The 69094-nt window shown below is 45.2% G+C and overlaps 6 protein-coding genes across 10 annotated transcripts in view; 2 read left to right on the top strand and 4 right to left on the bottom strand.

The window, feature by feature from the left end:
* The first annotated feature begins 2401 nt into the window (after nt 1-2401).
* Nucleotides 2402-12620, top strand: LOC139396712 (uncharacterized). 2 transcript variants are annotated; one of them, XM_071143671.1, is made up of 7 exons: nt 2402-3069; nt 3308-3694; nt 3968-4279; nt 4601-4717; nt 4903-5100; nt 11467-11622; nt 12071-12620. In XM_071143671.1, the coding sequence occupies exons 1-7, from the start codon at nt 3045-3047 to the stop codon at nt 12109-12111; spliced, it is 1236 nt and encodes a 411-aa protein (XP_070999772.1). In that variant the 5' UTR covers nt 2402-3044; the 3' UTR covers nt 12112-12620. The 2 variants fall into 2 exon arrangements, with proteins under 2 accessions (XP_070999772.1, XP_070999771.1); XM_071143670.1 differs by having other exon boundaries at nt 2471-3078.
* Nucleotides 12621-15818: 3198 nt separating this feature from the next.
* Nucleotides 15819-21637, bottom strand: LOC139396710 (emerin-like). 3 transcript variants are annotated; one of them, XM_071143667.1, is made up of 9 exons: nt 21455-21637; nt 20818-20922; nt 20453-20487; nt 19938-20020; nt 19769-19816; nt 19633-19680; nt 19489-19542; nt 19294-19350; nt 15819-16404 (listed from the first exon to the last, which is right to left on the bottom strand). In XM_071143667.1, the coding sequence occupies exons 1-9, from the start codon at nt 21534-21536 to the stop codon at nt 16200-16202; spliced, it is 717 nt and encodes a 238-aa protein (XP_070999768.1). In that variant the 5' UTR covers nt 21537-21637; the 3' UTR covers nt 15819-16199. The 3 variants fall into 3 exon arrangements, with proteins under 3 accessions (XP_070999768.1, XP_070999770.1, XP_070999769.1); XM_071143669.1 differs by lacking the exon at nt 19633-19680; XM_071143668.1 differs by lacking the exon at nt 19769-19816.
* Nucleotides 21638-21860: 223 nt separating this feature from the next.
* Nucleotides 21861-25530, bottom strand: LOC139396714 (uncharacterized). Its single transcript, XM_071143674.1, has 5 exons — nt 25506-25530; nt 22722-24732; nt 22501-22573; nt 22260-22370; nt 21861-22177 (listed from the first exon to the last, which is right to left on the bottom strand). Exons 1-3 carry the CDS (start codon nt 25528-25530, stop codon nt 22501-22503), a joined length of 2109 nt encoding a protein of 702 aa, XP_070999775.1. The 3' UTR covers nt 21861-22177; nt 22260-22370.
* An 8070-nt stretch (nt 25531-33600) lies between these two features.
* LOC139396709 (uncharacterized) lies at nt 33601-48377 on the bottom strand. Of its 2 annotated transcripts, none has more exons than XM_071143666.1 (15): nt 48214-48377; nt 47018-47103; nt 46223-46825; nt 42426-43548; nt 42284-42341; nt 42114-42141; nt 41348-41377; nt 41118-41213; nt 39414-39485; nt 37910-38056; nt 37050-37187; nt 36619-36754; nt 36115-36470; nt 35044-35160; nt 33601-34837 (listed from the first exon to the last, which is right to left on the bottom strand). In XM_071143666.1, the coding sequence occupies exons 2-15, from the start codon at nt 47048-47050 to the stop codon at nt 34637-34639; spliced, it is 3138 nt and encodes a 1045-aa protein (XP_070999767.1). In that variant the 5' UTR covers nt 47051-47103; nt 48214-48377; the 3' UTR covers nt 33601-34636. The 2 variants fall into 2 exon arrangements, with proteins under 2 accessions (XP_070999767.1, XP_070999766.1); XM_071143665.1 differs by having other exon boundaries at nt 34512-34837; nt 35035-35160.
* Nucleotides 48378-48852: 475 nt separating this feature from the next.
* Nucleotides 48853-56079, top strand: LOC139396708 (ATP synthase F(0) complex subunit B1, mitochondrial-like). The gene is made up of 7 exons (XM_071143664.1): nt 48853-49056; nt 49861-49897; nt 51960-52102; nt 53262-53425; nt 53966-54091; nt 54503-54682; nt 55920-56079. The coding sequence occupies exons 1-7, from the start codon at nt 49029-49031 to the stop codon at nt 55995-55997; spliced, it is 756 nt and encodes a 251-aa protein (XP_070999765.1). The 5' UTR covers nt 48853-49028; the 3' UTR covers nt 55998-56079.
* A 10572-nt stretch (nt 56080-66651) lies between these two features.
* The window catches only part of LOC139396713 (glutathione S-transferase Mu 3-like), a 4977-nt gene continuing 2534 nt past the window's right edge, over nt 66652-69094 (bottom strand). The window contains exons 6-8 of the mRNA XM_071143673.1: nt 67623-67718; nt 67374-67484; nt 66652-67168 (exon numbers count right to left, since the gene is read on the bottom strand). Coding sequence (XP_070999774.1) covers nt 67073-67168; nt 67374-67484; nt 67623-67718 — 303 coding nt within the window. The 3' untranslated portion in view covers nt 66652-67072. The remainder of the gene's footprint in view (nt 67169-67373; nt 67485-67622; nt 67719-69094) is intronic.

Raw genomic sequence — 69094 nt, 5'->3', positions numbered from 1 at the left:
AAAAGGGGCTTTTATTGGCATGGGAAAACATTTGTTTACATTTGCCAAAGCACAAATGAATAGATGAATAAAAAAAAGTGAAATAAACAATCTGAAATGAACAGTAAACATTACACTCACAGAAGTTTCAAAAGGAATAGAGAAATTCAAATGTCGTATCATGGCTATGTAGTTTTTAAACAATGTGATAGTAATTGAAGCACTAAAGGGGATGTGTATCAACATAAATATGGGTTGTATTTACAATGGTGTTTGTTCTTCACCGGTTGCCCTTTTCTTGTGGCAACAGGTCACAAAATCTTGCTGCTGTGACGGCACACTGTGATATTTGACCTAATATTATATGGGAGTTTATCAAAAATCGATTTGTTTTCAAATTCTTTGTGTGTCTGTGTAATCTGAGGGAAATATGTGTCTTTAATACAGTCGCATATTTTGCAGGTCCACAGACGATGCAATCTCAACCACACTGCACACTGCCCTAACCCATCTGGACAAGAGGAATACCTATGTGAGAATGCTGTTCATCGACTACAGCTCTGCATTCAACACCATAGTACCCTCCAAGCTCGTCATCAAGCTCGAGACCCTGGGTCTCGACCCCGCCCTGTGCAACTGGGTACTGGACTTCCTGACGGGCCGCCCCCAGGTGGTGAGGGTAGGCAACAACATCTCCTCCCCGCTGATCCTCAACACTGGGGCCCCACAAGGTTGCGTTCTGAGCCCTCTCCTGTACTCCCTGTTCACCCACGACTGCGTGGCCACGCACGCCTCCAACTCAATCATCAAGTTTGCGGACGACACAACAGTGGTAGGCTTGATTACCAACAACGATGAGACGGCCTACAGGGAGGAGGTGAGGGCCCTCGGAGTGTGGTGTCAGGAAAACAACCTCACACTCAACGTCAACAAAACTAAGGAGATGATTGTGGACTTCAGGAAACAGCAGAGGGAACACCCCCCTATCCACATCGATGGAACAGTAGTGGAGAGGGTAGCAAGTTTTAAGTTCCTCGGCATACACATCACAGACAAACTGAATTGGTCCACTCACACAGACAGCATCGTGAAGAAGGCGCAGCAGCGCCTCTTCAACCTCAGGAGGCTGAAGAAATTCGGCTTGTCACCAAAAGCACTCACAAACTTCTACAGATGCACAATCGAGAGCATCCTGGCGGGCTGTATCACCGCCTGGTATGGCAACTGCACCGCCCTCAACCGTAAGGCTCTCCAGAGGGTAGTGAGGTCTGCACAACGCATCACCGGGGGCAAACTACCTGCCCTCCAGGACACCTACACCACCCGATGTCACAGGAAGGCCATAAAGATCATCAAGGACATCAACCACCCGAGCCACTGCCTGTTCACCCCGCTATCATCCAGAAGGCGAGGTCAGTACAGGTGCATCAAAGCTGGGACCGAGAGACTGAAAAACAGCTTCTATCTCAAGGCCATCAGACTGTTAAACAGCCACCACTAACACTGAGTGGCTGCTGCCAACACACTGACACTGACTCAACTCCAGCCACTTTAATAATGGGAATTGATGGGAAATGATGTAAATATATCACTAGCCACTTTAAACAATGCTACCTTATATAAATGTTACTTACCCTACATTATTCATCTCATACGCATACGTATATACTGTACTCTATATCATCGACGGTATCCTTATGTAATACATGTATCACTAGCCACTTTATACTATACTATGCCACTTTGTTTACATACTCATCTCATTTGTACATACTGTACCCGATACCATCTACTGTATCTTGCCTATGCTGCTCTGTACCATCACTCATTCATATATCCTTATGTACATATTCTTTATCCCCTTACACTGTGTACAAGACAGTAGTTTTGGAATTGTTAGTTAGATTACTTGTTATTACTGCATTGTCGGAACTAGAAGCACAAGCATTTCGCTACACTCGCATTAACATCTGCTAACCATGTGTATGTGACAAATAAAATTTGATTTGATTTGATTTGAGGAAGTGCAGCTCCGTTTCCACCTCATTTTGTGGGCAGTGTGCACATGGCCCTTCTTATCTTGAGAGCCAGGTCTGCCTACAGAGGCCTCTCTCAATAGCAAGGCTATGCTCGCTGACTGGCTCACTGGGTCACTTTGTGGAAAGTCACAAGTTTTCCTTAATTTTCGGTCAGTCACAGTGGCCAGGTATTTTGCCACTTGTGTACTTTCTCTCTATTTAGGGCCAAATAGCATTCCAGTTTGCTCGTTTTTTTGTTTTTGTTCAATTGTTTCCAATGTGTCAAGTAATTATTTGTTTTCTTATGCTTTAATTGTGTTGCTGTCCTGGGGCTCCGGAGGTGTGTGTGTGAACAGAGTCCCCAGGGCCAGCATGCTCAGGGGACTCTTCTCCAGGTTCCTCTCTGTGTGTGATGGAAGGTTTGGGAATCGCTTCCATACGTTCTCTGATGACGTAAATACAACGCGTCACGGACATGTGTCTAGCTAGTTTTCGTAAACAAAAAAAATAATGTTTGAAAGGATTTACGCCTTAAAGTGATTATATATGGATGATAAAGAATACTGTATCTATAATGTTAACTATAGCTACGCCATCCACCCCATTAGCTAACTAGAATAACTATATGCTAGCTAGTTAGCTAGCATGCTAGCTAGCTCGTTTCTAACCATCATCTTCGCCTTCTCTCAAAACAAAGTTTGATATTAAATGGACATTTATTTTAACGACAGGGGGTAGTGCTCTCCGTTTAAAATGTTAAATATCCGTGATTAAATGTGAAAAGAAGGACCGCGACGGACTAAACACGTATGAAGGAATGTAGCTAGTTAGCTGACGCCAGTAGGTATGCTATAGCCAGTTGTACGAGCTAAGCACACCGAAATCATTCGGCTAGTATTTGCGCCGCGATACTTTGACTTGTTAACCAGCCAGCTATAGTGGTGTCAAGTTGAAGGACTCCATTGTCCGGTGCATTTTGAGTAGTCTGTTCCCCAGAAAATCGCATCGAGCCGTCATCATCATCTCTCGAATGGAACGGTGACAAAGATGCTGAAGATTCTCCTTGTCCTTTGTACGCTCGGTCAGAGATGATTTAAATGTTTTTGCTCTGTGCCTGATGATTATATGGTGTAATTTGTTCATTCTGGAACTAGCTTTAGTATTTCAATGTGCTCTTTTGATGTAATGAGCAAGTGTCATAACCAATACTGTAAAGGTATTGCTTTGTACTGTAGCAATGACTCTTCTGCAGTATTTTCACGGTTATAGTTCTAATGTTTTCCTCTCTTCGTTATGCTGTTCCCATACAGGCTGTGCTCTTGTTACTTGGGATGGAGTCGATGCAGACGGTGAATTGCTCAAAATGATACCCTCTGCAGATGGCGTGTCGTTCATCCGGCTCGTCAATGGGGACAGTGAGTGCTCGGGGCGTGTGGAGGTGCTCCAGAGAAACCAGTGGGGGACGGTGTGTGACCACGGCTGGGACCTGAGGGAGGCTGACGTGGTGTGCCTGGAGCTGGGCTGTGGGCTGGCCGAGAACGCCCTGCGTGGAGCTGCGTTTGGCAGGGGCTCCAGAGAGATCTGGCTGAGGCACGTCCAGTGCTCTGGCCACGAGGCGAGCCTGACGCGATGTCCCAGGGTCCTCCACAGTTACCTCACCTGCACCCATAATAATGACGCTGGGGTGAAATGCTCAGGTGAGACTGAGGCCCAGGAGGATAGCCTGGTACCAAATCTGTTGAAACTGTTTAAACAGATCCCCAGGCTACAGGAGACAAGGACACCTATAATAGTGAGGATTTGTTATGGGACAGAAAACATTTCCATGTTGGAATACATATGAACAATGGTAACGATTAACAATTGATAATATACGTGTGGTGTGATTGTGTTTTTTGTTGTTGTTGAGACAATGTATGTGGCTAGGAACTATCCTAATGGATATATAACATACCTTTTGTCCCTGACAGGTACACTGTTGATGCCCACCCTGTCCCTGCTCTCCCCTCACACTGTCTTCTCTGCCGGGGAGGCGGTTCGCTTCAGCTGTACTGTGCTACTGGGCCACCACCTGAATGACTTCCACCTGTATAAGAGGGGCATAGCCACCCCGTTGGTGACTCAGAGGGTGGACTCTGCCCAGACCAGGGTGGAGCTGACTCTGTCAGACCTGGAGGCTACCCACCAGGGCAGCTACAGCTGTCTGTACAGGATCAAGGGCAGCTCTCCCTCCTCCTCCATGCTTAGCTCTCCACCCAGCAACTCTATCAACATCACTGTGGGTGAGTTATCTGGGGTCTGTTCAGTTAAATATATAATGGAAGAAAACAGAGCGATTTGCTATTGAATGCGCTAAAGTTCAGTGTTCATATGTGCAGGCAGTACGCCTCATTTCACTCTGTTTTCAAAACATGTTCTCCTTACTAAACACTTAACCAAAACGACAAAAGATAAAGGTATTGTCTGAAGTCCTGACATCTTTTCCAGAAACAAAAAAATGACTCGACTGTGACTGTGTTTTGTAATTTGGATCTATTCTGTAACTCAATGACGGGGCCAAATTGATCCCCGACCCCCTTGTTTTCCCCCTCGCATCTCGCCAGTGGAGCTGCACACCCCTCGGCACTGGCACAACACGTCCATCGAGGCTCCCACAGGCTCTGTCATCAAAGGCCACAGCTTCAACATCACCTGCTCCACCGAGCAGCAGTACCCTGGAGGTAACTTGATTCATTTATTTGATTCACTGGAGTAATTTCAATTGAGATTCTCCAGTCGGCAAGCTTTTTTTAGTCTGGGGCTAAGCTGTGCACGGGGAAAACCGGTCCGTAGAGCCAAGAACAAGCAGTACATCGTTTTTTGTAAATGTAGCTATTTAGTCATATTATCTTATTTCCTTGCTAAGGTTCTTTCCAGCTGCGTCTGATCCGTTCCAACGGCACGGTGCGACAGTCGCTGCCTGCCCTCTCTCCCTTCGTCACCTTCACCTTTTCAAACGCACAGCGCTCCAACGAGGGCTACTATTACTGCCTCTACAAGGTCCAGCTGGGCGGGAGAACCTTCATGTCCCGGGAGAGCCAACCACTCCCTATCTCCATCAGAGGTGAGGGCATACTAGTCAGCATCTAGGGCAGTAGTCTGGTCCATCGGAGTTGACTAGCATGGCATCACCATCTAGGGTAGTAGTCTGGTCCATCGGAGTTGACTAGCATGGCATCACCATCTAGGGCAGTAGCCTGGTCCATCGGAGGTGAGGCCATGCTAGTCAACATCTAGGGCAGTAGCCTGGTCCATCAGAGGTGAGGCCATACTAGTCAGCATCTAGGGCAGTAGCCTGGTCCATCGGAGTTGACTAGCATGGCATCACCATCTAGGGCAGTAGCCTGGTCCATCGGAGTTGACTAGCATGGCATCACCATCTAGGGCAGTAGTCTGGTCCATCGGAGTTGACAAGCATGGCATCACCATCTAGGGCAGTAGCCTGGTCCATCGGAGTTGACTAGCATGGCATCACCATCTAGGGCAGTAGCCTGGTCCATCGGAGGTGAGGCCATGCTAGTCAACATCTAGGGCAGTAGCCTGGTCCATCGGAGTTGACTAGCATGGCATCACCATCTAGGGCAGTAGTCTGGTCCATCGGAGTTGACTAGCATGGCATCACCATCTAGGGCAGTAGCCTGGTCCATCGGAGGTGATGCCATGCTAGTCAACATCTAGGGCAGTAGCCTGGTCCATCGGAGGTGAGGCCATGCTAGTCAACATCTAGGGCAGTAGCCTGGTCCATCGGAGGTGAGGCCATGCTAGTCAACATCTAGGGCAGTAGCCTGGTCCATCGGAGGTGAGGCCATGCTAGTCAACATCTAGGGCATTAGCCTGGTCCATCGGAGGTGAGGCCATGCTAGTCCACATCTAGGGCAGTAGCCTGGTCCATCGGAGGTGAGGCCATGCTAGTCAACATCTAGGGCAGTAGCCTGGTCCATCGGAGGTGAGGCCATGCTAGTCCACATCTAGGGCAGTAGCCTGGTCCATCGGAGGTGAGGCCATGCTAGTCAACATCTAGGGCATTAGCCTGGTCCATCGGAGGTGAGGCCATGCTAGTCCACATCTAGGGCAGTAGCCTGGTCCATCGGAGGTGAGGCCATGCTAGTCCACATCTAGGGCAGTAGCCTGGTCCATCGGAGGTGAGGCCATGCTAGTCCACATCTAGGGCAGTAGCCTGGTCCATCGGAGGTGAGGCCATGCTAGTCAACATCTAGGGCATTAGCCTGGTCCATCGGAGGTGAGGCCATGCTAGTCCACATCTAGGGCAGTAGCCTGGTCCATCGGAGGTAAGGCCATGCTAGTCAACATCTAGGGCATTAGCCTGGTCCATCGGAGGTGAGGCCATGCTAGTCCACATCTAGGGCAGTAGCCTGGTCCATCGGAGGTGAGGCCATGCTAGTCCACATCTAGGGCAGTAGCCTGGTCCATCGGAGGTGAGGCCATGCTAGTCCACATCTAGGGCAGTAGCCTGGTCCATCGGAGGTGAGGCCATGCTAGTCCACATCTAGGGCATTAGCCTGGTCCATCGGAGGTGAGGCCATGCTAGTCCACATCTAGGGCAGTAGCCTGGTCCATCGGAGGTGAGGCCATGCTAGTCCACATCTAGGGCAGTAGCCTGGTCCATCGGAGGTGAGGCCATACTAGTCCACATCTAGGGCAGTAGCCTGGTCCCAGATGTGTTTGTGCTGTATGGCCTACTCCTATGGTTGTTGAGTTGCCAAGACAACACAAACATATTTGAGGCCAGTCTGCTAGGGCACCACCTCAGGCCTTGTGGATTGGTGTCATGAGGCCAGGTTACTAGAGCACCACCTCAGGCCTTGTGGATTGGTGTCACAAGGCCAGGCTACTCGGGCACCACCTCAGGCCTTGTGGATTGGTGTCATGAGGCCAGGCTACTAGGGCACCACCTCAGGCCTTGTGGATTGGTGTCATGAGGCCAGGCTTCTAGGGCACCAGCTCAGGCCTTGTGGATTGGTGTCATGAGGCCAGTCTACTAGGGCACCACCTCAGGCCTTGTGGATTGGTGTCATGAGGCCAGGCTACTAGGGCACCACCTCAGGCCTTGTGGATTGGTGTCATGAGGCCAGGCTACTAGGGCACCACCTCAGGCCTTGTGGATTGGTGTCATGAGGCCAGTCTACTAGGGCACCACCTCAGGCCTTGTGGATTGGTGTCATGAGGCCAGGCTACTAGGGCTCCACCTCAGTTCTTGTGGATTGGTGTCATGAGGCCAGGCTACTAGGGCACCACCTCAGGCCTTGTGGATTGGTGTCATGAGGCCAGTCTACTAGAGCACCACTTCAGGCCTTGTGGATTGGTGTCATGAGGCCAGTCTACTAGGGCTCCACCTCAGGCCTTGTGGATTGGTGTCATGAGGCCAGGTTATTAGAGCACCACCTCAGGCCTTGTGGATTGGTGTCATGAGGCCAGGCTACTAGGGCTCCACCTCAGGCCTTGTGGATTGGTGTCATGAGGCCAGGCTTCTAGGGCACCACCTCTGGCCTTGTGGATTGGTGTCATGAGGCCAGGTTACTAGAGCACCACCTCAGGCCTTGTGGATTGGTGTCATGAGGCCAGTCTTCTAGGGCACCACCTCAGGCCTTGTGGATTGGTGTCATGAGACCAGGTTACTAGAGCACCACCTCAGGCCTTGTGGATTGGTGTCATGAGGCCAGTCTACTAGGGCACCACCTCAGGCCTTGTGGATTGGTGTCATGAGGCCAGGCTACTAGGGCACCACCTCACGCCTTGTGAATTGGTGTCATGAGCCCAGTCTTCTAGGGCACCACCTCAGGCCTTGTGGATTGGTGTCATGAGGCCAGTCTACTAGGGCACCACCTCAGGCCTTGTGGATTGGTGTCATGAGGCCAGGCTACTAGGGCTCCACCTCAGTTCTTGTGGATTGGTGTCATGAGGCCAGGCTACTAGGGCACCACCTCAGGCCTTGTGGATTGGTGTCATGAGGCCAGTCTACTAGAGCACCACTTCAGGCCTTGTGGATTGGTGTCATGAGGCCAGTCTACTAGGGCTCCACCTCAGGCCTTGTGGATTGGTGTCATGAGGCCAGGTTATTAGAGCACCACCTCAGGCCTTGTGGATTGGTGTCATGAGGCCAGGCTACTAGGGCTCCACCTCAGGCCTTGTGGATTGGTGTCATGAGGCCAGGCTTCTAGGGCACCACCTCTGGCCTTGTGGATTGGTGTCATGAGGCCAGGTTACTAGAGCACCACCTCAGGCCTTGTGGATTGGTGTCATGAGGCCAGTCTACTAGGGCACCACCTCAGGCCTTGTGGATTGGTGTCATGAGGCCAGGTTACTAGAGCACCACCTCAGGCCTTGTGGATTGGTGTCATGAGGCCAGTCTACTAGGGCACCACCTCAGGCCTTGTGGATTGGTGTCATGAGGCCAGGCTACTAGGGCACCACCTCAGGCCTTGTGGACTGGTGTCATGAGGCCAGTCTACTAGGGCACCACCTCAGGCCTTGTGAATTGGTGTCATGAGGCCAGTCTACTAGGGCACCACCTCAGGCCTTGTGAATTGGTGTCATGAGGCCAGTCTACTAGGGCACCACCTCAGGCCTTGTGAATTGGTGTCATGAGGCCAGGCTACTAGGGCACCACCTCAGGCCTTGTGAATTGGTGTCATGAGGCCAGTCTACTAGGGCACCACCTCAGGCCTTGTGGATTGGTGTCATGAGGCCAGGCTACTAGGGCACCACCTCAGGCCTTGTGGATTGGTGTCATGAGGCCAGGCTACTAGGGCACCACCTCACGCCTTGTGAATTGGTGTCATGAGCCCAGTCTTCTAGGGCACCACCTCAGGCCTTGTGGATTGGTGTCATGAGGCCAGTCTACTAGGGCACCACCTCAGGCCTTGTGGATTGGTGTCATGAGGCCAGGCTACTAGGGCTCCACCTCAGGTCTTGTGGATTGGTGTCATGAGGCCAGGCTACTAGGGCACCACCTCAGGCCTTGTGGATTGGTGTCATGAGGCCAGTCTACTAGAGCACCACCTCAGGCCTTGTGGATTGGTGTCATGAGGCCAGTCTACTAGGGCTCCACCTCAGGCCTTGTGGATTGGTGTCATGAGGCCAGGTTATTAGAGCACCACCTCAGGCCTTGTGGATTGGTGTCATGAGGCCAGGCTACTAGGGCTCCACCTCAGGCCTTGTGGATTGGTGTCATGAGGCCAGGCTTCTAGGGCACCACCTCTGGCCTTGTGGATTGGTGTCATGAGGCCAGGTTACTAGAGCACCACCTCAGGCCTTGTGGATTGGTGTCATGAGGCCAGTCTACTAGGGCACCACCTCAGGCCTTGTGGATTGGTGTCATGAGGCCAGGTTACTAGAGCACCACCTCAGGCCTTGTGGATTGGTGTCATGAGGCCAGTCTACTAGGGCACCACCTCAGGCCTTGTGGATTGGTGTCATGAGGCCAGGCTACTAGGGCACCACCTCAGGCCTTGTGGACTGGTGTCATGAGGCCAGTCTACTAGGGCACCACCTCAGGCCTTGTGAATTGGTGTCATGAGGCCAGTCTACTAGGGCACCACCTCAGGCCTTGTGAATTGGTGTCATGAGGCCAGTCTACTAGGGCACCACCTCAGGCCTTGTGAATTGGTGTCATGAGGCCAGGCTACTAGGGCACCACCTCAGGCCTTGTGAATTGGTGTCATGAGGCCAGTCTACTAGGGCACCACCTCAGGCCTTGTGGATTGGTGTCATGAGGCCAGGCTACTAGGGCACCACCCCAGGCCTTGTGGACTGGTGTCATGAGGCCAGGTTACTAGAGCACCACCTCAGGCCTTGTGGATTGGTGTCATGAGGCCAGGCTACTAGGGAACCACCCCAGGCCCTGTGGATTGGTGTCATGAGGCCAGGCTACTAGGGCACCACCTCAGGCCTTGTGAATTGGTGTCATGAGGCCAGTCTATTAGGGCACCACCTCAGGCCTTGTGAATTGGTGTCATGAGGCCAGTCTACTAGGGCACCACCTCAGGCCTTGTGGATTGGTGTCATGAGGCCAGGCTACTAGGGCACCACCCCAGGCCTTGTGGACTGGTGTCATGAGGCCAGGTTACTAGAGCACCACCTCAGGCCTTGTGGATTGGTGTCATGAGGCCAGGCTACTAGGGAACCACCCCAGGCCCTGTGGATTGGTGTCATGAGGCCAGGCTACTAGGGCACCACCTCAGGCCTTGTGGATTGGTGTCATGAGGCCAGGCTACTAGGGCACCACCTCAGGCCTTGTGGACTGGTGTCATGAGGCCAGTCTACTAGGGCACCACCTCAGGCCTTGTGAATTGGTGTCATGAGGCCAGTCTACTAGGGCACCACCTCAGGCCTTGTGAATTGGTGTCATGAGGCCAGGCTACTAGGGCACCACCTCAGGCCTTGTGAATTGGTGTCATGAGGCCAGTCTTCTAGGGCACCACCTCAGGCCTTGTGGATTGGTGTCATGAGGCCAGGCTACTAGGGCACCACCCCAGGCCTTGTGGACTGGTGTCATGAGGCCAGGTTACTAGAGCACCACCTCAGGCCTTGTGGATTGGTGTCATGAGGCCAGGCTACTAGGGAACCACCCCAGGCCCTGTGGATTGGTGTCATGAGGCCAGGCTACTAGGGCACCACCTCAGGCCTTGTGGATTGGTGTCATGAGGCCAGTCTATTAGGGCACCACCTCAGGCCTTGTGAATTGGTGTCATGAGGCCAGTCTACTAGGGCACCACCTCAGGCCTTGTGGATTGGTGTCATGAGGCCAGGCTACTAGGGCACCACCCCAGGCCTTGTGGACTGGTGTCATGAGGCCAGGTTACTAGAGCACCACCTCAGGCCTTGTGGATTGGTGTCATGAGGCCAGGCTACTAGGGAACCACCCCAGGCCCTGTGGATTGGTGTCATGAGGCCAGGCTACTAGGGCACCACCTCAGGCCTTGTGGATTGGTGTCATGAGGCCAGGCTACTAGGGCACCACCTCAGGCCTTGTGGACTGGTGTCATGAGGCCAGGTTACTAGAGCACCACCTCAGGCCTTGTGGATTGGTGTCATGAGGCCAGGCTACTAGGGAACCACCCCAGGCCCTGTGGATTGGTGTCATGAGGCCAGGCTACTAGGGCACCACCTCAGGCCTTGTGGATTGGTGTCGTGAAGGTTATTTATCGATTCTAATGCAGAGAAAGAAACACAGATGATTATACAAGTAGATGAGTTGGTGTTTAGTTGTAATGAATTATAATGATAAACTCTAATGTAAACTGTTTATACTTTCATATACTGACTGTCTGTCCATCTGGGTTGTGGCCATACATATATTCATGTTTGGTTGGTGTCCATCTGTGTTGCGTCCACCCTCACCAGACATGGAAGATATAAAGTATCACTTCTCATATTGTCTGTCCATCTGTGTTGCGTCCACCCTCACCAGACCCAGACCCAGTGTTGAGCCCTATGGTAATCAGCTGGCTGGCGTCTGCACTGACCTTCCTCGTGGCTCTCCTCCTCATCATCATCATCGTCATTGCCAGAGTGCTCTGCAAGAGGGAGAAGAAACCATCGGAGCTAGAGAGAGAGACCAGAACCTGTGAGTCCTTGTCATGTAGAATTCCACTTCCCACTCCTAGCTTTAGCCTAGAATCAAAGTTTGGGGTCGGTTCCATTTCCAGTCAATTCAGAAAGTAAAACCAATTCCACATTTTCCTCATTGGAAAAAGTATTGAAGAGAATAGGAATTTCATTGTTCTTCCTGAATTGAAATGGAATTGACCCTAACTCTGCTGGAATCTAAACTGATATGCAAAGTATTGAAGAGAATAGGAATTTCATTGTTCTTCCTGAATTGAAATGGAATTGACCCTAACCCTGCTGGAATCTAAACTGATATGCATAGAAACAATGGTGAAACAAAGCATATCAGTTTGTATTCCTGGTTGTCTTCGCTTACCACTGTCAAGGTCATGTAGAAGAATCCTCCTGTATATAACCATGAACACACTGACACGTCCATTTTACATGTCTGATTTGACCAACAGGTGTGGAGAACACTTACGTTGCCTTAGCAATAAAATTGTGAGTTGGGCAGTTGCTATGTTTTTGAGAGAACCATTAAAGATGGAACCATGGAGAGACATTCCTGAGCTGACAAACCTTCCTGAAGGATGGCTCTGGAGCACAGGTGGAGAAGACACAAGTTACCCGAAAACACGACGAAGGAGACATCAACACAAAATGCCTCAAGCTCTCAGCATCTCCTAGTAGTACCTGGTAGACTCCTGCGTTAGAACATGACAGCAGCACTTGTAGGTAGAGTAATTGTTAGGTCATCATCTCTATACCAGGTACACTGTAATAAACACTACAATCAACTATGAAAAGGGCATTTGACTATAATGACCCTTTTCTGGACACATTGGCCTTTCTGGACCAGTTCTCAGGCCAGCTACAACTGACAATTATGGACATGAAATATAACACTGTGTCCCAATGATTTAAAATATCCAATGTAGCGGTTTTTATCTCTCAAATCATTTCTGTGTAACAATTAAGTACTTTACTGTGATTGTTTTCAAATAAAATGATCAAAAATAATTTAAAAAAAATAGCTTATTTTGCAAAGAATTTCTCAAGCAATCATTTTTCTAGGACTGTCTGGGAGTGGTCTGAGTGTAGAAAACGGAACTAGTTATTAGTCTTAACTAATATACCGCCTGGTGATGTCACCAGGCAGGTCAAATCTCCATCCCACCAAAAACAGGCTGAAATTTCAGGCCATCTTTTCAAACAGCTCTAACACTAAAAGGGTGTTATCATTTTCGCAGTATTATTCCAACCTCAATGTGGAAATATATATATAAAACACAGGAAAATCACATTTCAAATTTATGGTTGGGCCTTTAAATGATGGTTGAATAAGACTGATGGTCAACAAGAGAACAGTGGACACTTGTTGGACTGAAGAAAGATTCACTTAGGTTTGTCAGTTCTGCTTCTAAATGGAGTAGTTTGATAGCCTGGTCTCAGGTCTGTTTGTGCTGACTTGCCACTGTTGGTGAGACAATAACAACAGAAGTGTGTAACACGGCACAAACAGATCTGGGACCAGGCTAGAAGTTTGATACTGGTACTAAGACTTTAAGTTTGACTGTGAAACATAATTTAGGTTTCTTGTTAATGTATTTACACAATTCGTCTAATTCATTTTGTTTTATTAAAAGACAGCACAGTAAATTAACAGGGGACAACATCAAGGATAATGAATTCTTGCTTTTACAGATTGTGATCTATGGTTAAGAGAAATGTCTAATGTTGCAGCTATAGGAGTTGGCAAGGTAGCACGAACAGATCTGGGACCATCTTACTGATAGTTGTGACGTTGGCTCGAATGCCCAGGCTTCGCTCCATTTGGAAAGATGGCTTTGAGACCCGTTGGGACGTCCATCTCAGAGAGAGACCCGTGGGGACATCCATCTCAGAGAGAGACCCGTTGGGACGTCCATCTCAGAGAGAGACCCGTGGGGACGTCCATCTCAGAGAGACCCGTGGGGACGTCCATCTCAGAGAGAGACCCGTTGGGACGTCCATCTCAGAGAGAGACCCGTTGGGACGTCCATCTCAGAGAGAGACCCGTTGGGACGTCCATCTCAGAGAGAGACCCGTTGGGACGTCCATCTCAGAGAGAGACCCGTTGGGACGTCCATCTCAGAGAGAGACCCGTTGGGACGTCCATCTCAGAGAGAGACCCGTTGGGACGTCCATCTCAGAGAGAGACCCGTTGGGACGTCCATCTCAGAGAGAGACCCGTTGGGACGTCCATCTCAGAGAGAGACCCGTTGGGACGTCCATCTCAGAGAGAGACCCGTTGGGACGTCCATCTCAGAGAGAGACCCGTTGGGACGTCCATCTCAGAGAGAGACCCGTTGGGACGTCCATCTCAGAGAGAGACCCGTTGGGACGTCCATCTCAGAGAGAGACCCGTTGGGACGTCCATCTCAGAGAGAGACCCGTTGGGACGTCCATCTCAGAGAGAGACCCGTTGGGACGTCCATCTCAGAGAGAGACCCGTTGGGACGTCCATCTCAGAGAGAGACCCGTTGGGACGTCCATCTCAGAGAGAGACCCGTTGGGACGTCCATCTCAGAGAGAGACCCGTTGAGACGTCCATCTCAGAGAGATCTGTATGCCCTCTGTAGTATCTAGAATCTATTGGTGTTTTATATTTCACTCGGTTATGAATTACCACATTCACCGATATCACTAAGTTCTATTCACTGTGGAGCTGGGAACAAATGACAAAGAAAAAATGATTTCTTCCATTCTGTTATCACAGGTTATATCTTCTACTAGTTAATACTACTAACCTCTAATTCAAATGAAATAAAGAAATAGCAGACAAATTGATATAAAAACATTTATTTTTAAAGTTGGAGAATCCTATGAATGACTCATTGGCTGGATACAAAATAGTATATCTGAACAGTTGCTGTCCTGCTGAAGGTGTTTTCATTTGTAAACTGGGTCTGTCCTAAATTGCATCCTATTGCCTATATAGGACACAGCCTGTGCTTATAAACATTATTGTGTGACCAAAGTGATCTCCTCTGATAAAACAGACAAGTGTCTGAAAACTTTTTTAAAAAAAGTTACTTTGTTACAAAACGATACTGCAGGTGTAGAAAACTAAAAAGAACCGGTGGCATGAGTACATCTAACAAAACCACAACTCACATTACATTTAAAATGACGATACACCGACCACAGCAATTACAGTTCTAGAGATGTATGGATAGAAATCATTAACAGTTCAAAATGCTATGGTACTTCATTTAGAACTGTATTGTCCCCTACAATTAAATGGGGGGGGGGGCTATGGATCTGTTTACAACTTTAATGTCATTTAGAATTGTGTAACGTCATTTAGAACTTTAAAACGTCATTTAATCAAATCAAATCAAATTTATTTATATAGCCCTTCGTACATCAGCTGATATCTCAAAGTGCTGTACATAAACCCAGCCTAAAACCCCAAACAGCAAGCAATGCAGGTGTAGAAGCATTTAGAATTGTGTAACGTCATTTAGAATTTTAAAACTTCATTTAGAATTTTAAAACGTCATTTAGAACTTTTAAAACGTCATTTAGAATTGTGTAACGTCATTTAGAGTTTTGTAACGTCATTTAGAATTGTGTAACGTCATTTAGAGTTTTGTAACGTCATTTAGAATTGTGTAACGTCATTTAGAATTGTGTAACGTCATTGAGTTTTGTAACGTCATTTAGAATTGTGTAACGTCATTTAGAATTTTAAAACGTCATTTAGAATTTTAAAACGTCATTTAGAATTGTGTAACGTCATTTAGAATTGTGTAACGTCATTGAGTTTTGTAACGGCATTTAAAATTGTGTAACGTCATTTAGAATTTTAAAACGTCATTTAGAATTTTAAAACGTCATTTAGAACTTTAAAACGTCATTTAGAATTGTGTAACGTCATTTAGAAGTTTAGCGCCAGGTGGGCCGGGGTTCTCCTGAGGGGTATACTACAATGCAGGATCCATGAGTTAGCCAGCTAACTTCCTGAAATAACTAGAGATTTTCCAGTTAAACTTAGATGTGTTTTTGGTTGTTGAGTCAATTAGACCCCGTGCCCATTTCAAGCTACAGTACTGCCGCGGGCTCTCTACATTTACTGTGGGCCGCGGGCTCTCTACATTTACTGTGGGCCGCGGGCTCTCTACAGTTACTGTGGGCCGCGGGCTCTATGAAGATAGTACTGTTACCCACAGTAGAAGCACCCCAAGGTAGTTCTGATAAACAGAACACCATACATCACCATCTAGTCATTACATAGGAGTTGAGACAGGAGGAAATGTTACTGCTTTCCTTTCACCAATAGTAAAGTTCCCAGAACCCAAAGTCACCTTAAAGAACATGCAAAAAAAGTGAAAAGAGAAAAAAACAGGCATGGGAAGTGCCATTATATTTGTAAAATATGAAAAACTGGGTCATATTCATTAGGACACACGTAATGAAACATTTAAAAACATTGTCCAACAGAAAACGAGTGATTCTTATAGCTCAAGAACCAATAGTGCTTCCCCATTTTGGACCGTTTCGTGCCTTAAAGAACATATCCCAGATTGACATTTATTGGTACATTTTTGATCATTGGATTCTGCTAAAGGGGCTACTCTCTGCAGACTCCATGTTAGTGAATATGAAGTAGAGGAACCCGGCTAGGATCAGGAAGACCAGGAACTGGACCCAGAGAGGGATCAGTCTCCCAGAAGTCGTTGTGTTTTCCTTCTTCACCACAGGCGTTGGTTTGGAGTAGGATGATGATGACGACGGTGTGTTGTAGACATGGGGCCTGAAAACAGGTCTCAAACGTGACTACATTCATCCATGTGATCAGACCAACATAGTAAAAGCAGGCTCTTTAGTTAGGGGGGGATAGGTCTGTTTGTATACAAAGCCTTCTGTAAGTATTCATACACCTTGACGCGTTACACATTTTGTTGTGTTACAGCCTGAATTCAAAATGGATTCAAATTGATTATTTTTCCTCTCACCCATTTACACACACACACACAATACCCCATAATGACAAGATATTAGATATGTTTTAAATGTTTTTTTTTTTTTTTTTTTACACGTTTGCAAATGTATTGAAAATGAAACGCAAATCTCATTTACGTAAAAATTCACACCCGAGTCAATACTTGTTAGAATCACTTTTGGCAGCGGTTACAGCCGTGAGTCGTTCTGGGTAAGTCTAAGAGCTTTGCAAACCTTGAATTGTACAAAATTGGCTTACTTAAAAAAAAAAGGTATTATTCAAGCTCTGTGAAGTTGGTGGTTAATCATTGCTAGGCAACCATTTTCAGGTCCTGCCATTGGTTTTCAAGTAGATTTAAGTCACAACTGGGCCACTCAGGAACATTCTATATCGTCTTGGTAACCAACTTTTGTTGCAAACACAATGTATGTTTCGGGAATAGTGTTATTCAGTACAGGCCGTCTTCTTTTCACTCTTGTCATTTTAGGTTCAATGCCTTTCTTTGCGAGGCATTGGAAAACCTCGCTGGTCTTTGTGGTTGAATCTGTGTTTCAAAATGTACTACTCGATTGAGAGGCCTTACAGATAATTGTGTGTGTGTGAGGTACAGAGATGAAGTAGTCATTCAAAAAAAAGAAAGTCGAACACTATTATTACCCACAGAGTCCATGCAACACACGTGGCTTGTTAAGCACCATTATCATTCCTGAACGGATTTAGGCTTGACATAACAACAGGGTTGAATACTATATTGACTCAAGACGTTTCAGCTTTATTTTGTATTCGTTCGTAAACATTTCTACAAACATAATTCCATTTTTACATTATGGAGTATTGTGTGTAGGCCAGAGACAACGACTCCATGGAATCTATTTTAAAATGAAGGCTGTAAAAAGAGTCAAGGGGGTGGTGATACTTTCTGAAGGCATTTGTTAAGTATTCAGACCCTTTGACTTTTTCCACATGTTACGTTACAGTCTTATTCTAAAATGGATGAAATTGTTTTTCCCTCATCAATCTACACACAATACTCCATAATGACATCACAATACTCCATAATGACCTAGAAAAAAAACAGGTTTAGAAATATTTGCAAATATATATATTTTTTTTTAAACTGAAATATCACATTTACATAAGTATTCAGACCCTTTACTCAGTACTTTGTTGAAGCACCTTTGGAAGCGACATTGAGTCTTCTTGGGTATGTCACTACAAGCTTGGCACACCTGTATTTGGGGAGTTTCTCACATTCTTCTCTGCAGATCCTCTCAAGCTCTGTCAGGTTGGATAGGGAGCGTCACTGCACAGCTATTTTCAGGTCTCCAGAGGTTTTGGCTCTGGCTGGGCCACTCATTTTCAGGTTTCCTCCAGAAGTGACGCCTGGCATTCCGGCCAAAGAGTTCAATCTTGGGTTCATCAGACCAGAGAATCTTGTTTCTCAAGGTCAGAGTCCTTTCGGTGCCTTTTGGCAAACTCCAAGCGGGCTCACATTTGCCTTTTACTGAGGAGTGGCTTCCGTCTGGCCACTCTACCATAAAGGCCTGATTGGTGAGTAGTGCAGAGATGGTTGTCCTTCTAGAAGGTTCTCCCATCTCCACGGAGAAACTCTGGAGCTCTTGGTCACCTCCCTGACCACGGCCCTTCTCCCCCGATTGCTCAGTTTGGCCGGGCGGCCAGTTCTAAGGAGAAGAGTCTTGATAGTTCCAAACTTCTTCCATTTAAGAATGATGGAGGCCCCTGTGTTCTTGGGGACCTTCAATGGCAGGGTAGCCTAGTGGTTGGAGCGTTGGACTAGTAACCGGAAGGTTGCAGGTTCAAACCCCCGAGCTGACAAGGTACAAAACTGTCATTCTGCCCCTGAACAAGGCAGTTAACCCACTGTTCCTAGGCAGTCATTGTAAATAAGAATTTGTTCTTAACTGACTTGCCTAGTTAAATAAAGGTTAAAAATAATAATACTGCAGAAATGTTTTGCTACCCTTCACCAGGTCTGTGCCTCGATACCATCCTGTCTCGGAGCTCTACGGACAATTCCTTTAACCTCATGGCCTGGTTTTTACTCCGACATGAAGTGTCAACTGTGGGACCTTATATAGACAGGTGTGTGCCTTTCCAAATCATGTCCAATCAATTGAATTTACCACAGGTGGACTCCAATCAAGTTGTAGAAACATCTCAAGGATGATCAATGGAAAAAGGATGGGCCTGAGCTCCATTTCCAGTCTCATAGCAAAGGGTCTGAATACTTATGTAAATACGTTTTTAATTTTTTTTTAATGAATTTGCAAAATATTCTGAAAAACCTGTTTACTTTGTCATTATGGGGTATTGTGTGTAGATGTGAAGAGAAATAGTTTATTTCATCCATTTTAGTATAAGGCTGTAACGTAACAAAATGTGGGAAAGGGAAGGGGTCTGAATACTTCATGAATGTACTGGACTATAGGTACCAAAGGTACATTCAAGTGGAACACCTAGTGTATATGAATGAAGGATACATGTCAGAGAAGCAGAAATCACATCTCTGAACAATTAGCCTGGTTTCAGATCGGTTTATGCTGCATTGCCAGCTCGTATGGGTTGTTTTCGGCACAATAATGACCATAGGACTTGGCAAGACCACAACAGATCTGGGACCAGGCTATTACAACATTTATTATACATGAACAATGTGAAATCTGTCTAAACTAGACTTACTCATCAACGTACGGTCTTCCGCTGCTGTACTCTGGTCTTGATCTCGAATAGAGTTTACTGGACAGAGAGAGAGACAGAGAGAGGGACAGACAGAAGCTTTGATACATTGTATTGGTCCACTTTAAATCAACTGACCACACAAACACTGAATAACATGACATTTACTAATGCAAAGCTATCTGTAAACCAACATACTCATCCACCCGGTCCCTCTCGCTGTACTCTGGTCTTGATCTTGAATAGGGTTTACTGCAAAGAAGAGAGAGAGAAAATATTTGATTAGTTGTATTGGTCCACTCTAAAGCAACTGACCACAAAGCTATCTGTAAACAAACATACTCATCCACCCGGTCCCTCTCGCTGTACTCTGGTCTTGAATAGGGTTTACTGCAAAGAAGAGAGAGAAAAGATTTGATTAGTTGTATTGGTCCACTCTAAAGCAACTGACCACAAAGCTATCTGTAAACCAACATACTCATCCACCCGGTCCCTCTCGCTGTACTCTGGTCTTGAATAGGGTTTACTGCAAAGAAGAGAGAGAGAAGCTTTGATACATTGTATTGGTCCACTTTAAATCAACTGAACACAAAAACACTGAATAACATGACATTTACTAATGCAAAGCTATCTGTAAACAAACATACTCATCCACCCGGTCTCTCTCACTGTACTCTGGTCTTGACCTCATGTAGGGTTTCCCATCTCCAGAAGGACCCTCACTTCTAACCTGCAAATATGAGAAACAGAAGAATATTGATGGTTATAAACTGGGTGGTTCAAGCCCTGAATGCTGATTGGCTGAAAAATAATATTTTTTACTGTCCTAATTGTGTTGTTAACCAGTTTATAATAGCAATAAGGCAATTCAGAGGTTTGTGGTATACCACGGCTAAGGGCTGTGTCCAGTTGCCTAAGAACAACCCTTATCTGTGGTATATAGGCCGTATACCACACCCCCCTCGTGTCTCATTGCTTAATTAGACATTCTGTCAACAGAAGGATATGTTCTAGAAGCACTCGTGTCTCATTGCTTAATTAGACATTCTGTCAACAAAAGGACATGTTCTAGAAGCACTCGTGTCTCATTGCTTAATTAGACATTCTGTCAACAAAAGGATATGTTCTAGAAGCAACTGCAAACAAAATAATCAATACTTACTGGTGTCTGGTAGGTGACATAGGTGACTTCTTCCTCTGAAATTAAGAAACAAAAGTAAACCAATATTACAGAGTTCCACTTTCTTATTTACATTTTTATTCAACCTTTATTTAACTAGGCAAGTCAGTTAGGAACAAATTCTTATTTACAATGGCGGCCTAAAACCGGCCAATTGGGCCAATTGTGTGCCGCCTTATGGGACTCATGATCACGGCCGGTTGTGATACAGCCCGGGATCGAACCAGGGTCTGTAGTGACACCTCTAGCACTGTGATGCAGTTCCTTAGACCGCTGCGGGAGCTTAGTTTAGTCTAATGGTTGATATGCATAAAGTAGCCTTGTGTTATCATGCATGTCTAACTTACGGTCCTCTCTGTAGAAGGTTCTGTCTGGTGATGGTTTTGTCACAGTGACCTTGGCTTTGGCCATGGCTTCTTTCAGCTTCTTCTCATACAGTGGTCTTGTAGTGTCTACGACGCAGAAATGTTAGATGTGGCTCAGTAATGCAATTTAAAACCATAGTCACATGACTATTAGAATTTCAGAAGTACATTTGAGACTGTGGTCATAGACATCTAAGTTAGTCTATTAAGCAGGCCTACTCAGAGACTAGGAATTTGTAACTAAAATAACTAGAAACGTTAGCTAAACCAAGCATACCCAGCTCATGTATTGTAACTTTAAAACATAGGCTGGCCTAGCCAACTTACACGCCATGATTAACGATGGCTTTCGCGGCAATACAAACATATAATAAAACTAGTGTGGGAGGACTGGAGCTCTGATGTCACGTAAAATTAAGTTTTATACAACAACAACAAAAAACTAGGGATTCCAACTGTGTAAATGCGTGTTATTCTTTCATTTTCTGTGAAGTCGGAGCTGCAGTCCGCCCACACTAGTCGACGCTCAACTCCATGGTAAATCGTGGTGTAGTCGGACAGGGCTGGGTAAAGCTTGACTTAACGTGAGCTAATTCAAACAAATCAAAGCTTGACTTACCAACGAGAGGCCCATGCTTAATTCCATACTCATTCAGCAGGTCCTTGATTTCTTGGTCAGATTTATTGCGCAGTGCGGCCATACTGTCGGCGATATATTTGTAGCTACTCTGATTGAAACAGACAATTACTCGTGTTGACTTACACTTTCATTTCCAAAAAATCAAGCTTCTGTCCCCACCCACTTCCACACAACATTCCTATGTTACTTCCGGGTCCTCTTTGAACATCGCATTTAAACTGTGACAGCGCCCTCCTCTGAATTTCCTGCGCGTTGGCAACAGTCACATCGTAACGTTACCAGATAATTTATACAATAAGATGTACATTTGTGTGCAAAATCCAAGGCTTTCTGTATCTGTGATGGCAACAACAACAACAAAAACGACTGACGCTTAAAGTCGAATGGGACTATAAACATACCCCTTTATTATCCTCAAAACAGATAAAGATGATGCCATGATACAAATAAGTGACAGCAACTACAGTATATAACGACATAGCATTTGCCTTACAAGTAAGCCTTTTTAAAAACTTAACTACTGCTACTTTTTACGTTCTAATTATATTCAGACACATTGACAATACAGTACAGTCGTTAGGCAAGACAATTTTAGCCAAATCACCAGTCCAAGTCCAGTTGGTATCTTGTCCACCAAAATGTCAGAAGTCCAATCACTGTCAACAGGGTTATCTTCACCAGTAACTTTAGCACCCTCAGACACTGCAGAAACACAGTGTGTCAGAGGAATCAATCAATCAATGAAGCCCTTTTTTTTATAGCAAGTTGTGGGTTAAAGACTTACCTGGTCTCTCTTGGTGTGGGTCTGAGGCATTTTGCTGAGATCTTGTAGTTCTCCTTGTGGCTCCCGAGTCTCGGGTAAACTCATTCTCTGTCTCTCAGGCTCACTCTGCTCCTGAAATAGTCACAACATCGTCATCTGCTGGTAAAGTGTGCTGGCTAAAGGAAAGAGACAAAGAGAGAGAGAGTGTGTGTGTGTGTGTGTGTGTGTGTGTGTGTGTGTGTGTGTGTGTGTGTGTGCTCACTTAAAGCCTTTCTGTAGAATCCAGGTCCTCGTCTCCATCAGATAAGTTGTCAACCAAATCAACATCACTACTGCTGAGAACATAGTAGACAGGCAGTGACATAGTAAATCATTTCACTCATCTATACCACAGTGACAGTGACATGTCTTGTTCAAGTAGAAATAGGCATTTCCTGGTTGGCGGTTGTCGTAACAATTTTTTATGTTTGTTATTTCACTTACCTGTCTGTGTATTCAATGACTTGAGGCAGGGGATTCATGCAGAACTGAACTCTAGGCCTCCTCCCTGAAAAATCACCTTCTGTTCCAGTGGCATTCTCCCCCTCTTCCTCTTCATCATTATAAAACTTGTAGAATGCCTTGATTCTCTCTTTCTCTTGTTCCCAACTCCTATTAACCTCTTCGTCATCCTCTTCGTCTGCAAGTTCTCCACTCTCTGTGATTCCAGACGCGTCATGTTGGTAATCTTGAATTAAACCACCACGTTCCACATTATTTTCCCCTGTGTCCCAGCTTATATCAGTGTGAATGTGACTCTTCAACCTTCCTGCTACTTCCAGTTGAACTTTGCAAAGATGTTCCTCTTCTAAAGCGCCTGGCCCAGCCTCACCCCAAAGCCAAGTCTCTCGTTTATCTTCTCTTTGTTCAGCCTCCGATGTCCACAACGCTCCGGGCAAACTATCCTCAGAGGCTGGCCCAGCCTCAGAGGCTGGCCCAGCCTCACCCCAAAGCCAAGTCTCTCGTTTATCCTCTCTTTGTTCAGCCTCCGATGTCCACAATGCTCCGGGCAAACTATCCTCAGAGCCAGATGGTGACATGTTGCCGGTACCTCTGGAGATAGTTATAGCTGCTCTACCGCGTCTGGCCTCACTGTGAAGGGTAAACGTGGGGACATCGGAGATGGTTTCTGAAAGATGCAGGTCGGCAACACTCTGCTTGGAGCCGTCCTCCTCTCCACCTCCCCACTGAACTTGAAGAGGAGAATCCTCAGACCCCCGGTCTCTCCGAGGAAGACCCTGGTATCTTGGCAGCGCTTGATGTTCTTCCTTATACTTCTGTTGTTCCTCCTCATCCTCACTAGAACTGCCACTGGAACTATTGCTGTCACTCTGAGGTTCAAGATGGTATCCAATACTCTTCCTCATGCTAGTGTCAATATTGGTATTGAACATTGCACAATCTGCTAAATCTTGCTCACCTTCTACGCGTGGAGAGATAGAGGCTGTTACTTCTTCCATGACGTCTACTTTCTCTTCTGTATTCCAGATACCCTCCAAGGGACTAGATAGTTTTCCTCCATCCTTTTTGTATTTACACGGAGAGCAGACAGAGGGGTAATCTGCAAATATTTCATCCGCCTCTTGGTGGTCGTCCAATTGGAACTCCTTAATTTTCTTCTGAAGCGGGTGTTCCACAAAGGCGTTGACCATAAGAGCTTGCACATTCTGTGTTGCTGCAGGATCTGGCCAATCATAAACAACCTCTGGAGCTCCATCTTCTTCTTGCTCGTCTTCCTCTTCATTCTCCTGAGGAACAGTCTGCTGGGAGAGTAAGTTCGCTACTTTAATTCCCTCTTTTCTCTGTTTTTTGGTGAAAGAGCTAGTCAGGACCTCCAGGTCTGAATCAGATGATTCCTCTTGGTTTTCTTCATCCGTCTGTCTTTCCCCTTCTTCACATATATCTGCTGTGATCTCCATGTTGATGTCTTCAGTGACACCCACAAAACACCTCACATCACTGTTCTTGAAAGCACCTTGCTCTGCGTTTCTGTCTTCACGGTTTTCACTGTCTTGTTCGGCAAAAGGTTGTCCTGTGGTTACAATCTTCTCTATGTCCTGGAGTGCACCATCCCGGCTTTCTTCATCGTAGTGAACAACCACAGACCAACCCCCTGGCGAGCCAAGGTTCTTTATTCCTGTGTCCTCTTCTTCTCCTGAGTCCATCATCTCTGCCTCTTCCTCATCAATAGGTTGAGTATCCTCATGTCCTGAACCTATCTCTTCCTCATCAATATGTTGAGTCTCCTCTTCGTCATCATATATCTCCACTGAGATATGGTCAGATACAGTTTCAGTTTCTCCACCAGGCTCTCCCTCTACCTCTTCCTGTCCTACATCTTCCTCTTCCTCTCTCAGCACCGGTAATGTTCCAGGAGACATGTCTGGCTTTGCTTCGTCAAAATAGAGCGACTCAAAGTCTAACTCTCCTTCAGGGAAAGATGGGAGGGATGAGTCTGCAACAACAACATCACAGACAGAAAAATATCATATGAGATGGAAAATAATAACAAAGACAAACAAAAACAAACACTTTCAGGAAGTAATTGCACTAAATGTCAGTGAAGGTGCAGTGCTCTAACTACAACCTGCATAACGCTTACCTGAAAATGAATCCGTTAACAAATCAGCAAAGTTTTGTTCTATCTTCTAGGTAGAATAGGATAGGTAAATTCAAACTATATATGTTTACTATGTACATTTAGTTGTTCAGTTTACCAAGAGACATGTAATGATTTCATGTTTGCCAGCTTTTCATTTCCTATTAAAGCTCTTCTGATTTCTGACAGGAAGAGAGTGAGTTTAGTTTTTACATCTGTTGTTGCATCATGAAGCTTCCTGTCAAAATGGGGATACAGAAATAGAACAAAACACATTGACAAGTAGTGACAGACAGACAGCACACAAAGAGAACTACAAAATAGTTTAAACTAATATGTTAATTTAAAATGGCAGAAAATCACAGTATGTTAAAAGCATTTGCTTTGTCATAAAAATAAATAAAAAAGTCACACATAAAGAAGAAGGTGTTTATGTCGATGTACTCACCGTAGATTCAACATGTCAGCCGTGCTGTGGTTTTACTTTCAGATGTAGAACACAAGGTCCCAGCCCTACCTCCATCCCTTAGAGATGTAGGCTACCACTTCCACCCTGTCTATCTGTCTCTGTCTGTCTCTGGCAAATGAAGGTGCATCAACTGTCTAGGCCCTACCTACATATAACTTACTGGTGAACATATAAACAATCTCCATTCTTGCATAATATGTTATAAGGGATCAATCCAAAATAGACTTCAGTCTGCAGATATCAAATAAATATAATGTATTAGTCTTTGTGCTGACTGAAATAATATATTTTCTCAGACGCTATCTCATATGATATTTTTCTGTCTGTGATGTTGTTGTTGCAGACTCATCCCTTCCATCTTTCCCTGAAGGAGAGAGAGTTTGAGTCTCTCTATTTTGACGAAGCAAAGCCAGACATGTCTCCTGGAACGTTACCGGTGCTGAGAGAGGAAGAGGAAGATGTAGGACAGGAAGAGGTAGAGGGAGAGCCTGGTGGAGAAACTGAAACTGTATCTGACCATATCTCAGTGGAGATATATAATGACGAAGAGGAGGTTCAGGAGAAGAGGAGACAACATATTGATGAGGTTCAGGAGAAGAGGAGACAACATATTGATGAGGAAGAGATAAGCACAGTGTGTCTTTCTTAATTCCATTCATTTGGTTTTAGTTTTGTGTGTATTGTTGTGAATTGTTAGATACTACTGCACTGTTGGAGCTAGGAACACAAGTATTTCACTACACCTGCAATAACATCTGCTAAACATACAGTATGTATGTGACCAATATCATTTGATTTGATGGCTTCCCCTTTAGAGTCTCAAACCCCCTGAATCACACACAGGTCACAGCAAGCCAGAATCTAGAGAAGGAAATACAGAATCTAGAGAGGGAAAAACAGAATCTAGAGAGGGAAAAAACAGAATCTAGAGAGGGAAAAAACAGAATCTAGAGAGGGAAAAAACAGAATCTAGAGAGGGGAAATCAGAATCTAGAGAAGGAAAAACAGAATCTAGAGAGGGAAAAAACAGAATCTAGAGAGGGGAAAACAGAATCTAGAGAGGGGAAAACAGAATCTAGGGAGGGGAAAACAGAATCTAGAGAGGGGAAAACAGAATCTAGGGAGGGGAAAACAGAATCTAGAGAGGGGAAATCAGAATCTAGAAAAGGAAAAACAGAATCTAGAGAGGGAAAAAACAGAATCTAGAGAGGGGAAAACAGAATCTAGAGAGGGAAAAAACAGAATCTAGAGAGGGAAAAAACAGAATCTAGAGAGGGAAAAAACAGAATCTAGGGAGGGAAAAAACAGAATCTAGAGAGGGAAAAAACAGAATCTAGAGAGGGGAAAACAGAATCTAGGGAGGGGAAAACAGAATCTAGGGAGGGAAAAACAGAATCTAGGGAGGGGAAAACAGAATCTAGGGAGGGAAAAACAGAATCTAGGGAGGGGAAAACAGAATCTAGAGAGGGGAAAACAGAATCTAGGGAGGGGAAAACAGAATCTAGAGAGGGGAAAACAGAATCTAGGGAGGGGAAAACAGAATCTAGAGAGGGGAAATCAGAATCTAGAAAAGGAAAAACAGAATCTAGGGAGGGAAAAACAGAATCTAGGGAGGGAAAAAACAGAATCTAGAGAGGGAAAAAACAGAATCTAGAGAGGGAAAAAACTGAATCTAGGGAGGGAAAAAACAGAATCTAGGGAGGGGAAAACAGAATCTAGAGAGGGAAAAAACAGAATCTAGGGAGGGAAAAAACAGAATCTAGAGAGGGAAAAAACAGAATCTAGAGAGGGGAAAAACAGAATCTAGGGAGGGAAAAACAGAATCTAGAGAGGGGAAAACAGAATCTAGAGAGGGGAAAACAGAATCTAGGGAGGGGAAACAGAATCTAGAGAGGGGAAAACCGAATTTAGGGAGGGGAAAATAGAATCTAGAGAGGGGAAAACAGAATCTAGGGAGGGGAAAACAGAATCTAGAGAGGGGAAAACAGAATCTAGGGAGGGGAAAACAGAATCTAGAGAGGGGAAATCAGAATCTAGAAAAGGAAAAACAGAATCTAGAGAGGGAAAAAACAGAATCTAGAGAGGGGAAAACAGAATCTAGAGAGGGAAAAAACAGAATCTAGATAGGGAAAAAACAGAATCTAGAGAGGGAAAAAACAGAATCTAGGGAGGGAAAAAAACAGAATCTAGAGAGGGAAAAAACAGAATCTAGAGAGGGAAAAAACAGAATCTAGGGAGGGAAAAAACAGAATCTAGAGAGGGAAAAAACAGAATCTAGGGAGGGGAAAACAGAATCTAGAGAGGGAAAAACAGAATCTAGGGAGGGAAAAAACAGAATCTAGAGAGGGAAAAAACAGAATCTAGAGAGGGGAAAACAGAATCTAGGGAGGGGAAAACAGCATCTAGAGAGGGGAAAACAGAATCTAGAGAGGGGAAAACAGAATCTAGAGAGGGGAAAACAGAATCTAGGGAGGGAAAAAACAGAATCTAGGGAGGGGAAAACAGAATCTAGGGAGGGGAAAACAGAATCTAGGGAGGGAAAAACAGAATCTAGGGAGGGGAAAACAGAATCTAGAGAGGGAAAAAACAGAATCTAGAGAGGGAAAAAACAGAATCTAGGGAGGGGAAAAAACAGAATCTAGAGAGGGAAAAAACAGAATCTAGGGAGGGAAAAAACAGAATCTAGAGAGGGAAAAAACAGAATCTAGAGAGGGAAAAAACAGAATCTAGGGAGGGAAAAAACAGAATCTAGAGAGGCAAAAAACAGAATCTAGGGAGGGGAAAACAGAATCTAGAGAGGGAAAACAAATCAGAATCTAGGGAGGGAAAAAACAGAATCTAGAGAGGGAAAAAACAGAATCTAGAGAGGGGAAAAACAGAATCTAGGGAGGGAAAAAACAGAATCTAGAGAGGGGAAAACAGAATCTAGAGAGGGGAAAACAGAATCTAGGGAGGGGAAAACAGAATCTAGAGAGGGGAAAACAGAATCTAGGGAGGGGAAAACAGAATCTAGGGAGGGGAAAAACAGAATCTAGAGAGGGGAAAACAGAATCTAGGGAGGGGAAAACAGAATCTAGAGAGGGGAAAACAGAATCTAGAAAAGGAAAAACAGAATCTAGGGAGGGAAAAACAGAATCTAGGGAGGGAAAAAACAGAATCTAGAGAGGGAAAAAACAGAATCTAGAGAGGGAAAAAACAGAATCTAGGGAGGGGAAAACAGAATCTAGAGAGGGGAAAACAGAATCTAGAGGGGAAAGGAAAAACAGAATCTAGGGAGGGAAAAACAGAATCTAGGGAGGGAAAAAACAGAATCTAGAGAGGGAAAAAACAGAATCTAGAGAGGGAAAAAACTGAATCTAGGGAGGGAAAAAACAGAATCTAGGGAGGGGAAAACAGAATCTAGAGAGGGAAAAAACAGAATCTAGGGAGGGAAAAAACAGAATCTAGAGAGGGAAAAAACAGAATCTAGAGAGGGGAAAAACAGAATCTAGGGAGGGAAAAACAGAATCTAGAGAGGGGAAAACAGAATCTAGAGAGGGGAAAACAGAATCTAGGGAGGGGAAAACACAGAATCTAGAGGGGAAAACAGAATCTAGAGAGGGGAAAACAGAATCTAGGGAGGGGAAAACAGAATCTAGGGAGGGAAAAAAATCAGAATCTAGAGAGGGAAAAAGACAGAATCTAGAGAGGGAAAAAACTGAATCTAGGGAGGGAAAAAACAGAATCTAGGGAGGGGAAAACAGAATCTAGAGAGGGAAAAAACAGAATCTAGGGAGGGAAAAAGAATCAGAATCTAGAGAGGGAAAAAACAGAATCTAGAGAGGGAAAAAACAGAATCTAGGGAGGGAAAAACAGAATCTAGAGAGGGGAAAACAGAATCTAGAGAGGGGAAAACAGAATCTAGGGGGGAGGGGAAACAGAATCTAGAGAGGGGAAAACAGAATCTAGGGAGGGGAAAACAGAATCTAGAGAGGGGGGAAAACAGAATCTAGGGAGGGGAAAACAGAATCTAGAGAGGGGAAAACAGAATCTAGGGAGGGGAAAACAGAATCTAGAGAGGGGAAATCAGAATCTAGAAAAGGAAAAACAGAATCTAGAGAGGGAAAAAACAGAATCTAGAGAGGGGAAAACAGAATCTAGAGAGGGAAAAAACAGAATCTAGAGAGGGAAAAAACAGAATCTAGAGAGGGAAAAAACAGAATCTAGGGAGGGAAAAAACAGAATCTAGAGAGGGAAAAAACAGAATCTAGAGAGGGAAAAAACAGAATCTAGGGAGGGAAAAAACAGAATCTAGAGAGGGAAAAAACAGAATCTAGGGAGGGGAAAACAGAATCTAGAGAGGGAAAAAACAGAATCTAGGGAGGGAAAAAACAGAATCTAGAGAGGGAAAAAACAGAATCTAGAGAGGGGAAAACAGAATCTAGGGAGGGGAAAACAGCATCTAGAGAGGGGAAAACAGAATCTAGAGAGGGGAAAACAGAATCTAGAGAGGGGAAAACAGAATCTAGGGAGGGAAAAAACAGAATCTAGAGAGGGAAAAAACAGAATCTAGGGAGGGGAAAACAGAATCTAGAGAGGGAAAAAACAGAATCTAGGGAGGGAAAAAACAGAATCTAGAGAGGGAAAAAACAGAATCTAGAGAGGGGAAAAACAGAATCTAGGGAGGGAAAAAACAGAATCTAGAGAGGGGAAAACAGAATCTAGAGAGGGGAAAACAGAATCTAGGGAGGGGAAAACAGAATCTAGAGAGGGGAAAACAGAATCTAGGGAGGGGAAAACAGAATCTAGGGAGGGGAAAACAGAATCTAGAGAGGGGAAAACAGAATCTAGGGAGGGGAAAAAAGAATCTAGAGAGGGGAAAACAGAATCTAGAAAAGGAAAAACAGAATCTAGGGAGGGAAAAACAGAATCTAGGGAGGGAAAAAACAGAATCTAGAGAGGGAAAAAACAGAATCTAGAGAGGGAAAAAACAGAATCTAGGGAGGGGAAAACAGAATCTAGAGAGGGGAAATCAGAATCTAGAAAAGGAAAAACAGAATCTAGGGAGGGAAAAACAGAATCTAGGGAGGGAAAAAACAGAATCTAGAGAGGGAAAAAACAGAATCTAGAGAGGGAAAAAACTGAATCTAGGGAGGGAAAAAACAGAATCTAGGGAGGGGAAAACAGAATCTAGAGAGGGAAAAAACAGAATCTAGGGAGGGAAAAAACAGAATCTAGGGAGGGGAAAACAGAATCTAGAGAGGGAAAAAACAGAATCTAGGGAGGGAAAAAACTGAATCTAGAGAGGGAAAAAACAGAATCTAGAGAGGGAAAAAACAGAATCTAGGGAGGGAAAAAACAGAATCTAGAGAGGGAAAAAACAGAATCTAGGGAGGGGAAAACAGAATCTAGAGAGGGAAAAAACAGAATCTAGGGAGGGAAAAAACAGAATCTAGAGAGGGAAAAAACAGAATCTAGAGAGGGGAAAAACAGAATCTAGGGAGGGAAAAAACAGAATCTAGAGAGGGGAAAACAGAATCTAGAGAGGGGAAAACAGAATCTAGGGAGGGGAAAACAGAATCTAGAGAGGGGAAAACAGAATCTAGGGAGGGGAAAACAGAATCTAGGGAGGGGAAAACAGAATCTAGAGAGGGGAAAACAGAATCTAGGGAGGGGAAAAAAGAATCTAGAGAGGGGAAAACAGAATCTAGAAAAGGAAAAACAGAATCTAGGGAGGGAAAAACAGAATCTAGGGAGGGAAAAAACAGAATCTAGAGAGGGAAAAAACAGAATCTAGAGAGGGAAAAAACAGAATCTAGGGAGGGGAAAACAGAATCTAGAGAGGGGAAATCAGAATCTAGAAAAGGAAAAACAGAATCTAGGGAGGGAAAAACAGAATCTAGGGAGGGAAAAAACAGAATCTAGGGAGGGAAAAAACAGAATCTAGAGAGGGAAAAAACTGAATCTAGGGAGGGAAAAAACAGAATCTAGGGAGGGGAAAACAGAATCTAGAGAGGGAAAAAACAAAATCTAGGGAGGGAAAAAACAGAATCTAGAGAGGGAAAAAACAGAATCTAGAGAGGGGAAAAACAGAATCTAGGGAGGGAAAAACAGAATCTAGAGAGGGGAAAACAGAATCTAGAGAGGGGAAAACAGAATCTAGGGAGGGGAAAACAGAATCTAGAGAGGGGAAAACAGAATCTAGGGAGGGGAAAACAGAATCTAGAGCGGGGAAAACAGAATCTAGGGAGGGGAAAACAGAATCTAGAGAGGGGAAAACAGAATCTAGGGAGGGGAAAACAGAATCTAGAGAGGGGAAATCAGAATCTAGAAAAGGAAAAACAGAATCTAGAGAGGGAAAAAACAGAATCTAGAGAGGGGAAAAAAGAATCTAGAGAGGGAAAAAACAGAAACTAGAGAGGGAAAAAACAGAATCTAGAGAGGGAAAAAACAGAATCTAGGGAGGGGAAAAAACAGAATCTAGAGAGGGAAAAAACAGAATCTAGAGAGGGGAAAACAGAATCTAGAGAGGGAAAAAACAGAATCTAGAGAGGGGAAAACAGAATCTAGAGAGGGAAAAAACAGAATCTAGGGAGGGGAAAACAGAATCTAGAGAGGGAAAAAACAGAATCTAGAGAGGGGAAAACAGAATCTAGAGAGGGAAAAAACAGAATCTAGAGAGGGGAAAACAGAATCTAGAGAGGGGAAAACAGAATCTAGGGAGGGAAAAAACAGAATCTAGGGAGGGGAAAACAGAATCTAGAGAGGGGAAAACAGAATCTAGGGAGGGGAAAACAGAATCTAGAGAGGGGAAAACAGAATCTAGGGAGGGGAAAACAGAATCTAGAGAGGGGAAAACAGAATCTAGGGAGGGGAAAACAGAATCTAGGGCCCCAGAAGGATAAGGCCCCAGATGGATAAGGCCCCAGAAGGATAGTGCCCCATAAGAATAGGGCCCCATAAGGATAGGGCCCCAGAAGGCTAGGGCCCCAGAAGGATAGGGCCCCAGAAGGCTAGGGTCCCAGAAGGCTAGGGCCCCAGAAGGATAGTGCCCCAGAAGGCTAGGGCCCCAGAAGGATAGGGCCCTAGAAGGATAGGGCCCCAGAAGGACATGGCCAGCCCTGCATGCTGAATGCAGTTGTACATAGCCTCTTGTTCTTTAACCATAGGTGTATTGGAAGAAGAAACTGTGAAGTCCCTGCTTCAACCTCTGTTTTCTGGGACCCATTTTCCGGAAGTATAATTGCTACCTTCGTGTCTGCTCATTTAGCAGTTGGTGATATTCAAACCATTTCAGTGAGTGTCATTGTTTCATAAATCCTTTATCTTTAAACATAGCCTGCTGCAGGTCATCAAATGGGATCAGGCGTGTTGACACAGCTTTAGCAATTTACAGGCCCACATACTCAATGATAATTTGACAAATATACAGCAGAATATGAACCTGAACAAGCAGTCACCCTCCAGGTCAGTCACTCCTCCAGGACAGTCACTCCTCCAGGACAGTCACTCCTCCAGGATAGTCACCCCTCCAGGACAGTCACTCCTCCAGGACAGTCACCCCTCCAGGACAGTCACCCCTCCAGGACAGTCACCCCTCTAGGACAGTCACTCCTCCAGGACAGTCACCCCTCCAGGACAGTCCCCCCTCCAGGACAGTCACCCCTCCAGGACAGTCCCCCCTCCAGGACAGTCACTCCTCCAGGACAGTCACCCCTCCAGGACAGTCCCCCCTCCAGGACAGTCACCCCTCTAGGACAGTCATTCCTCCAGGACAGTCACCCCTCCAGGACAGTCACTCCTCCAGGACAGTCACCCCTCCAGGACAGTCACCCCTCCAGGACAGTCCCCCCTCCAGGACAGTCACCCCTCCAGGACAGTCCCCCCCCCCAGGACAGTCACCCCTCCAGGACAGTCCCCCCTCCAGGACAGTCACCCCTCCAGGACAGTCCCCCCTCCAGGACAGTCACTCCTCCAGGACAGTCACCCCTCCAGGACAGTCCCCCCCTCCAGGACAGTCACCCCTCTAGGACAGTCATTCCTCCAGGACAGTCACCCCTCCAGGACAGTCACCCCTCCAGGACAGTCACTCCTCCAGGACAGTCACCCCTCCAGGACAGTCACCCCTCCAGGACAGTCCCCCCTCCAGGACAGTCACTCCTCCAGGACAGTCACCCCTCCAGGACAGTCACCCCTCTAGGACAGTCACCCCTCCAGGACAGTCCCCCCTCCAGGACAGTCACTCCTCCAGGACAGTCACCCCTCCAGGACAGTCATTGGACCTTCTACAGTCATTTTATTACAGTCGATTTCCACAAACTCCACAAAAATGGACAGCAATGTGACAACAATGTAAACACAATCATTAACATTATGGCCGAGTTCTGATCCGATCGTGCCTTTCACCTTTTAAAGGCAATGTTTCCACACTCACGGAGACTGCATTCACGGTAAACTCTGCACATGTCACCTCGGAAGTGACCTTTAAAATGTCAAACGCGCTACAACGCTGATCTACAGCTGATTGAATCCCGGTCTGTTTCTCAAACAAAATGACACAAAACAGAATACTTATTGTGATACTCATCTAACGATTTTCATGATCTGCACGATTTTTTTGTGTCCAACTAAAATATGAGGTGCGTTAGTCAAATATAATCATTTCAAACACAGACAGATTGAACAATCTTTACATAATGATGCTTATGCAGCAGTGGAGGCTGCTGAGAGGAGGACGGTTCATAGTAAAAGCTGGAATGGAGTCAATGGAATGGTATCAAACCTGGTTTCCATGTGGGTTGATTCCATTCCATTGACTCCATTCCAGCCTTTACTATGAACCGTCCTCCTCTCAGCAGCCTCCACTGATAGGCAGTAAATTGTTATTTGTATCCCAAAGTGTGTGTAATTGTGTAACATTGTAAACATTCGTGTTAAAGTCAATCAAACTATATATGCAGAGAGACTACTTCAAAGTTGAAATCAAAAGCAACTCATTCTTAGTTGTCATTCTCAATTCGTCCATAAAGGCACACAAAGGTTCTGAGTTATAAATATAAATTAAATGAATAGATTGTTTTGTCTTTTATCATTTGGATTGTTTTTGCTAGATTGTTTTTGTTAAAAAATAAATTAATAATACCTTAACAAAAATTCCTAATATACACAAACCAAACTCAATCAAACTATAAATCCTAAACCTGAGTTGTGGTAGCCTGAGTCCCAGATCTCTTTGTACTGTCTTGTCAAGTCCAATGTCTTAGAGTTGGCAAGAGAGCCCAAACCGATGTGGGACTCGGGCTAGTGCTGTGGTCAGGCAGGCCTGAAGCAGCCAACGTGTTGTGGAGAGGCGGCCTGCATTAGATAGTCCTCTATGTGTTCCTCTACAGCTGAGTACAGGTCCTGGACTTGGTCCTTGAAGGGAGGATGCCACGCCCACAAGATGGCCACCGCCACCATGGACAGGAGCAGTGGTAGTAGAACACAGAGCCATATCCACGAGACACAGGGCTTCTAGAAACAGAAGGAAAAGTACATACAATTCTGGTCTTTAAAAAGTTAACCTGTACTGAAGCGCAGTAAAAAACAACATTTCCTTCAAAGTGGATGTAACTGCACCGCCAGGAGCATATTTCAGAGATGTATTTCATTACATGGGTTTATGGTGGGGGGAGGGGGCAACACACACACACACACACACACACACTCACGCTGCACACCCTGCTGCTGCGTCGGTGGCTGAGCTGTCGGAGTTCGTCCCTGCACTGCGTCAGACGGACCTGGCACGACTGGCACTCTGCCTCCACGGCTTCCAGATCGTTCTGCAGCTCCTCACACTGCACACACACATACACACACACACATACACAGACACTATGAAATACATTTTTTTTCTCCATCATTGTGTATGTAATAGAATTTGGGGACTGACTTGAAACATCTTTACATTTAGCTGAGAATGAAATATTCCTGTTCCGCTTATTGGTCCAATTCAGGAGGGCGGAGCTCCTTTTATTCCATTCCTACTTATTGGCCAACGTTTCAATGAACATGGAATAACTGTCATTATTCTCCTGCAATCACTACGAGGTCTGGGTTTATGAACCCCTCCTTCCTCACCTCCCTCTCCTTCAGCTGTAATCACTACGAGGTCTGGGTTTATGAACCCCTCCTTCCTCACCTCCCTCTCCTTCAGCTGTAATCACTACGAGGTCTGGGTTTATGAACCCCTCCTTCCTCACCTCCCTCTCCTTCAGCTGTAATCACTACGAGGTCTGGGTTTATGAACCCCTCCTTCCTCACCTCCCTCTCCTTCAGCTGTAATCACTACGAGGTCTGGGTTTATGAACCCCTCCTTCCTCACCTCCCTCTCCTTCAGCTGTAATCACTACGAGGTCTGGGTTTATGAACCCCTCCTTCCTCACCTCCCTCTCCTTCAGCTGTAATCACTACGAGGTCTGGGTTTATGAACCCCTCCTTCCTCACCTCCCTCTCCTTCAGCTGTAATCACTACGAGGTCTGGGTTTATGAACCCCTCCTTCCTCACCTCCCTCTCCTTCAGCTGTAATCACTACGAGGTCTGGGTTTATGAACCCCTCCTTCCTCACCTCCCTCTCCTTCCGCTGTAATCACTACGAGGTCTGGGTTTATGAACCCCTCCTTCCTCACCTCCCTCTCCTTCAGCTGTAATCACTACGAGGTCTGGGTTTATGAACCCCTCATTCCTCACCTCCCTCTCCTTCAGCTGTAATCACTACGAGGTCTGGGTTTATGAACCCCTCCTTCCTCACCTCCCTCTCCTTCAGCTGTAATCGGTCCAGAGCGTGACGGAGCTGCTCCAGAACCTGATCTCCATCTCCCCATGATAGCTGCTTCTGCTGTGACGATACAATCAGCTCCTCCTCCTCCTCCTGCTCCAGAGACACATCCAACTGGGCCAGGGTCCGCTCCAGCTGGGCCAGGGTCTCCTCCTCCTCCGACTGCTCCAGAGACACATCCAGCTGGGCCAAGGTCTCCTCCTCCTCCGACTGCTCCAGAGACACATCCAACTGGGCCAGAGTCTCCTCCTCCTCCGACTGCTCCAGCGACACATCCAACTGGGCCAAGGATTCATCCAGGGACACCTCCTGAGTGTCAGCTCTGGCATCTAGGAGTCAGGCAAGGCAAGATGAGAAAGCCATTCATTAATGAATTCCTTTAGTTTCTACTTCACTACTAAAATATATTCAGATGCAGAACCCCATGAAAATTGGTGTGTGTATCAAACTACATGTGTTATTTGTATGGCCTCTAACCTCTCATCTCATGGACCTGGTCCCTCAGGTTCTGGTTCTGTTCTTCCAGCAGAACAATGTTGGACTGTAACTCCTCCTCCACTCGCTGTACTGCCCCCAGCTCCTCCCTCAGCCCCGCCTCCTGACCCCTGGCCAGCTGCACACAACAGACACCAACCAGCCTCTTGAGCATTAATATACACAGCTATGTCTATACAAACATCTTTTTTAATTCCCCCCAGAATTAAATCTATTTTTAGATCCACATTTTATCCAACTCCAGTTAGTTAAATGACAGTAACCCAATGGATCATACAATATGTAGCGGTCTCTCTGATCATGATGTAGTCTCACTTCGCCAGAGGCTAACTGATTATGACGGCATTCTTCAGTGCCTCACAGAACACTCCACTCTGCGATAACTGCTGTCTGTACAGCAGTGACTACTGTACCTCCAGTTGGTTCTGCAGTTGTAGAACCTGTTCAGAGCTGATCTCCTGTTTCTTCTTCAGCTGTTCTGAGCTCTCCTTCATTTCCTCACACAGACCCTGCCACTGCGCCGCTTCCACCCTGGCTGCCTGCAGCAACATCTAGTGGACAGGAGGAAGAAGTACACCTACATTATACAGAGAGACAACACCTAGTGGACAGAGAAGTACACCTACATTATACAGAGAGACAGCACCTAGTGGACAGAGAAGTACACATACATTATACAGAGAGACAGCACCTAGTGGACAGAGAAGTACACCTACATTATACAAGACAAGCCACTACAAGTGTTATCAATGTAGGGCTTCATAGTATTCAATACACTATCTCGCCAGTAGAAACCTGGTGAAATGGTATGAGCATTTCATTATAGCCAAAACGTAACATCAGTTTAGTATAGCTGCAAAGTGCCGGCCTGTACATGAACAGGGTGTCTGCATGTGCCAGAGAGAGAGAGACAGAGACAAAGAAAAACCCAAAACTCGAGTGTCTCGACCTGACTGAGAGTGTGTTATGTGAGGCAGGTATGAACAGGGTGTCTGTACGTGCCAGAGACAGAGAGAGAGAGAGAGAGACAGAGAAAGACCCCAACCTCGAGTGTCTCGGCCTGACTGAGAGTGTGTTATATGAGGCAGGTATGAACAGGGTGTCTGTATGTGCCAGAGACAGAGAGAGAGAGAGAGACAGAGAAAGACCCCAACCTCGAGTGTCTCGGCCTGACTGAGAGTGTGTTATATGAGGCAGGTATGAACAGGGTGTCTGTATGTGCCAGAGACAGAGAGAGAGAGAGAGAGAGAGAGAGAGAGAGAAAGACCCCAACCTCAAGTGTCTCGGCCTGACTGAGAGCTTCCCTTTTCTCCTCTGTAGCCCTCTGGATGACCTCCAAGGCTTTCTCCTCATACGCTCCCTTCTGGTTCTCCATCTGTAGCACTAGCTTCTTCACTCCATCCAAGGGGAGCTTCTGTTTCTGTGAGAACAGCAAGTTATAAACGGGTCAAACATAGACATACGTTTGCTAGCTGCGCTACACTGTAGTTGTGAGAAGTATTGACAAGTTGAATGAACCAAGCTGGCTGTTTAAACTACTTGCACACAGCTCAGACACCCATGCATACCACACAAAGACATGCCACCAGAGGTCTCTTCACACACACACATGATAACATACGCTTTATGCACACACAAACACATTAATTTAGTGTTGTAGAGTAGGGCCCTGTTGTGAAATCTGTTGTGAAATGTATTGTAATGCCTCAATTTGGCTGGACCACAGGAAGAGTAGCCGCTGCCTTGACAGGAACTAATGGGGATCCATAATAAACCCCAGGAAGAGTAGCTGCTGCCTTGACAGGAACTAATGGGGATCCATAATAAACCCCAGGAAGAGTAGCTGCTGCCTTGGCAGGAACTAATGGGGATCCATAATAAACCCCAGGAAGAGTAACTGCTGCCTTGGCAGGAACTAATGGGGATCCATAATAAACTCCAGGAAGAGTAACTGCTGCCTTGGCAGGAACTAATGGAGATCCATAATAAACCCCAGGAAGAGTAGCTGCTGCCTTGGCAGGAACTAAATGGGGATCCATAATAAACCCCAGGAAGAGTAGCTGTTGCCTTGGCAGGAACTAATGGGGATCCATAATAAACCCCAGGAAGAGTAGCTGCTGCCTTGGCAGGAACTAATGGGGATCCATAATAAACCCCAGGAAGAGTAGCTGCTGCCTTGGCAGGAACTAATGGGGATCCATAATAAACCCCAGGAAGAGTAGCTGCTGCCTTGGCATGAACTAATGGGGATCCATAATAAACCCCAGGAAGAGTAACTGCTGCCTTGACAGGAACTAATGGGGATCCATAATAAACCCCAGGAAGAGTAGCTGCTGCCTTGACAGGAACTAATGGGGATCCATAATAAACCCCAGGAAGAGTAGCTGCTGCCTTGGCAGGAACTAAATGGGGATCCTGATTAATAATTACAAATACACGAGCTTAAGGAGGTATAACCCACAAACCACATGGCAACACCACTCTCTATGGACAGTATCGTCGGATTAGTATGAGAGGGTTGTTGGTTCTGAACCGAGATATTGCCTGAATGGTTGTTTTGGCCAAAGGGCAACATACAACTGTTATAAAGCCTACAAATAAGATTTAACGGGATGCCAAACACTTCCTTTTCAAACTCATGTGTAAACATTAGAAGCATCTGACAACAAAATAGGACAAACTAGAAATGACAAGAGGGATATTTTTTTTTAAATCTTCGCCGAGAAGGAGCACATCCTCAGTCAACAGCTGCAGATACAGCCAGGTTCTATTCTTACCTGCAGACAGACTTGCAGCTGTGCTTCCAATGCTCTGATCTTGTTCTTTAGGAGGTCTTCGTTGCAGCTTGTCTGTGGGAGTGGAGAGGAAACGTCTGTAGCCTGAAGTTTTTACACTACTGAAATCTGCTGAGAAAAGACAAACGGCTGGTTGACACCACGACGAGTCTCCTTGCTTGTCACCGCGGTCTGTCCCGTATGCACCAATCAAAGGCAGATATAGTCTGTTGTGAACAGAACCAATAAGAACACACCCTTCCTGTGTGAGAGCTACAGCAATCTCTCTTCCTAGATACTGATGTTCTCTGATATTACTCTGTGAGCAAGGTACAGACGAGAGCAGAAGGAAGCTAGCCCTTAACCACAGACTCATCCTGTCTGCTGTATCGTAGTCAGAAACAGAGAAACACTACAGCCTCATCCTGCCTGCTGTATCGTAGTCAGAAACAGAGAAACACTACAAACTCATCCTGCCTGCTGTACCGTAGTCAGAAACAGAGAAACACTACAGACTCATCCTGTCTGCTGTATCGTAGTCAGAAACAGAGAAACACTACAGACTCATCCTGCCTGCTGTATCGTAGTCAGAAACAGAGAAACACTACAGCCTCATCCTGCCTGCTGTATCGTAGTCAGAAACAGACAAACACTACAGACTCATCCTGCCTGCTGTATCGTAGTCAGAAACAGAGAAACACTACAGCCTCATCCTGCCTGCTGTATCGTAGTCAGAAACAGAGAAACACTACAAACTCATCCTGCCTGCTGTACCGTAGTCAGAAACAGAGAAACACTACAGACTCATCCTGTCTGCTGTATCGTAGTCAGAAACAGAGAAACACTACAGACTCATCCTGCCTGCTGTATCGTAGTCAGAAACAGACAAACACTACAGACTCATCCTGCCTGCTGTATCGTAGTCAGAAACAGACAAACACTACAGACTCATCCTGCCTGCTGTATCGTAGTCAGAAACAGACAAACACTACAGACTCATCCTGCCTGCTGTATCGTAGTCAGAAACAGAGAAACACTACAGACTCATCCTGTCTGCTGTATCGTAGTCAGAAACAGAGAAACACTACAGACTCATCCTGCCTGCTGTATCGTAGTCAGAAACAGAGAAACACTACAGACTCATCCTGTCTGCTGTATCGTAGTCAGAAACAGAGAAACACTACAGACTCATCCTGTCTGCTGTATCGTAGTCAGAAACAGACAAACACTACAGACTCATCCTGCCTGCTGTATCGTAGTCAGAAACAGAGAAACACTACAAATACTGTACATGATTATGGCAATGAGTTTTGTTTGTATGAGGCCGACAGGTATGAGACGAGAGAGTGTGGTGTGTGAGGCAGGTATGAGGAAAGTGGGTGTGGTGTGTGAGGCAGGTATGAGGAAAGTGGGTGTGGTATCTGAGGCAGGTATGAGGAAAGTGGGTGTGGTATCTGAGGCAGGTATGAGCGAAGTGGGTGTGGTATCTGAGGCAGGTATGAGGAAAGTGGGTGTGGTATCTGAGGCAGGTATGAGGAAAGTGGGTGTGGTCTGTGAGGAAGGTATGAGGAAAGTGGGTGTGGTATCTGAGGCAGGTATGAGGAAAGTGGGTGTGGTCTGTGAGGAAGGTATGATGAAAGTGGGTGTGGTATCTGAGGCAGGTATGAGGAAAGTGGGTGTGGTCTGTGAGGAAGGTAAGTCTCTTACAGCCCATAGGTTGTCAGAGTATCGCAGCAGGGTGGAGCCACGCTTCTGGAGAACAGCCAACTTCTTCTTCAGGCCCTCCTCTCTCCATAGAGCCTCCTGCCACGAGCAGGAACAGAACAGATATTGTATGAAGGCAAAGATACACACTTCTATGAAGGACAACAAGCCTCACACGTTTAACTGGGCACATTACAGGTTGGGTCAACAAAAAAAAAGTAGCAAAGTTTTACCTGCAAGTAAACATCCAGCTGAATAACTTCCTGTCAAGGAAGAACAGGGGAAAGAACATTGTGTTACTGTAGTGACTGACCTGTATGGGGGGGTGTATTTAACCTAAAACTGTAGTGACTGGTCTGTATGGGGGGGGGGGGGGGGGGGTGTATTTAACCTAAGACTGTAGTGACTGGTCTGTATGGGGGGGGGGGGGTGTATTTATCCTAAGACTGTAGTGACTGGTCTGTATGGGGGGGGTGTATTTAACCTAAGACTGTAGTGACTGATCGGTATGGGGGGGTGTATTTAACCTAAGACTGTAGTGACTGATCGGTATGGGGGGGTGTATTTAACCTAAGACTGTAGTGACTGGTCTGTATGGGGGGGGTGTATTTAACCTAAGACTGTAGTGACTGATCGGTATGGGGGGGTGTATTTAACCTAAGACTGTAGTGACTGATTGGTATGGGGGGGTGTATTTAACCTAAGACTGTAGTGACTGGTCTGTATGGGGGGTGTATTTAACCTAAGACTGTAGTGACTGATCTGTATGGGGGGGGGAGGGGTGTATTTAACCTAAGACTGTAGGGACTGGTCTGTATGGGGGGAGGGGGGGTTATTTAACCTAAGACTGTAGTGACTGATCTGTAGGGTGGGGGGGTCTTTAAACTAAGACTGTAGTGACTGATCTGTAGGGTGGGGGGGTCTTTAAACTAAGACTGTAGTGACTGATCTATATGGCACTGCACACAATTGTGAGCAAGGTGGATTGTGGAAACTCACAGATTCTTTGACGGTAACATAGCCAGACCTGTACATAGAAAACATTTATTTTGTTACAGAGACTGACATCAAGAAAACAACAGAATCAGAGATTTGATGTGTTTTCTATTGCTACGGTTTGTGGGTTTTATACACCACTATTTCAAGACAAATACATGATTGAGACTCACTCTGTTTGTGTGTTGGCTTCTTGCTGTGTCTTCTTACCTCCGGTACCCTTCAGGATGCCTGGTAGAGTGAAATGTTTTCATTAAATATGACTTGGTCATAATTGTATTGTATTGGAAGTGGAATAAAAAAATATAGAAGTACCCTTTTCTTTCTTCGTGGAGGCTTTTTTCCTGGGCTGGACTAGATCTCTGCTCGGGGTGGAGTTAGGGGTGGAGTTAGGGGTGGAGGTAGGGGTGGACGTAGGGGTGGAGGTGGGTGTTTTTTTTGTCAAGGCTTTTAACCTGGGCTGGACTAGTTCTCTGCTCGGGGTGGAGGTTGGGGTGGAGGTTGGGGTGGAGGTAGGGGTGGACGTAGGGGTGGACGTAGGGGTGGACGTAGGGGTGGAGGTAGGGGTGGAGGTAGGGGTGGAGGTAGGGGTGGACGTAGGGGTGGACGTAGGGGTGGAGGTAGGGGTGGAGGTAGGGGTGGAGGTAGGGGTGGAGGTGGGTGGTTGTTTTGTCAAGGCTTTTAACCTGGGCTGGACTAGTTCTCTGCTCGGGGTGGAGGTTGGGGTGGAGGTTGGGGTGGACGTAGGGGTGGAGGTAGGGGTGGACGTAGGGGTGGAGGTAGGGGTGGACGTAGGGGTGGAGGTAGGGGTGGACATAGGGGTGGACGTAGGGGTGGAGGTAGGGGTGGACGTAGGGGTGGAGGTGGGTGGTTGTTTTGTCAAGGCTTTTAACCTGGGCTGGACTAGTTCTCTGCTCGGGGTGGACGTCTTCAGGGTGGAGGTTGGGGTGGAGATGGGTGGTTCTCTGGTCGAGGTGCAGATGGTTGGGGTGGAGGTGGGTGGTTCTCTGGTCGAGGTGGTGAAGGTGGAGGTGGGTGGTTCTCTGGTCGAGGTGGCGAAGGTGGAGGTGGGTGGTTCTCTGGTCGAGGTGGTGAAGGTGGAGGTGGGTGGTTCTCTGGTCGAGGTGGCGAAGGTGGAGGTGGGTGGTTCTCTGGTCGAGGTGGTGAAGGTGGAGGTGGGTGGTTCTCTGGTCGAGGTGGCGAAGGTGGAGGTGGGTGGTTCTCTGGTCGAAGTGGTGAAGGTGGGTGGTTCTCTGGTCGAGGTGGGGAAAGTGGAGGTGGGTGGTTCTCTGGTCGAGGTGGCGAAGGTGGAGGTGGGTGGTTCTCTGGTCGAGGTGGTGAAGATGGAGGTGGGTGGTTCTCTGGTCGAGGTGGTGAAGGTGGAGGAAACTGCCTCTAGTGTTCTAGTACTGCTCTTCTCATTTTTCCATATTGAGGCCTGGTAAATACAACAGTGATAACGAAGGAACTCAATAATTATGCTGTAACGTTACCTTAATAAATGAATGATGGATAGTCAGAATCAGACTATAGACGGTAGCCCTATTAAGAAGATACACTTCAAATATATTGTTAAAACCAAAAGGCATGTAGTAAAGTAGATTGTAAACCAATAGGCATGTAGTAAAGTAGATTTTAAACCAATAGGCATGTAGTAAAGTAGATGGTAAACCAATAGGCATGCAGTAAAGTAGATGGTAAACCAATAGGCATGCAGTAAAGTAGATGGTAAACCAATAGGCATGCAGTAAAGTAGATTTTAAACCAATAGGCACGCAGTAAAGTAGATTTAAACCAATAGGCATGCAGTAAAGTAGATTTTAAACCAATAGGCATGCAGTAAAGTAGATTTAAACCAATAGGCATGTAGTAAAGTAGATTTAAACCAATAGGCATGCAGTAAAGTAGATTTTAAACCAATAGGCATGCAGTAAAGTAGATGGTAAACCAATAGGCATGTAGTAAAGTAGATGGTAAACCAATAGGCATGTAGTAAAGTAGATGGTAAACCAATAGGCATGCAGTAAAGTAGATGGTAAACCAATAGGCATGCAGTAAAGTAGATGGTAAACCAATAGGCATGCAGTAAAGTAGATTTTAAACCAATAGGCATGCAGTAAAGTAGATGGTAAACCAATAGGCATGTAGTAAAGTAGATGGTAAACCAATAGGCATGCAGTAAAGTAGATGGTAAACCAATAGGCATGCAGTAAAGTAGATGGTAAACCAATAGGCATGCAGTAAAGTAGATGGTAAACCAATAGGCATGCAGTAAAGTAGATGTTAAACCAATAGGCATGCAGTAAAGTAGATGGTAAACCAATAGGCATGCAGTAAAGTAGATGTTAAACCAATAGGCATGCAGTAAAGTAGATTTAAACCAATAGGCATGCAGTAAAGTAGATGGTAAACCAATAGGCATGTAGTAAAGTAGATGTTAAACCAATAGGCATGCAGTAAAGTAGATTTTAAACCAATAGGCATGCAGTAAAGTAGATGGTAAACCAATAGGCATGCAGTAAAGTAGATGGTAAACCAATAGGCATGCAGTAAAGTAGATGGTAAACCAATAGGCATGCAGTAAAGTAGATGGTAAACCAATAGGCATGCAGTAAAGTAGATGGTAAACCAATAGGCATGCAGTAAAGTAGATGGTAAACCAATAGGCATGCAGTAAAGTAGATAATAAACCAATAGGCATGCAGTAAAGTAGATGGTAAACCAATAGGCATGCAGTAAAGTAGATGGTAAACCAATAGGCATGCAGTAAAGTAGATGGTAAACCAATAGGCATGCAGTAAAGTAGATGGTAAACCAATAGGCATGCAGTAAAGTAGATGGTAAACCAATAGGCATGCAGTAAAGTAGGTGGTAAACCAATAGGCATGCAGTAAAGTAGGTGGTAAACCAATAGGCATGTAGTAAAGTAGATGGTAAACCAATAGGCATGCAGTAAAGTAGATGTTAAACCAATAGGCATGCAGTAAAGTAGATGGTAAACCAATAGGCATGCAGTAAAGTAGATGGTAAACCAATAGGCATGCAGTAAAGTAGATGGTAAACCAATAGGCATGCAGTAAAGTAGATGGTAAACCAATAGGCATGCAGTAAAGTAGATGGTAAACCAATAGGCATGCAGTAAAGTAGATGGTAAACCAATAGGCATGCAGTAAAGTAGATGGTAAACCAATAGGCATGCAGTAAAGTAGATGTTAAACCAATAGGCATGCAGTAAAGTAGATGGTAAACCAATAGGCATGCAGTAAAGTAGATGGTAAACCAATAGGCATGCAGTAAAGTAGATGGTAAACCAATAGGCATGCAGTAAAGTAGATGTTAAACCAATAGGCATGCAGTAAAGTAGATGGTAAACCAATAGGCATGCAGTAAAGTAGATGGTAAACCAATAGGCATGCAGTAAAGTAGATGGTAAACCAATAGGCATGCAGTAAAGTAGATTTTAAACCAATAGGCATGTAGTAAAGTAGATGGTAAACCAATAGGCATGCAGTAAAGTAGATGGTAAACCAATAGGCATGCAGTAAAGTAGATGTTAAACCAATAGGCATGCAGTAAAGTAGATGGTAAACCAATAGGCATGCAGTAAAGTAGATGGTAAACCAATAGGCATGCAGTAAAGTAGATGGTAAACCAATAGACATGCAGTAAAGTAGATGGTAAACCAATAGGCATGTAGTAAAGTAGATGGTAAACCAATAGGCATGCAGTAAAGTAGATGGTAAACCAATAGGCATGCAGTAAAGTAGATGGTAAACCAATAGGCATGCAGTAAAGTAGATGGTAAACCAATAGGCATGCAGTAAAGTAGATGGTAAACCAATAGGCATGCAGTAAAGTAGATGGTAAACCAATAGGCATGCAGTAAAGTAGATGGTAAACCAATAGGCATGCAGTAAAGTAGATGGTAAACCAATAGGCATGTAGTAAAGTAGATGTTAAACCAATAGGCATGCAGTAAAGTAGATGGTAAACCAATAGGCATGCAGTAAAGTAGATGGTAAACCAATAGGCATGCAGTAAAGTAGATGTTAAACCAATAGGCATGCAGTAAAGTAGATGGTAAACCATGAATTACATGTGTTTTCTTTTACCCATTCACTGTTGCCCAGGTCATCTTTGGATGTCTTTATTCTTCGACCCATTGTCAATGGCCTTACATTGGACATAAGCCCAGGGGGCATAGGCCAATTGATGTTACACTGCAAAGACTCTGTCTTCTCTTCGTCACAGATGACACAGCTGTCGTCCTTGACCTTTGCAGAATCTTTCGCCCTTTGTGACCCATGCAGATTTGACTTAGGGGTCACGCTGACCTTAGCCCCCACCGTCTCTGACTTGGCTGCGTCACAGATGACACAACTGTCGTCCTTGACCTTTGCAGAATCTTTCGCCCTTTGTGACCCATGCAGATTTGACTTAGGGGTCACGCTGACCTTAGCCCCCACCGTCTCTGACTTGGCTGCGTCACAGATGACACAACTGTCGTCCTTGACCTTGGCAGAGTCTTTGGCCCTTTCTGGGCTGACTGATCGTCTTATGTTGAATTCCTGCTGTCTCTTCCGCCTCAGCTCCTTCTTGATCCACCGCGTGTCCAGTTCTCTGGTCGGGCTCCGACAGGAAGTAACGTTGTTGCGTCCCCGTAGGCCCTTGTGTTTCTCTGACCGCCGCTCACTTTTCTGGTCGTATTCTTTCACCTGACGCAACAGAGGGTCATATGGTCAAACAACTGGAGTAGTGGTGCTACCTTAAATAAACGAACGACGCATCAGAAGTTGAAGCACGACTCTCTCTCTCTCTCTCTCTCTCTCTTGTAAATTACAAGGATAAAAACATAGCGTGACCTTTCAGCCAGAGACCTGCATTAGGCAGAGTTGTTATTCTCTCACCTTAAACCACTTGGTCAGGGTGATATCCTCCATGGTAGTGTGTCCTGTCTGGCTGTAATGATGAGGGTGTAGGCCTACTCTTACAACTGCAAAGTGAATATGTTAAAAAATAAAGTATATTGTTATTGCAATTGATATGTAGGGACACATGACAAATAAAGCAGTTCAAATGGTTGTGTCAGATTGGCTAAATGAAGTCAGGAGTGGAGGTAGTGGATACCATGGTGGATACCAGGGTGGATAACCTGGTGGATAACGGGGTGGATAACCTGGTGGATAACGGGGTGGTTAACCTGGTGGATAACCTGGTGGATAACAGGGTGGATAACCTGGTGGATAACCTGGTGGATAACAGGGTGGATAACCTGGTGGATAACCTGGTGGATAACGAGGTGGATAACCTGGTGGATAACGAGGTGGATAACCTGGTGGATAACGGGTTGGATAACCTGGTGGATAACGGGGTGGATAACGGGGTGGATAACGGGGTGGATAACCTGGTGGATAACCTGGTGGATAACGGGGTGGATAACAGGGTGGATAACAGGGTGGATAACCTGGTGGATAACAGGGTGGATAACCTGGTGGATAACCTGGTGGATAACGAGGTGGATAACGGGGTGGATAACCTGGTGGATAACCTGGGGGATAATGGGGTGGATAACGGGGTGGATAACCTGGTGGATAACCTGTTGGATAACGGGGTGGATACCATGGTGGATAACGGGGTGGATAACGGGGTGGATAACGGGGTGGATAACCGGGTGGATAACCTGGTGGATACCATGGTGGAATCTGTGGTGGATACTGTGGTCGATACTCAATCAGTAAATGACACGCACCTCGAGAAGCAGATGAGGGGAATGTATAATTAGCCTACGACTGATTGTTATTTCTTTGCCCCACAGGTCTCAAACCATTCACAGTTCTACTTCTCTCATCGCATTTTACAGTTGACAGGGAGCTCCCTCATCGCTCCTCAAACTTGACAAATGTGTACATATAACACAGAAAGTTTGTAAAACTAATGGCACAATAAACATCTGTCAGTTGCTAAAGGCTTTATGCATCAAAAGCAAGTTGAAGAAGATAGTTAAACACAAACAAGACATTTCTCTGGCTGCTATGACAACAGAGTTTCAGAAGGGAAGGGAAGCATGACTACAGGGAGGTTTATTAAGATATGTACATGTTACCTGGTCAGTCATCAATATTGTTTGAAGTAACGGATCCTGAAGAGGCAGTTGTGAAGTAAAAAAATTTAAAAAAGTAAAAAAACCCAGCCAAGCTTTCTCTGTCTTCTAAACCGTGTCCTCCTTGTAGATTTTCTGTCTTTCTCAAGTCGCTCTTTCTGTCTTGCATGTTTTTTCAGGAAGTGGAAGGGATGGGGAACCACGTCATGCAGGTTCCTCTATCTCACCAACAAGCTGTAGCTCCAATGATGCCACACACTGGTGGGACCCATTGATTAGAGACTGCCATGCCCAGTTGACACTGCAGTTGGGTGTAGAAGGTAGCTATTTGGTCGTTTTCCTCTCTCTCCCCATCTCAGCGAGACTGGTCAGCTGGGTGTTATGTACTAGGAATGTTCTTCTGTACATACTGTAAATTGGTATAATATGTAACTACTGGACATGATGCATATACACTGTAAAACTCCTATCAATGTATTATTTTGTGTGTGTGTTTTGAAAATAACATGGGGCTGATTGCCTCTGGACTTGAAACACTGTGCTTTCAAACTAGGCCTATTCATAAAGCTCAAAACAAATTTCAACTGCAACTATATTTAGGAGCTTAATAACTTCATATCCCGTGCGGCAAAGGTCATATCTATTTCACTTGTGTGCAACCTAGTGGATTAAACACTGAACAACAGGACAATTTGTATGACAGTGACATTCAAATCCCGTTAATAATCTCGCGACGTTTGACGGTCTCTTTGCAGTAGAAGGGCACGAAGAGAAGGTGGTCAAGAAATCTAAGACTTGGCACTTTTTCCGTTTAACCAATGCTGTCTAGGATCGTTTTCGTTTCAGGTATGCAATGTCAGCGTGTCATATATACTATTGAGTTGAAATAGCAGTAGTAATGTCACGAAGTGTGGCTGATTTGAAATGTAAAGCTGAAGGGTAAAGTCTGGAGGAGAAGGCCTCAATCACAATTGAATGAGCAACATGCTAACCTAGCAAGAACAGGGTAAATATAGCTAGCAAACCGTAAATGTTACGTGGCAAAAATATTCTTTATTTGTCCAATCTGGGTAGTTATTGCACCCATATTTTGGAATAACTAACGTTATTTAGTTACAGTAAATGTCAAAGTAACATTGTTTTTGACGTTAGCCAGACTGTCCTTGCTTGTTGGGAAAGGTGTCAAGCCTTCCACAGTTAAACTGTTAGCATAGCTAACTTCACTGACAGCTGGCAACTCATCGTGCAAGTTCATCATGCATAATATTGTCTTGAAGTAGGTATTTGTTTGTTAAACAACTAGTTAGCTAGATAGATACCTAAAATATGTTTTTGCTAACTAGGGACAATGTCGAGTCCTGGACGGTTAACAAACGTTAGCTAGCGTACTAACACTTGTAGATGTCCTGGCTATTGCACCCGACTTAACGTTGGCTAGCGAAAGCTTGTATGTGGATACAGTTCCCTAGCACAGACTCTGTTTGACTGCATAAGTAAAACTCCATATTATTCTCTACCATTATGTGATTTATTTTTTTAGCAACAGAGCAGACTCTTTAAATCAGTCACATGTTTCATTGACACTTAAATTCATGACATTCAAAACCTGTTTCTTGTCTTAATTATATTGACTGTTCTTTTCTCCTCCAGCTAATGCTGTAAAAAGCAGTGGTCCCCTCGGCGCTGGGTATGCACTTGTTATTATTACTTTAGCATGAAGCTACATGACGTTCTCTAAGTAAACATTACACAATTAAATGTCAGTACACTGCATTTCAAACCGAGTCAGTTGTACAACTGAAATGTCTTCCCTATTTAACCCAACCCCTCTGATTCAGAGAGGTGAGGTGGACTGCCTTAATTGACATCCACGTTTTCGGCGCCCCGGGGAACAGTGGGGTTAACTGCCTTATTGAGGTGCAGAACGACAGATTTTTACCTTGTCATCAGCCCGGGGATTCGATCCAGCAACCTTTTGGTTACTGGTCCAACGCTCTAACCGCTAGGCTTTCAAACCCTAACGATGCTCCATTGGCCCAACTCTAACCTCTAGGCTTCCTGCCGCTCCATTGGCCCAACGCTCTAACCGCTAGGCTTCCTGCTGCTCCATTGGCCCAACGCTCTAACCGCTAGGCTTCCTGCCGCTCCATTGGCCCAACTCTAACCTCTAGGCTTCCTGCCGCTCCATTGGTCCAACGCTCTAACCGCTAGGCTTCCTGCCGCTCCATTGGCCCAACGCTCTAACCGCTAGGCTTCCTGCCGCTCCATTGGCCCAACGCTCTAACCGCTAGGCTTCCTGCCGCTCCATTGGCCCAACGCTCTAACCGCTAGGCTTCCTGCCGCTCCATTGGCCCAACGCTCTAACCGCTAGGCTTCCTGCCGCTCCATTGGTCCAACGCTCTAACCGCTAGGCTTCCTGCCGCTCCATTGGTCCAACGCTCTAACCGCTAGGCTTCCTGCCGCTCCATTGGCCCAACGCTCTAACCGCTAGGCTTCCTGCCGCTCCATTGGCCCAACGCTCTAACCGCTAGGCTTCCTGCCGCTCCATTGGCCCAACGCTCTAACCGCTAGGCTTCCTGCCGCTCCATTGGCCCAACGCTCTAACCGCTAGGCTTCCTGCCGCTCCATTGGCCCAACGCTCTAACCGCTAGGCTTCCTGCCGCTCCATTGGCCCAACGCTCTAACCGCTAGGCTTCCTGCCGCTCCATTGGCCCAACGCTCTAACCGCTAGGCTTCCTGCCGCTCCATTGGCCCCACGCTCTAACCGCTAGGCTTCCAAACCCTAACGACGCTCCATTGGCCCAACGCTCTAACCGCTAGGCTTCCTGCTGCTCCATTGGTCCAGCGTCGTTAGGCTTTGGGACAGGGTTGTAGTTAAGTAAAGGTTAAATAAAATAAAATGTATCTTTAAAGTCTAGCCAACTTGGATCTATTTGATTGCTAACAAGGTAGAACAGTTGAACTGTTATGAACACACCCTCATGTCTGTCTCCAGCTGTTTGAACAGCGCGGCCTGTTCATTTTGTTTAGATGTTGAAACCAAGTGGCCTACCTGGATGAGATGCTTATTTCTCAGAATGAGAACGAGATGCCAATTCCTTATACAAATATTTTTATGCTCAATGCATATTTTTATAAAACAGACTAGACATCTAGCAAGTAACAATATGTGGCTAAAATGCTGAACATTAATTTCTCACAATCATGTTCAATGATGCTCTCGTTTTAGTAGGGTCTACTTAATTCTACGTTTTGGGAGTTGAGGCCTCTTTAAAAAAGGTTACCTTCTCCTCTATTACAGTAAAACAATGTCCTTGTGTTTGTGTCCACTTGACCCGGTTCTGTTGGACAAAACCTGAAAGGCGAGTTGAAACCGCTTGTCAGAGAGGCAGAAGTGATCTCTCATCTTTGTTGGTGTGAGGGCCTTGGGGTGAGAGAGTGCACGGAAGGAGATCGTTAAAAACCTTGATTCTTTCCATACAGGCATTGGGTTGGGTTAAATGCGGAAGATGCATTTCGGGTTCATTTGCATTGTTGTGCAACTGACCAGGTATTCCCCTTTCTCTAAATGCCAATTCACAACACTAGATATGTCATTTTAGTGGTCCAGTAGTTTCGATACGAATTGGCAAACTAGATAAATGAAATAAGGGTGACAAAATGATAATGGGGACCTTGAACTCTACATTGAAGTTCTACATGCCCGTCCTCACCATAGTTCCTACAATAAAGTCTGCCTGTCTTCCCAGGCTGGTCCAGCTGTCCCACCTCCACACGTCCCCCAACAGCCAAGCTCCAGTCCCTGCTCTGCCAGAGAAGGGAGGCAAGACACGCCATGGCATCATCCCTGAGGAGATCTTCCAGCTCCTGTACCCCAAGACTGGAGTCACAGGTCAGCAGAACTTCCACAAACCTCGAGCAGTGTTCAGATAGAAAAATTATATGTAGGACAAACATGCCTCACTGACATGTTGAATAACTAATAATTTAATCTGTATTCATGACATATTTATCTACATAATCAACATTTGCATATTGAATGTGGCCATGGACTTTCACTCCCCATCCCCTCTCTTATCTGCCCTCCCCATCCCCTCTCCTCCCCCTCCTATCCCCTCCCATCCCCTCTTCCTCCTCCCCTTCCCATCTACTTTTCCCCTTGACACTCTCCTCCCATCCCCTCTCCTCCCATCCCTACTCCTCCCATTCCTCCTCCTCCCCTCTCCTCCTCCTCCCCTCTCCTCCCATCCCCTCTCCTCCCATCCCCTCTCCTCCCATCCCCCCTCCTCCCAACAACACAGAGTTACACATGGAATAAACAAACGTACAGTCAATAACACAATAGAAAAGGTGTATATATATACAGTGTGTGGAAATGAGGTAGGATAAGAGAGGTAAGGCAATAAATAGGCCATGGTGGTGAAATAATTACAATATAGCAATTAAATACTGGAGGGATAGATGTGCAGAAGATGTGTGCAAGTAGAGATACTGGGGTGCAAAGGAGCAATGAAGGAGAGTTGTATGGCATTGAATCTCGTCTGGAGGTTAGTTAACAGTGTCCAAAGAAGGGCCAGAAGTATACAGAATGGTGTCGTCTGCGTAGAGGTGGATCAGAGAATCACCAGCAGCAAGAGCGACATCATTGATGTATACAGAGAGTCGGCCCGAGAATTGAACCCTGTGGCACCCCCATAGAGACTGCCAGAGGTCCAGACAACAGGCCCTCCGATTTGACACACTGAACTCTGTGAAGTAGTTGGTGAACCAGGCGAGGCAATCATTTAAGAAACCAAGGCTGCTGAGTCTGCCGATAAGAATGTGGTGATTGACAGAGTCAAAAGCCTTGGCCAGGTCGACGAAAACGGCTGCACAGTACTGTCTCTTATCGATGGCGGTTATGATATCGTTTAGGACCTTGAGCGTGGCTGAGGTGCACCTGTGACCAGCTCCGAAAACCAAATCCTGTTCTGCTTCTCTCTCTCTCTTGCTCTTCTCCTCTATAAATTATACTAAATAAACGTTGGCATCTCCACTCCTGTTGTCTCCAGGCCCCTACATGCTGGGTGCTGGGCTGCTCACGTACATTCTCTCCAAGGAGATCTACATCATCAACCACGAGACCTTCGCTGCTGCCTGCATGGGTACGGTCATCATCTACGGTGTCAGGAAGTTCGGCCCCGACGTCGCGGCTTTCGCTGACAAACTGAACGAGGTGCGGAATTTATTGTCCTCCTGAGTTTGTTTGGCCTATTTGATCATTAATTGCAGGTCTTCTTGTCGTAAATCTTTTGGACTTTTGTAGTAGTTCTGCAGCAATGTTTCTCAACTCCTCCAGTACCCCCCCCCCCCCCCGGGCAGCCTCAACTCCTCCGGTACCCCCCCCCCCCCCCCCCCCCCCACAGCAGCCCCCAACTCCTCCAGTAGCCCCCAACTCCTCCAGTAGCCCCCAACTCCTCCAGCAGCCCCCAACTCCTCCAGTACCCCCCCCAGCAGTGTTTCTACACTGGAGTACTGAAAAGATGCACCATGTTAATGCACAGCGTCGTTTCTACTGAAGTTTCTATTGAGGTATTTAGCCCCTCCCCTATTTAAAGTCACCAGTCCTGAGACATTTCATATGTTATGCAAACTGTCCATATGCTGTGTCCCTCGGAGCCTCGTAGTCTCATAGCTGACCTATGACCCTTACCCTTTGTTACCTGTGTTCTGGTTTTGACCCTCTGACGTTGGCTGTGTGTTCTGGTTTTTGCAGGAGAAAGTGCAGAAGGCTCAGGAAGTGAAGGACCTGGCCATGACCAGCTTGGCTCAGGCCGTCCTGGATGAGAAGAAGGAGCAGTGGAGAGCAGAGGGACGACAGATGCTCTTCGACGCTAAGAGGGTGAGTCGGTTACCTGACGTTAGAACACGTGTCTCGTCTGTATGGTAAAGAGGAGTTAAACTCTGGGCTCAAAACCCACACTCTGACGAGGTCAAATCAGTCCAATTTGAAAAGCCTTTTGATAGACCTGTTTTTAACATGGTCTTCAGCCAGGAGTAAGCTTCATCTAGGTCTGTGTAACCACTCCTAGGGCTGGTATTTCAGGACACAGATTTAATTAAGCATAAACTTGGATTAAAAAGCTTTGTGAATGGAGAATATCTGTTGAAGGAATGTTTAAAAAAAATATATAATAATTCCAGGGTTAAACTGTTTCTTGGGAAACCAGACCCTAACGTCTTGTTATGATTTTAGCATGAGATGGTGTGCTAATGTCGTCTCTGTTCTCTCTCTCCCCCCCCCCCACCTCAGAACAACGTGGCCATGCTACTGGAGACCAACCGTAGGGAGAGGGTCCACATGGTGACCAACGAGGTGAAGAAGAGGCTGGACTACCAGATCGCCCTGCAGACCCTTCATCGCCGCATGGAGCAGGAACACATGGTGAACTGGGTGGAGAAGAACGTAGTCACCAGCATCACCCCCCAGCAGGTGGGTTGGGGAACATTATGGATTTGACTGGAATGTGTATAGAGATGGGGAACGTTATGGATTTGACTGGAGTGTGTATAGTCAGTATAGAGATGGGGAACTGTTAGAGGAATTTAATTCCTCTTATGTTTTAACACCCAATTAAAATTAAACACTCTGTCAAGTCGTAAGGATATGTATGACCCTTATTAGTATAAAAATGGACAGAGCCCAGTCTTAAAGTCAAACAGCAGCCTTTATTCATGAGAGTACTGCTCCTTACACATTTTACCACAGGTTCTAAACTTAAAATGACGTCATTAGTTTCAGTAGCAACCCGTGCCCTCTCGGTTCTAGTACAAAGGCTGTATGGTTCTCACATCGTCTCTCCCTATTAAGATAATATACGACCGAGCCATGGTCATGCTTGTGAAGATAATCCTTCTAGCCAGACTGGCGATATAGTTCATTAATTTCTACCATGGTACAGACAGTCATTGTTCTAATTCTTGATTATATTTACACACATTATATTCAGTACTAAGATTAAAAAGAAAATTCATACGTATACAATAACATAATAGTATTCTGATTAGTACATATACAGTAACATAATAGTATTCTGATTAGTACATATACAGTAACATAATAGTATTCTGATTAGTACATATACAGTAACATAATAGTATTCTGATTAGTACATATACAGTAACATAATAGTATTCTGATTAGTACATATACAGTAACATAATAGTATTCTGATTAGTACATATACAGTAACATAATAGTATTCTGATTAGTACATATACAGTAACATAATAGTATTCTGATTAGTACATATACAGTAACATAATAGTATTCTGATTAGTACATATACAGTAACATAATAGTATTCTGATTAGTACATATACAGTAACATAATAGTAAATTCCCTTAACAGGAACATTATGGATTTGACTGGAGTGTGTATAGTCAGTATAGAGATGGGGAACATTATGGATTTGACTGCTGTATAGAAGGATAGATCTGTGTGTGTATAGAGGGGTAGGTCATATATATGTGTGTGTGTATTTAAGGGGTGTGTATGTATTTGAGGGATAGGTCTATATACTGTACCAGTCAACAGTTTGGACACCTACTCATTCAAGGGTTTTTCTTTATTTCTACATTTTAGAATAATAGTGAAAACATCAAAACTATGAAATAACACCTATGGAATCATGTAGTAACCAAAGAACCTGTTCACTTTGTGTTTCAGGAGAAGACGAGTATTGCCAAGTGCATCACAGACCTGAAGGTGTTGGCTAAAGTCCAGCAGGCTAAGGCCACTGCGTAATTCACCACTGTAACAGTCTAGACCTTCTCTCCTGAACCCCAACTGTTTTCATTTCAAATAAACTATTTCCTCTTTAACCATATATGGTCTCTCCATATGTGTGTGTGTGTGTGTGTGTGTGTGTATACTGTGCATGTCAACTGATCATAAAATAAAAGTCATTTTATTCGGTTCTAGTTTGGTGTTCTTGGCGCACCCGGATCATTTTCGTCAACATCCGCTGAATTGCAGAGCGTCAAATTAAATTACTAAAAATATTTAATTTTCATGAAATCACAAGTGCAATATAGCAGAACACAGTTTAGCTTGTTGTTAATCCACCTGGCGTGTCAGATTTCAAAAAAGCTTTACAGCAAAAGCTATCCAAGCGTTTATGTTAGGACATCTCTCTCAGCAGACATTACAAACAGCTAGCAGCAAAATAGATTGGTCAGAAAAGCAATAAAATGAATCGCTTACTTTTGATCTTCGGATGTTTGCACTCACGAGACTCCCAGTTACACAATTAAATGTTCCTTTTGTTCCATAAAGATTATTTTTATATCCAAAATACCTCCATTTGGTTGGCGCGTTTTGTTCAGTAATCCACAGGCTCGAGCGGTCACGATGGGGCAGACACAAATTCCAAATAGTATCCGTAAAGTTCATAGAAACATGTCAAACGTGTTTTTATAATCGATCCTCAGGTTGATTTTACAATAAATAATAATATGTCAATAGGAGAGCGAGAGAAAATGTCTGCTCCAAGCTGTTGCGCATGCAAAACTAGGGACACGCAGCTATGCACTGATGCGACGTGATCGTTCTCGCTCATTTTTCAGAATAAAAGCCTGAAACTAAGCCTAAAGACTGTTCACACCATGTGGAAGCTATAGAGAAAGGAATCTGGTTGATATCCCTTTAAATGGAGGGAAGGCATGCAGGAACAGAGGTTTCAGGAAAAACAGTACTTCCTGGTTGGATTTTCCTCAGGCTTTCACCTGCAATATCAGTTCTGTTATACTCACAGACAATATATTGACAGCTTTGGAAACTTTAGTGTTTTCTAGCCTAATCTGATAATTATATGCATATACTGGGCCTGCGAAATAGGCAGTTTCATTTTGGTATGTTTTTCATTCCAATATCAAAATACCGCCCCCTACACTCGGTTTAACCACAGATGGAGAATGTTTTCAACATGTACTATGTCACTATTGTGAAATTAATATATTTGATAAGATTTTCCCCTCACTGAATACACCCTACTACTCAGGTTGACTGTGATGTTTCCAAGCAGGAAGTCAAGATTGTTATATTTGTGCTTTTTACCTGCCTATTGGTTTGGGGATGCTTTGCCTTAAACATGTATGCCAACAGTGAAATATGAGCAGGTTGATCATGAACCAGTGAATAGGACAAAGGCTATTTTCACAGGTAATAATGGACTTCATGATTTAAGGCATAAGATACTGTAATGTCTGAGGGATAGACCATCAAATAATAGTATGAGCTTTGTAGTGTTTGTTGGCAGTTCTAAGTGACACGATATGTATTCGTATTTATTATGGATCCCCATTAGTTCCTGCCAAGGCAGTAGCTACTCTTCCTGGTTTATTATGGATCCCCATAAGTTCCTGCCAAGGCAGCAGCTACTCTTCCTGGGGTTTATTATGGATCCCCATTTAGTTCCTGCCAAGGCAGCAGCTACTCTTCCTGTGGTTTATTATGGATCCCCATTTAGTTCCTGTCAAGGCAGCAGCTACTCTTCCTGGTTTATTATGGATCCCCATTAGTTCCTGCCAAGGCAGCAGCTACTCTTCCTGGGGTTTATTATGGATCCCCATTTAGTTCCTGCCAAGGCAGCAGCTACTCTTCCTGTGGTTTATTATGGATCCCCATTTAGTTCCTGTCAAGGCAGCAGCTACTCTTCCTGGTTTATTATGGCTCCCCATTTAGTTCCTGCCAAGGCAACAGCTACTCTTCCTGGTTTATTATGGATCCCCATTTAGTTCCTGCCAAGGCAGCAGCTACTCTTCCTGGTTTATTATGGATCCCCATTAGTTCCTGCCAAGGCAACAGCTGCTCTTCCTGGGGTTTATTATGGATCCCCATTAGTTCCTGCCAAGGCAGCAGCTACTCTTCCTGTGGTTTATTATGGATCCCCACTAGTTCCTGCCAAGGCAGCAGCTACTCTTCCTGTGGTTTATTATGGATCCCCATTAGTTCCTGTCAAGGCAGTAGCTACTCTTCCTGGGGTTTATTATGGATCCGCATTAGTTCCTACCAAGGCAGCAGCTACTCTTCCTGGGATATATTATGGATCCCCATTAGTTCCTGTCAAGGCAGCAGCTACTCTTCCTGGGGTTTATTATGGATCCGCATTAGTTCCTACCAAGGCAGCAGCTACTCTTCCTGTGATATATTATGGATCCCCATTAGTTCCTACCAAGGCAGCAGCTACTCTTCCTGGGGTTTATTATGAATCCTCATTAGTTCCTGCCAAGGCAGCAGCTACTCTTCCTGGGGTTTATTATGGATCCCCATTAGTTCCTGCCAAGGCAGCAGCTACTCTTCCTGGGGTTTATTATGGATCCCCATTAGTTCCTACCAAGGCAGCAGCTACTCTTCCTGGGGTTTATTATGGATCCCCATTAGTTCCTGCCAAGGCAGCAGCTAATCTTCCTGGGGTTTATTATGGATCCGCATTAGTTCCTACCAAGGCAGCAGCTACTCTTCCTGGGGTTTATTATGGATCCCCATTAGTTCCTGTCAAGGCAGTAGCTACTCTTCCTGGGGTTTATTATGAATTATCATTAGTTCCTGCCAAGGCAGCAGCTACTCTTCCTGGGGTTTATTATGAATCCTCATTAGTTCCTACCAAGACAGCAGCTACTCTTCCTGGGGTTTATTATGAATCCCCATTAGTTCCTACCAAGGCAGCACCAAGGCAGTTGTCTGATGTTGACATGACGCCAATACACGTCATCTATCGGGTACAGTAAAAACCCGGATTAATCCGTGAAGAGCACACTTCTCCAGTGGCCATTGAAGAAGAGCATTTTCCCGCTGAAGTCGGTTACGACACCGGACTGCAGTCAGGCCAATACCCTGGTGAAGACGACGAGCACGCAGATAAACTTCCCTGAAGAGGTTTCTGACGGTTTCATCAGCTTCCAGGTGATTGGTCTCAGACGATCCCGCAAGTGAAGAAGCAGGATGTGGAAGGTCCTGGGCTGGCGTGGTTACACGTGGTATGCGGATGTGAGGCCGGTTTCGACATACTGCTAAATTCCCACAAACATTTGAGAGAAATCAGCTTTTTTTTGTGCGTAATGAAACATTTCTAGGAGCTTTCATTTTAGCTCATAAAACATGGAACCAACACTTTTTAAACCTGAAATATTCCTTTGATTCATAGGCCTACTATCAATAATGACACTCAATCACTTCACAATTCATACATTACTTCACTGATGATTTACTTTCTTGTCAACATTATCTTATGTGAACTATTTCACCTTAAACACTTAGTCCTTCACCTATTGTATTGGATTTGAACTGGTGTGTGAACAGAGAAGATGGCAAGTGATTTATAGAGATGGACAAACACATTGGTAGTGATTAACCAGTGTCTGACTGATGCCAAGTGTTTGTGTAACAACTTGTTCCCTCTTGGTTTCCTTTTACTAGTAAGTCATATACTGAATAAAGTCTGGAATTATAATGGTTGTCTCAGCTTTTAATACTGAATACTCGATCACAAGTAAAGGGGAGTGAAAAAGTACACAAAAGTACCCAAAATAACTTACTTTTGATACATAAGTATATTCTAGCAATTACATTTACTTTTGATACTTATATATATATTTACAACCAAATACTTTTAGACTTTTACTCAAGTAGTATTTTACTGGGTGACTTTTACTTTTACTTGAGTTGTCACGACTTGTTCGGTCCCTCTCCTTGTTCGGGCGGTGTTCGGTCCCTCTCCTTGTTCTGGCGGTGTTCAGTCCCTCTCCTTGTTCGGGCGGTGTTCGGTCCCTCTCCTTGTTCGGGCGGTGTTCGGTCCCTCTCCTTGTTCTGGCGGTGTTCAGTCCCTCTCCTTGTTCGGGCGGTGTTCAGTCCCTCTCCTTGTTCTGGCGGTGTTCGGTCCCCCTCCTTGTTCGGGCGGTGTTCGGTCCCTCTCCTTGTTCGGTCCCTCTGCTTGTTCGGGCGGTGTTCGGTCCCTCTCCTTGTTCGGTCCCTCTCCTTGTTCGGGCGGTGTTCGGCCCCTCTCCTTGTTCGGGCGGTGTTCGGTCCCTCTCTTTGTTCGGGCGGTGTTCGGTCCCTCTCCTTGTTCGGTCCCTCTCCTTGTTCGGGCGGTGTTCGGTCCCTCTCCTTGTTCGGGCGGTGTTCGGTCCCTCTCTTTGTTCGGGCGGTGTTCGGTCCCTCTCTTTGTTCGGGCGGTGTTCGGTCCCTCTCCTTGTTCGGGCGGTGTTCAGTCCCTCTCCTTGTTCGGGCGGTGTTCGGTCCCTCTCCTTGTTTGTGCGGTGTTCGGTCCCTCTCCTTGTTCGTGCGGTGTTCGGCCCCTCTCCTTGTTCGGGCTGTGTTCGGTCCCTCTCCTTGTTCGTGCGGTGTTCGGTCCCTCTCCTTGTTCGTGCGGTGTTCGGCCCCTCTCCTTGTTCGGGCGGTGTTCGGTCCCTCTCCTTGTTCGTGTGGTGTTCGGTCCCCTCCTTGTTCGTGCGGTGTTCGGTCCCTCTCCTTGTTCGTGCGGTGTTCGGCCCCTCTCCTTGTTCGGGCGGTGTTCGGTCCCTCTCCTTGTTCGGGCGGTGTTCGGTCCCTCTCCTTGTTCGGGCGGTGTTCGGTCCCTCTCCTTGTTCGGGCGGTGTTCGGTCCCTCTCCTTGTTCGGGTGGTGTTCGGTCCCTCTCCTTGTTCGGGCGGTGTTCGGTCCCTCTCCTTGTTCGGGCGGTGTTCGGTCCCTCTCCTTGTTCGGGCGGTGTTCGGTCCCTCTCCTTGTTCGGGCGGTGTTCGGTCCCTCTCCTTGTTCGGGCGGTGTTAGGTCCCTCTCCTTGTTCGGGCGGTGTTAGGTCCCTCTCCTTGTTCGGGCGGTGTTAGGTCCCTCTCCTTGTTCGGGCGGTGTTAGGTCCCTCTCCTTGTTCGGGCGGTGTTAGGTCCCTCTCCTTGTTCGGGCGGTGTTAGGTCCCTCTCCTTGTTCGGGCGGTGTTCGGTCCCTCTCCTTGTTCGGGCGGTGTTCGGTCCCTCTCCTTGTTCGGGCGGTGTTAGGTCCCTCTCCTTGTTCGGGCGGTGTTAGGTCCCTCTCCTTGTTCTGGGCTAAAACATTGCCTAAGAAAGAAGTATGAAGGTCTGCAGGACTTGTCTAAGAAAATAATTACTTGTTCAGTAAAATCACAAGCCAACCAATTCTCTTTGCTCAGGTACATTGTGGGTTTGTCCAAGACACTTCACACTATAGATGTCATGTGTCACCTGCCCAGTCCAGTCACCTGGAATGCATTTCAATCAGCAGGTGTGCCTTGTTAAAATGTAATTTGTGGAATTTCTTTCCTTAATGCGTTTGAGCCAGTCAGTTGTGTTGTGACAACGTAGAGGTGGTAAACAGAAGATAGCCCTATTTGGTTAAAGACCAAGTCCATATTATGGCAAGAACAGCTCAAATAAGCAAAGAGAAATGACAGTCAATCATTACTTTAAGACATGAAGGTCAGTTAATCCGGAAAATGTCAAGAACTTTGAAAGTTTCTTCAAGTGCAGTCGCAAAAACCATTAAGCTCTATGATGAATCTGGCTCTCATGAGGACCGCCACAGGAAAGGAAGACCCAGAGTCACCTCTGCTGCAGAGGATAAGTTCATCAGAGTTCCCAGCCTCAGAAATTGCAGCCAAAATAAATGATTCACAGAGTTCAAGTAACAGACACATCTCAACATCAACTGTTCAGTGGAGACTGAGTGAATCAGGCCTTCATGGTTGAATTGCTACAACGAAACCACTACTAAAGGACACCAATAATAAGAGACTTGCTTGGGCCAAGAAGCATGAGCAATGAACATTAGAACGGTGTAAATCTGTCCTTTGGTCTGATGAATCCAAATGTGAGATTTTTGATCCAACCGCCGTGTCTTTGTGATACACAGAGTAGGTGAACGGATGACCTCCGCATGTGTGTTTCCCACCGTGAAGCATGGAGGAGGAGGTGTGTGTTTCCCACCGTGAAGCATGGAGGAGGAGGTGTGTGTTTCCCACCGTGAAGCATGGAGGAGGAGGTGTGATGATGTGGGGGTGCTTTTCTGGTGACACTGTTGGTGATTTATTTAGAATTCAAGACACACTTAACCAGCATGGCTACCACAGCATTCTGCAGCGACACCTCATCCCCTCTGGTTTGTGCTTAGTGGGACTATCATTTGTTTTTCAACAGGACAATGACCCAACACACCTCCAGGCAGTGTAAAGGGTGGCTACTTTGAAGAATCTAAAATCTAAAATATATTTTGATTTGAAAATATATTTTGATTTGTTTAACACTTTTTTGGTTACTACATGATTCCATAAGTGCTATTTCATAGTTTTTATGTCTTCACTACAATGTAGAAGAAAAGAAAAACTTGAATGAGATGGTGTTTCCAAACTTTTGACTGGTACTGTACATAGTTAGAACATGGATTATATTGATATTACATAGTTATAACATTAATTATATTGATATTACATAGTTATAACATTGTAATTATATAGCTATACTATTGATATTACATAGTTATAACATTGTAATTACATAACTATTCTATTGATATTAAATAGTTATAACATTGTAATTATATAGCTGTACTATTGCTATTACATAGTTATAACATTGTAATTATATAGCTATACTATTGCTATTAAATAGTTATAACATTGTAATTATATAGCTATACTATTGATATTACATAGTTATAACATTGTAATTATATAACTATACTATTGATATTACATAGTTATAACATTGTAATTACATAACTATTCTATTGATATTACATATCTACTACATTGTGTTTCTCTGTCTAATTTGCATTGATATTGCATTGTTACTACATTGTTATAGCATTGTTCATCTCCTTTCCTGCCCCAGTAAGGATGCATGTGATCTATGACTTCATGGCCAGGCTATAGACTTCATGGCTAAAATAGACGAAGACCAGTCTTTCAATAATAGGTAACAGAATTTATTCTCGGAGCGCGCTGCCACTTAACCACGAACAACAGTTTATATACAGATCATGATGTCATTTCATTGCTTTAACAGAATCCCCTCCTCTCGACCGGGACAAAGTGAGATGAAAAGTTCATTCTAACTTACTAACACACTCCCAGGTAACTTTTGACCCCTCAACATTATCGATCACCACTGAGCTGACAGTTCTAATTAACAGAAAACTTAGGAATACACTCTCTGTCTTATCTAAAAACCCCAGAGCTAAGTTTCTGTAGGGTCAACCATAGGCTAACGACCTTATCTGTTTTCACAGTCCACAACCCATTTGTTTCTTCCCAGTTGAAATGGTGTTCATTAACTTTAATTACTCCTTGTCCGTGTCTCACAATCCCTTCTTATGAACTCATATTGTTAATCAGATATAATAAAACAGAGTATAAGTTTACTTAGTTACAATTCTATTTAAAATGGGGATATTGTTTATTCATTTATTCATAATAATTCCAACAGGTTGAACCACCAGGAGCTGAGCATTATGAAGAGATAGGTGGTACAGGTGGGTAGGGGTTGAACCACCAGGAGCTGAGCATTATGAAGGGAGAGGTGGTACAGGTGGGTTGGGTTTGAACCACCAGGAGCTGAGCATTATGAAGAGAGAGGTGGTCCAGGTGGGTTGGGGTTGAACCACCCGGAGCTGAGCATTATGAAGGGAGAGGTGGTACAGGTGGGTTGGGTTTGAACCACCAGGAGCTGAGCATTATGAAGAGAGAGGTGGTCCAGGTGGGTAGGGGTTAAACCACCAGGAGCTGAGCATTATGAAGAGAGAGATGGTCCAGGGGAACAGTCATAGCAGTGAATGTCCAATCCAAACCAGAATCAAAACAACAAAATTGATGGGTGGTTTTCAATACTAGAAAAATATGTCAGTGAAAAAAAAGTATATTGTTGACAGACATAGCTGGCCAGAGGACAGTCATCATGTAGGATTAGGTTATGGCTGCTGCAATTAGTGGAAAATAAACTCTTAGTGGTTAATAGAAGAGAAAAATGCATTATAGTCATGTTTGGTATGTGTATTCAGGTGAAACTGTTGAGCGTGAAAAGCCCAGCAGCATTGCAGTGCTTGACACACCCAAAAAGGTTCTTCGGGCATCTACTACCATACCTCGTTCAATGTTTGGTCTTGTCCATTCACCCTCTGAATGGCACACACACAATCCATGTCTCAATCGTCTCAATGTTTAAAAATCCCTCTTTAGTCTGTCTCCGCTCCTTCATTTACACTGATTGAAGTGGATTTTCTGGGAAGGATTTCCACTAGATGTTGGAACATTGCTGCTATAACAGCCTCCACTCTTCTGGGAAGGCTTTCCACTAGATGTTGGAACATTGCTGCTATAACAGCCTCCAGTCTTCTGGGAAGGCTTTGCACTAGATGTTGGAACATTGCTGCTATAACAGCCTCCAGTCTTCTGGGAAGGCTTTCCACTAGCTGTTGGAACATTGCTGCTATAACAGCCTCCAGTTTTCTGGGAAGGCTTTCCACTAGATGTTGGAACATTGCTGCGGGGACTTGCTTCTATTCAGCCACAAGAGCATTAGCGAGGTCGGGCACTGATGTTGGGTTGATGAGGCCTGGCTCGCAGTCGGCGTTCATAAGGTGTTCGATGGGGTTGAGGTCAGGGCTCTGTGCAGGCCAATCAATTTATTCCACACTGATCTTGACAAACCATTTCTCTATGGACCTCGCTTTGTGCACGGGGGCATTGTCATCCTGAAACAGGAAAGGGCCTTCCCCAAACTGTTGCCACAAGATTGTGAGCACAGAATCGTCTACAATGTCATTGTTTGCTGTAGCGTTAAGATCTCCCTTCACTGGAACTAAGGGGCCTAGCCTGAACCATTAAAAACAGCCCCAGACCATTATTCCCCCCTCCACCAAACTTTACAGTTAGCGCTATGTATTCTCCTGGCATCCGCCATACCCAGATTTGTCAGTCGGACTGCCAAGCAACATCAATAAGGTATCATAGCATTCACCTGGTCAGTCTGTCAATGAAAGGTGTTCCTAATATTGCATGCAGCGAGTGTGTTTTATCTTCTTCTAGGTAATGGACAAGTCGGGGGCAGTGGTGGAGAGTCCGTAATGAACGTGGTGAGGAGGGCCATGTTGCCAAGAGTGTTCTGGAGACTCTGGATGGAAGGGAACTCTGGGACGAGGGCTGAGGAGGTGTGATTCCCACCAGTCCAGATCTCCAGACGGTAAAGCATGGCTGGAGTACAAGACCTTCTCCAAAATGTAAGACATCACATGCACTCTTTTTAACCACAGACAGGCAAGCAGCTGACGAATGAGGGAGCAGCAAGGTATGGCGTTTTCTCCTTGGGAGGACTGCTTACATTAAAACTAGTCTCAAGGAGCAGGGACATGGACTAGAACAAGTCTACAGACCAGAGGTAGAGGAGCACTCCTAAATAACCTGTAATGTTGTCTATTGCTATGGATGACCAGAGATGACATGTTGGATGTGTTTATGAAGGCTTTATAAAATGGCTCTGCGTTGTCAGAACTGTTCGTAGCCTAGCCGTGCTGAACGGTGCGGTTCGTAGCCTGGTCGTGCTGAACGGTGCGGTTCGTAGCCTAGCCGTGCTGAACGGTGCGGTTCGTAGCCTGTCCGCGCTGAACGGTGCCTGGCCGTGCTGAACGGTGCTCTCCTCCTAGGGATGACCGGAATTGAGGACGATGTGTCCAGAAGTGTTCGTTCAGCTGCAGGCCATCAAGTCCTCCATAGCATACAGGCCCACACATAGTAAAACTGTACAACACGGATCGAGCAAGCTACATTTATCTAAGGGCTTGGGTGTGTTTCGGGTCATTTCTACTTCTGACAAATTCAAGATAAACAAAATACATCTGTGTGGGAGATAATGACAGCCTGGTCTTTCCCCCGTCTTCGTTTGCAGATTGCCAGTGAATCCAACAGCTATGGTCCTTATAATGGTCGTCAGACTGACTAGTCCTAAAGAACCAAGAGCCTACGGAGGGAGAACCATTTAAACCTTAATGGTCATCAGACTGACTCGTCATAAAGAACCAAGAGCCTACGGAGGGAGAACCATTTAAACCGTATAATTTTTAAAACCTTATAATTTTGTACACTTATAGACGTCAGTGCAGTCCGTAGAATGGAGTGATGACTAAGCAAAATAAATGGAGTAGCCAAATAGAGAACTACTTTGTCAGTACTCCTAGCCACTTGTGAGCCCATGTTAGATCGTACAGTTTATTTCAGTAATTCTGAATATCCACATTTCCAAGAATCAAATCGACAAGCTTCAAAGTGTCCTCAATGTTCACACAGTGGACAGATATGCAATAGTTTCCCTTTTGCACTTGAATGTATTGTACTCGTCATTAAAACAATATCCTTTGCATATTCGGGTAACATTATCCTGAAAATAAAGTGATGACAGACATTTAATGAAATCATTTTTTTTATTAACTCAAGGTTCTAATTATCACTTTAAAACATTTCTGCTTTTAGTTTCCAAAAAAACCCAAAAAAAGGTACAAAACAAAAATCATAAGTCAGGACAGTAAATTATTTTAGCCATTCAAACATCTAACATTAGTTGCTCACTCAATTCCAAAGATTATACATTTTCCTCCATGCCAATACTCTACCACAGGCAGCCAGATTCTGATATTTTGCCACTAAAAATAGGATTAAAGAACAGAATTGGGCTGCCTGTGTAAAAACCTTAGAGTAGCTAGTCTATCAAATGGTTAATTCAGCAGACTCCTAGATGTCTTATCAGGTGACCCCAGTGGGTGCAGAACTAACTCTCCTAATATCTAAAAATCATAGGATTGATGTTTTTCCAGTCATTAGTTTCTTTACTCTTTCTTGTTGCCCCACTTGGCCATCTTGTTATTGACAGGAGTCTTTATGAAGAGGCTCGACTTCATGTAGGCTGCAATCTTCTCCAGAGCCTGTTGAGAAAGATAATACAATACAGCGTCAAGTCAATGGAGTCAACAACTAAAGTTTAAAGCCGGCGGGTGTCATCTTATTCTGTGTAGATAACATTTTTTATCCTTCAAATTGAAAGGGAACCCTGTCAGTTACAATGGACTTTAATTAAAAACAGCAGAGGGAATCATAATAATCCCCAATATACAAAATGACAATCCTGACCTCGAAGCGGTCTACAAGTTCCTGTAGGTTCTTGAAGTCGTCCAGGCACTTGGAGTCAAACATTATATGTTGATCCAAAAGCTCATACATGATGAAGTCCACAAAGGTGATCTGGTTGAGGGGGAGCAACAGAGCAATTATTTATTCTCCAGAGAGGTGGTGAGTATTTTATCCTGGCCGGCACCATTGGTGCCTTACGTGTCTCACTACTTAACAGTGCAGTGACTAGCCAATAGAAGTGCATCATACCTTGTCACCAGCAAACCACTTCCTGGTTCCTAGGAACTCTGAGAATTGCTTCAGTGTTCCGGGCAGTCTCTCTGTGTAGCTTGGCTTCATCTTGTCCTGAGGGAGAATACAGACGGGGACTTATACTCCAAACGATCTAGGGTCACTCAGTATCAAGATGAGTCTTGGGGAATGAAAACTAGAACATAGGAAGGTATTGTACTGCTATGAAAATCGGGTGAGTAGCACGAGGTCCTTATAGCGGGCTGCAAACCCAGATCACATCGAAACAGCAAAATCCATAATCACAAGAGAAACTATGGTGAAACTATGGGGCAAAAAAAGACTGGGTTGGTTTAGACTGTTGACCCTTGTCTCAAATACATGGTTACCAGTTGTTGGTTAGCTAGCTAGTGAATTTGCCACAGTAGCATGGACATGAAGTCACTCAAAACAAAACTCTCAAAAAAGAGCCACAATATCCCACACGGCAGTTTCTTCTCATGCTTGGTGGCCATCCAGAATCACAACACAAACTTCTGCCCCATTGAAGCGTGCGCATTGTCTGTGACGTTGTCAGCTAACTGTTATGGGACTTTTTTTTTATGAATAATGACTAAATGAGGTGTGTTCATTAGGAAGGGGTTATATGGCATGTACCTAGGAAGAAAGGAATGTATGTGGGGGTTGAAGGAGAACGGAGAGGGGCATTAACCTGTTTGAACAGGCCTGGCTGTAAATCTGTTGAGATAATAGGACAGGGAGAGCCCCTCCAGAGCTCTGGTATCTGGGGGAGCCTGGAACTGTCAGCTGAGTGGTTATAAACTGTGGTGAGACTCAAGAGAAAATCCCTGTGTTGGTGTGTAAGTTAGGATGGTATAAAAGGAATGTATTTGTGTAAACTGCAGAACTCTCGCAAATAAATCTGGATCTGATCAATTGTGAGCTGGGAATTCTGTCTGTTTTATTGAAGACCAGAACTTCACAACCTCTGGGTATCAGACAGATAAAGATCATTGGAGTTTATGAACATCGATTACAAAAATGACTGAACACTACCCCATCTATATCGTATGCAATATATTTTAATGCCACTCAGTCACATCCGTTTTTATAGTTTACTCTATAGTTTACTCAGCCCCCCCTCGGACACTGCGCCCCACACCAAGCCCCCCCCCCCCGGACGCTGCGTCCCACACCAAGCGGACTGCATCTAACCCTGTTACATTGGCAGTGTCAGTCTTTGGTACTTATAGATAGGACTCGTCAAAAGGTTGACACACCTACTCATTCAAGTTTATTTATTTATTTATTTTTTTACTATTTCCTACATTGTAGAATAGTGAAGACAAAACTATGAAATGACACATATGGAATCATGTAGTAACCAAAAAAGAAAGAAGTGTTAAATCAAAATATATCTTGCAAAGCTGTAAAGGCACTCTTAAAAGTCTCAACCAGCTTCACCCCCACACCTCCGTGCTTCACGGTGG

Source organism: Oncorhynchus clarkii, unplaced genomic scaffold (genome assembly GCF_045791955.1).
Source record: "Oncorhynchus clarkii lewisi isolate Uvic-CL-2024 unplaced genomic scaffold, UVic_Ocla_1.0 unplaced_contig_7090_pilon_pilon, whole genome shotgun sequence".
In the NCBI taxonomy this organism is placed as follows: domain Eukaryota; kingdom Metazoa; phylum Chordata; class Actinopteri; order Salmoniformes; family Salmonidae; genus Oncorhynchus; species Oncorhynchus clarkii.
This window is presented reverse-complemented; position numbering and strand designations above follow the sequence as displayed.

Bases quoted from the DNA above. Each gene is read 5' to 3' on its own strand.
- LOC139396712 (XM_071143670.1), top strand. From the start codon at position 3,045: ATGCTGAAGATTCTCCTTGTCCTTTGTACGCTCG. The intron at 3,079-3,307 runs GTCAGAGATGAT...GTTCCCATACAG, and splicing joins CCTTGTCCTTTGTACGCTCG to GCTGTGCTCTTGTTACTTGG. The intron at 5,101-11,466 runs GTGAGGGCATAC...CACCCTCACCAG, and splicing joins ACTCCCTATCTCCATCAGAG to ACCCAGACCCAGTGTTGAGC.
- LOC139396708 (XM_071143664.1), top strand. From the start codon at position 49,029: ATGCTGTCTAGGATCGTTTTCGTTTCAG. The intron at 52,103-53,261 runs GTCAGCAGAACT...TGTTGTCTCCAG, and splicing joins CCCCAAGACTGGAGTCACAG to GCCCCTACATGCTGGGTGCT. The intron at 53,426-53,965 runs GTGCGGAATTTA...TGGTTTTTGCAG, and splicing joins TCGCTGACAAACTGAACGAG to GAGAAAGTGCAGAAGGCTCA.
- LOC139396710 (XM_071143667.1), bottom strand. From the start codon at position 21,536: ATGGCCGCACTGCGCAATAAATCTGACCAAGAAATCAAGGACCTGCTG. The intron at 20,923-21,454 runs GTAAGTCAAGCT...TCTGCGTCGTAG, and splicing joins TAAGCATGGGCCTCTCGTTG to ACACTACAAGACCACTGTAT. The intron at 19,817-19,937 runs GTATGTTTGTTT...TCTTCTTTGCAG, and splicing joins GAGAGAGACCGGGTGGATGA to TAAACCCTATTCAAGACCAG.
- LOC139396709 (XM_071143665.1), bottom strand. From the start codon at position 47,050: ATGGAGGATATCACCCTGACCAAGTGGTTTAAG. The intron at 42,142-42,283 runs GTGAGTCTCAAT...TTCTATGTACAG, and splicing joins GAAGCCAACACACAAACAGA to GTCTGGCTATGTTACCGTCA. The intron at 41,214-41,347 runs GTAAAACTTTGC...TGCTCGTGGCAG, and splicing joins AGCTGGATGTTTACTTGCAG to GAGGCTCTATGGAGAGAGGA.
- LOC139396714 (XM_071143674.1), bottom strand. From the start codon at position 25,530: ATGGAGATTGTTTATATGTTCACCA. The intron at 24,733-25,505 runs GTAAGTTATATG...TTGTTGTTGCAG, and splicing joins GATTGTTTATATGTTCACCA to ACTCATCCCTCCCATCTTTC. The intron at 22,574-22,721 runs GTAAGTGAAATA...CTATGTTCTCAG, and splicing joins GTCATTGAATACACAGACAG to CAGTAGTGATGTTGATTTGG.